This window comes from Argopecten irradians, chromosome 2 (assembly GCF_041381155.1).
Source record: "Argopecten irradians isolate NY chromosome 2, Ai_NY, whole genome shotgun sequence".
Taxonomy (NCBI): domain Eukaryota; kingdom Metazoa; phylum Mollusca; class Bivalvia; order Pectinida; family Pectinidae; genus Argopecten; species Argopecten irradians.
Window position 1 is genome coordinate 55981331 of NC_091135.1, and position 60335 is coordinate 56041665.

Consider the following 60335-nt stretch of genomic DNA (forward strand, 5'->3'; position numbering starts at 1 on the left):
AGTAAAAATGTTTAAATTAAATCCTTGCTTGGCTAACGGTTTTGGTAGAAGCGGTGGAGGTAAAACTAGACTTAGCTTAACATCTATTGCATACATGTATTTATCTATAAGTATATTTACTATAGTCCAGTACATTGAAACTTACGTATATATTAAGAAATCATACAGTATATTGTCATTTTCAGGCCAAACTTTGAAATACAACATTCCTAACCTAACCAGGCTGTGAAACATGTGGTCATAACGAGCCATAATTGCATACATTTATGAGCGTTATTGACTCTCATGTGGAATATTGTAAATCTATATTTTAGACTTTGAGAATAAAACCTAGAAGACATAATTATTGAGTACTCTTTATGATAAAATCTGTTTAGGTAATAATAAGCTGGTAATGAATATGTTTCAGAAATACATTAGGCATGTATCATTTTGCAGAGTTTTGCATATGATTGTGTTTCCTCCATTAACCAGTTTTCGTATCTTTAGGTTTAATCAGAGTCATTTTTACTTCTCATCATCTGCATATTTGGGTTTTGCATTTGCGGGGCTGCTTGACATCCGTTAAATCCAGGAACACACTTTTGAGACCGCAAATCGAACATCATTCCATTCATACAATTTTGTATGCGGTACATTCCACCTCGACACTGCGCATAGGATGAGCAGCTGCCCTGGCACATGCGCACTGTGCCATCAAGACATGGACGACAGAAGTCATTAATCACACACCCCTGACCAGTATGACAAGCTGGAACATACAAGGTATAGATCTAATAACGCATTAATTAGCTACTATATCAAGCAATCATCAGCTTCGTGCTTTTGGGGATGTTTCCCTGCATATATATATTTATCCTGCAACTACCGCACATACTCACGGATAACTATTGCCGGATAAACTTGTGCTTTATCCGTCAATACGACGGAACATTTTCTTACTTGACCCCGAACTTTTACCTTTCGATGAATAAAACGTCAGTCAGTCCCGCTAAAACGTGACGTCACATTCACCGGGATGACGTCATTTTTACGATATCGAAAATCTCGAATGGCGATGTCGTCTCTTTTTTCGCTCATGGAAAAGGTTTGTATTGTAAAGTACATAATTGTAATTCTCTGATGGGGGATTATTGTTTTTTGAGTATTTTCATATTGTTTCAGTCATATTAAACACTGAATAGAATTACTGGTACTGTTTGTGAACGCGCTTATATATTTCTCACGACAGTAAAAAGGAGTACACACTCATTCGGTTTAATGAATGAATCTTTTCCTCCGCATCAAAGACGCGTCTCGCTTCGGGCGAAACCAAGTGAATAACTGACAATTTTCTACGTTTTGAATGCCATGATAGTTGCAGGATAAACATAATACACGGTCAGTATCTCGGCAAAGCCTCGTCATCTCGGTTTTCCTAAGTCTTGCACCAAAATAAACCTTGTATTGTAAGATACTAACCATTTATTCTCTATATATACGATATGTTTTTGCCGTGATATCATATATTAGAATATTGTTCTATTGTTTACAGAAACTAGCAACACTTACCGACATTAGGATGTGCTGGTTGGTTGTTATTGATGTTTAGAGGAGACTGTAGATTACGGATACCGAGAGGAGTCTGCATATTTGAAGTCCCTGTCCCAGAAGGAGTTTGCGTATTAGGGGCTCTTGCCACATTTGGAGCTCTTGCCACATTTTGTTCAGCAGCGGGTGGTGTGGCTGTAACTTCCGTCCCTACAAAAGGCCATGTCTCTACGTAATCGCAATAGAACGACACAAACACGTGATCATTATCCAGTGTAGGGCATCCTCCCGCCCCCGTCATTGACCAAGTCCCGAGCACCGCCTCCCCGTAATCCAAGCCATACAACTTCGGGTGTGCTGTTGTTACCCGGACAGCCCCAGAGCAGGGTCGTATCTCGCCTATATTAGACTCGGGTACACGACAGAAAGGCATGCATACTCTTCCACAGGAATCAAAGGCGGACAACATGACATCTGTCGCTCCTTCTGAAGGACTCTTCACAGCCACAAATGTTGTTGCAATGGATATTGCTAGCCGTCTATCCACAATTGCATATTCTTTGTAAGTCCCAAAGTAATTGATCCCATTTGATTGGACAAAAACTTTTCCGGAATCTGCATTTCCATTTTGACATGTAGGATTTGTGGCAAGTTTCCCAGACGTAAATCGTTCCTTCAAATTGTCGAACCCTTGCGGCGAATAAATGTCTGATTCTTCCGAGACCCGTCCGTCCATTACGGGAAAAGACCGATAAGTACGATAGTTAGGAGGTCTGCGTGATATTATTTTGACCGGTAGGTATACCCATTGACGAATATCTGCTCTACCATTTAAATTGTATGTATTTTGATAGCCCTGATGTATCGGTATGGCAGGACATTGAGGGTTTGTTGACGCGTCGTCCGACGTAATTGCCTGCCTCTGTTGATTGAGTGTGGCATTAGAGACGCTTTCCTCCAAAGGTGTCAGAAGATTTGGATCCATACCTCCAAAAAATCGTCTTTCGAAGTTTTGATTTGACAAAGGTGAAGCAGCTTCTGTCCTTGTCATACTCTGCGCTGGCCGTGCATTATTGCTTTGAACAGTCGTCTGTCCCATTCCACCGCTCATGCGTCCAAACGGCATTCCTGTATTGGACATTAGCAGTCTATGTGCAGGTGACAGTGGCCCTTGGAATATGGTCCGTTTTCGTCTTCCAAGAAATTTAGGATTCATCATAGTCTGAAACCTACCTGAAAACTTCATCAGATGAACATTATTCAAAATTTGTTGTTGTTGTTGTTGTTGTTGTTGCTGCTGCTGTTGTTGGTTACTTGATTGTGCACTGTCTATGTTCTGTTGAGAAATATTTCCATTGCTATCATTGGGAAGAGACTGGGTTTGTGTCCTGGAACTCTGATCTGAACGTGATGGTGACATGGGTCCAGTTACTGCAACACAGAAAGCACGTGAGTTGTTTATCTCACAACGGAGATACGGCGATCCACAATCTCGATTCCTTAACGAGCAGTAGGGCACGGGAGCATACTCGTACACTCCATCAATAAACCTATTGCTGTAACTGTCAATGTTACGGAGATTGCCGAACCCGAGCGGGGCTGTCGCCGTATGAAGGGTGTGGTTGACTACATCCGGGTAATCCGTTTCAGGATCTATTCCTAAACTTCGCTGCCTTTTCCTAAATACTTCCCAAATGAAGTCGACATACGCATGATGAGTAAAAAACAATGGGTCCTGGGAGGACGTCGCTAACATCGACATTTGACCATCGATATAGTCATGGATACGGCCATGTAAGAACTCTAGGTTATTGTTCGGAGCCGCCTGTGGCTCGGTAATGGCTGCGGTTCTTGTTTCCCGCAGAATATTCTGGATTCCCTCATCGCTGAATAAGTAGCCTCCAGACTCGCCGATATTCCGTATCAGAGGACCTGATCTGGTCATCCAATCCGCAAATGGACCCGATCTTACTAATCCGTTCCCATTTCCAAAAAACCGTTCAGTCCACATACTAGATCGTGTCGGATCCCGTAGCTTGGAGTCCATAGAGGATGCCCAGTAAGGAACGGTAACAGTGGGAACCTTCTGTCGTAACGCATTCTCAAACCTGGAAAACACAATTCCACATCATGGTACATAGCTCTATGTTATACATAGCAGAGGTAAGGTTACCTGCCACGTTGTAAACTTAACATAGTGGTGATTGTTCCAATAGTCAATAATGTTTAAACATTCGACGATTTGGTGACTACGTACGTAGTGATTTTTGACTTTAAGTATAAAATGGTAAGGACTTTGTACTATTATCTAACACTTGGGGGAGCACATTTAATTGTCCATCGCGTGTGCCGTCGGTGACGATAGATAATAGTGCAAATGGAAATACAACACGAGTGAAATACTTTCTCAAAAACATTTTTCATTAGCCACATAGAAAACCTGTTGCGTGTGCTGTAAAACTATATAAACAAATCAATCGTTCTATCTATTTTATTAACTTACATAAGAAGGTAGACCCTGTGCCAGCCAAGAAAGTTAGGACCACCGTGAGACGCAGTAGTCGTCAGGCCTGTGTGTAGGTTAGCGAAGGAGTCATACTTGTTTGGATAGATACTCTGAAATCAGAAAGTCATACTTAATTGGATTAAATACTCTGAAATTAGAGGTCATACTTGTTTGTATAAATACTTAAGAGTCAGAATTCATAATTGTATGGATAAATACTTTGAAGTCAGTAGTCATACTTGTTTGGATAATTTTTTTGAAATCAGAGGTCATACTTGTTTTGATAAATACTCTGAAAACAGAAAGTCGTACTTTTTTTGAATCGGATAGATATTCTGAAACCAGAAAATCACACTTCCTTAATTATTATTCTTTTAAAAAAATGATTAATACTTGTTCAGAAAAAATACGACAATGTCATATCGACTCATTCTTTTTTATATTACAAATCATGGTCTATGCTTACTGCTTAATAAATAGTTGTTAATCACATGGGCCTATCCAATGGGAAGTAACTCTTATTTTAGATGGAACAAAGTAGTAAGGAGAAAACAACTACATATGGTGTATTAGATAGAGCTTTACGATGGACATTATCTGTTCATCATTCCATTGCTTTGAACATTATTAATCACCTTGTTCAGTTGTCGTTTGTTAGTATTGGTCTCTGCGATAGTGTGATTAGTGTAGCCTCACTAAAGCGTAAGACCGCGGGCACTAATGCCAGTAACGGCGTACTGATGCTATGCTATTGCTCCACTGAAATAGTTATTGGATCACAACGTATTACTAAACGTACCGTGTCTGATTTCAGCATCTGGATAGCCCTGTGGTAGTCATTGCGTTCAACGTCTGTCAGGGCTCGGATTTCCTTTCGGACGCGAACTTCTGGTTTCTTGGCGTATCGTTTATTACGATTGGGAATGTACAACAAGCTAGAAAACAAAATCGATTAAAATCTTGAGAGGGAATATACCATAATTTAGAAAATGAAATTATGGGAGGAAATATACCACATACTAGAAATACCAAACATTTATAAACAAGGTGAGAGGGTATAGAAAACGCCCTTATGAGAGGATATCAATAGCTACCACGTGAAGTGAAATTCATCTCATCCATCCTGGATATCAGTCAGTTTGATATTAAGATATTTCGGAATACGATAACCTCTACCTCTCAATATAATCATAATCTCTTTGTCGTTTAAGTTAACAATTGGTCAACTCAGGGGTAGATTGAGACACATAGTGTCATCTATTGGCAAATTTAATAGTTTGAGGACAGATACGTTTTGAATGAATAGCACATTTCAGTTTGGGTAATTTCTATATAACAGTCATCATTTGCTTACGTCGAGAACCAGTCGTACTCCTGCCGTGTGATGTTGTACCGCAGCCAGTTGTTGGCACCAGCCTGTCGCCACATATACTGTTGAGTACAGTGGTACCCGATCGCCTGACCAACGGTTTGAGAAATCGATGTCTGTCTGGCAAAGGACCGGAAACAATTCTCAAGGCTGCCCGGAAGGGGGATTTCCCCAATCATGGCACTCCCAAGGGTTAGGAATCCCAAGCATACCAGCAGATGGAATGTAAGACTGCCCTAAAAGATTAAAAATGTAAAACCGTTTGTATAAATCATACATGCGTAAATTCATGATTACTTGTTGTAATGATTTCTTTATAAGTAAGATTTTGAGTACAAAACACATTGAGTTTCTGAACGTTTAAGATATTACCAGATCAGAACCACAACAAACTAAATATCAGGTTCTTGTGTTAATATTTACACGAATTAGATTCGTATGTACAAATTTAATCAACAAAAAAAAAAATGAAACTCTCGTATTAATTTGTGTTATAAAACTTCACCAATGAAACTCTCGTATTAATTTGTGTGATGCCAACATTTGTTGGTATATTAGGGTATAGGGTTAGGGTCTTACCTGTCACCTACATTAAATCTTTCAACATTAATCATTTTGTTGGTGAACAAAAGCTTGCAAAGTTTAAATCAGTTTTACACTCTAATATTAAAAGACCTTCTTTCGAAAATGTGAAATATATTGGATGTCTATGGAGAACATAAATTATAAATGTCTTACCATTTCCACAGCGTCCAGGACAGCTCGCATCATACTAGATAAAGATCAAATCGCCGGAACTTCATTGTGAAGGAGCGGTTTTTCACCTACACTCAAACATGTTATCTGAGGAAGGCATTAAAAGTGAAGATTTTTAATTGCTTTAAAGCTAAATATATATTTTATACGCAGTTTGAAAGGAAACCTTTCCTACATTAAAGTGTGGAGTGCATGTTGATAGGATTATTTTCTGTGATGTGGAGGTGTACGACAGGGCGATCGAGTTGTTGGCGACTTGTCTACACGCCGCAGATTGTCACCAACACGGTTTAACGACCGTGAGGGTCAACACCAGCCCAGTACAGGCTGTGATGTCATTCCATTGACTGTGGAAGTAGGGATGTTTTACAGGTATAGCAATGTGATGATAATGTGGTTTTTCATTGATAAACCGATGAAAACTTTCATTTACTGAACTTACCAAAAACTTCCCATAACCGAAAGAAAAAATTTGCCTCCTGTTTTTTCTTCAGAGCATTCACATCATTTATATAAATCATTAAAAACCCATTCATACCCGTATGCATGATACTTTTTTATAATAATATGTAGTCTGACTTCTTGGGCATTTATATAGCCTTTGAGCCGATCATCGGATCATCGATAAAACAACATAACATTCGGACTACACCATAGACTGCACACATTGTTAACTTCTGTTTCTTATTGCTGGTAGGTTGATTATTTTTAATGTCATAAGAACAGTTATGAGGCCTCTGCCGCATTGAAATTTATGTTTCTGTGTTGTGAGTGTGAAATGTGAAGCTGCAGTACGATCGTATTGTATCTCTTTGTAATATCACACATGATTTCAGTGTTATCTCACTGATATATCCTGTCAAAGACAAAGAACACCCACCCAGTCTTTTTATTCTGACAACGGGCTAACCAGTCGTCCATCCCCTTTGTGGTCAACAGAAAGCAGGAGCAGAAAGAGCAACTTTTAAAGACTATGGTATGTCGTGGTTAAGGATCAAAAGCATTCAAAACCTTCCTTCTAATTAAAGAAAATTACGACAAACCACGTAAATATGGGGCGAGGGATTTATCCATTTATATCATTAGAAATCATAGTTACACGGTCAACTCATTATACTCGCCCAGAATAGCTATATATCTTACCTATAGCCCAAACCAAAATGTTTTGAAGGTTAAGAATATCACGCTTTTCACAATTTTAACAGATTCAACACTTTATGTAAAATAGTTCTGGTGACTGTTTTTCTAATATCTTGCTCTTTCTAAAACAAGCAAACTATTATAGTGTCAGTTTACTTGATATCTTGCACATTAAAGTGTTTGTTATCTCTAGAAAAAAAAATCAAAATACTTCCGCTACAAAATTTAGACTAATAGGTTAAGTTGAAACAGTGAACCTTCAACAGCAGAAACGGACTCAATATAGCTAAAATTGTGTCGTAATGACGATTTCTGAAAGTTTGATGTAAAAAAGATGAAATTTCGGCTCTTCACAGAGCCTAAGAAGCACAAAAATTCAAAATGGCTGTCAAATTTATACTTTCTTTAATTTCTTGCATACAAAATTCTACAATAGAAATCCTTTTTATACAAACAAACAGAATTTCTAAAAAGAATATTTTGACTCATTTTTCACTGATTAAAGTTATATTTCACGCTAATTTCACTGTAACGACATGTCGCTTAAACATTTGATATTTAAACATGAACATGTTACTTGATGATTTATCTCCCCAAAAGCATATGTCGGCCGAAATCTAGGGATCGCATATTCCTGGTTTTGAATAAAGCGCCTTCAATCACCGCCATGTTCAGTACCTTCGGGTTTTCCGAATCGTATCCCGTGACCGACGTCCACACGCCCTGCACGTGGTAATACAGGTAACTAGCATGTTTGTTTAAGGTTTTCCTTCTTGCTAGTATGAGCAAATCGTGCTGGCATATGTCCACAGAGCAAGTATTTGAAACGTTCAATACATCGCCGTAATTCAATGTTGTGTGTATTAAATATTGTAATGTGCGAGCATTATTTTCTTTGTAGATCCATTCTGCTGAGGTCGAACTACTTCGAGATTGTCGCGACGATGTTCGGAAGAGTTCGGAATTATTCGTCATCTTTCGAACCTTTTTCTTACGTGTACACGCTAAAAAGATTTTTTTTTATTTTTTTATAATTAAAAATACTTCCAGTGCTGCAACTTTATAAAAAGAAAGTTTAAACCTCGGATAGACGGAGAGAAAAATGTGTATAACACTTAACCAGTTTTTACTATGACGAAAAGATCGAAAGTGAAAATAAAACTTTAACTTGCCACAAAGCAACAATTCATCTTGAAAATCACTAAAACTATTTTATCAAGGTGGTCAAGAGAAGATTCTTAAAAGTTGTGTCCACAATTTCTATCTATGTGTCAATTGCTCTCAAAATTGAAATCAGAGTAGACTCTCTTCATAGAACACTCTGTGTTATAGTTAATTCTGTTTAAAACGTCTGTGCGACCTATACTGACGTGACCCGAGTGACCCGGCACACCGGAAGTACAAGTTTTTATAGTCTGGCGGAAGTTTCCGGCATCATTTTGTTTGACATTTTTGTTGTTTTGTTACGATCCTCTGAAATAATGACATATCCACTTGCATGACGTCAACAGTTTGAGGACGAAATGTCTGACAATTCAACCATAACTATTGGCCAATTTCTATATAGTATGTTCAGCCGGGATTTACACCAAATGTCTTTCCCCTTTACCTCTAAACTATAATCTAGTCTTTTTACATGGTATACTATATGGCAGTTAAGTGGTAATAAAACGGTTCAGTTTGTATTTGATAGATTTGTGTTTTAAATATCTAAATGAAAGTATGTTATTAAGTTGTTTGAGTTGCTTCCCTTTTCACATCGTAACTGAACAGTTCCTTTGTGGTCTAGAAAATAATATGAATGTATCACGCTGGTGTTTTCATTATATTTGCTGCCTAATGCTTTCTAAACGTCTTTCAGTGAAACAAAGATACGATTTTTTCTGGCTACCTATGAATTCTCTGCTCTTTTTACCACGACATTATTTTCTTTGATTTAGTATAATTTGACTATGAAATTAAAACAAAAGATCAAATAGATTCCCGTGAGCGACTTTTGAACTAGGTGTTTATAGATTACTCTTTTACCTTTGTTACCAATGTCTCCATGATAAACAGATATAACTAATTTCGACATATAAAGTTGAAACAGTATGGAGGGAACGTAAGTCACATTCTTGGGAAAAGCTAGAGTTGTAATTTTATTGTCCATTTGGTATCAAATCCTACTGTCATTTTGAGTAACTAAACAAAAAGGAACCTTTCTTTATCAAAGGAAAATGGAATAATTATTGCGTCAAAGAGTATTTTCAAACTTTGTAAAACAATTATGAAATTCCCAGCATTACCACATAATGTCAATTATTGTTTCTTATCTAAGATTGCATAGAGAACAGAGAGGCGAGGCAGACAATCCTATTTTAAACATTAAAGAATTTGTGGTCAAGATATGATGTGATAATCTATATTGGAACAACTGAAGTAGAATTTCCGTCTCTTTAAAGGGATTTTTTTTATATCACCCCATTTCAAACGATTCAACTGACTTAAGTCTTCCCATTTTCTCCTCCCTGTAGGAGTAATATTATTTTTTGTCATTATATTGTACAGATCCCTTGAGCCTTTTACAAATCTCATGAAATATTCTATATTAGTTGGAATAAAAGGATATTCTATCTGACAACATTTCCGATTCGGATTCATTCAGATATTTTTGATAGCAGATTATAAACAATGATATTCTAAAAATTAGTATTAAACTGATAAATTTGTGTGAATTTATCAAAACTGTAAACAGTAAATGTGTCACTATCCTTCACTAAGTCATTTACTACAGTAATGTTTTTCTTGAACCAAGCTTTACAAAAAAAAAGTTTTATCGCCAATAGCCAAATTATTATCATACAACAGAGGAAATTTCCTGATGTTCTTTTATCTGTGTTTTTATTATATCAGCCTTAAGATTAAACCTTGTCCACGCTAGAAAAACATCTTTCCAGAATTTATTTTTAATACGTTTTTTACATAGCCTTAAAAATCAGGACCACATTGTGAGAGCATATATAAATCATTGTGTGTTTTTAAAATAATTTGCCATTTGTCTGACTTTTTGAGTTATTTTCTAATCCATCCCAACTTCAGTGCATCTATGAATGACCATATATTTACCATTTTGAGACCCCTTCACAGTAATTTTTGCTGATCATGTCTCTCTTTACCTTGTAAGTTTTACTATTCCACAGAAAATTAAAAAGAATAGCGTTTAATTTGTTTATAAACTGATCATCAGGAGTTGGTAGTGCTATAAATAAATGGTTGAACTGTGGTATGATTAAAGATTTTATCAGAAAAAACTCTGTCTATGTAAGTCAGTACTCTTCAACTCTTAATAAGAGATTATAGTATGACTTTTTGTATTTTTTTATCAAAATTCAATTTGAGATAAATTAACACTAAAGTCTATTCTAAGAAGTGTAAACTTACTTTTAATCTATTGAAGATTTAATTCTGGTAAAGTTAACATTTCATTCGGTAGTCGATTTCACTAGTATTGCGCCTCGTAGCCTACATTTATAGTGACCACAAAGAAAACTCAAATATCTGTATTGTATCTTCCAAAACATTCCTGGGACCAAAAGTGTGATTTTAAATATATTTTCTGGTTTTTTTTTCCAGTATGACAGTTTATATTTTTGATTACAATATAATGATATACATGAAATGTGCAATCCGATTATCTGATCTATAACAAATGGACAGTGTGTACAACTAAGGTATACTATAGTATGCTGCAACGAGATAGCATTATAAAGCATATAGCTATAGACATAAAGCACACGTGACCTCTTGTCTGTGACCGGGTGTCCTATTCTATGTTTCAGAAAGAGGACGTTATCTTTTAGTAATGTGTTAATAGGGACTAAAACACGTTAACTAAACATCTCAACCTTCAACCATGCGGGATGTATTTCGTCAGAATTTGTCATATTTTACAACAGACAATGAGATATAGCTAACATTATCATATCTCACCCCACTCATGGTCTAAAACAGACAGATGGGGGATCAAGGCTGCTTAGACGGAGAATAGACGAGTCCTCCCAGCTCCATTTGTCAAATAAATCGCACCATTTTTCACCTTACACCTGTGTATCATAAGCAGGTGTGGACATATTTCACAACTACTGCAACCTTTTAAAGGTAACCAAAGTGTTCTATTATCCCTCACATGACCTTATTGTTTGCTACATCGTTTTCATTTATCTGAGACATTTTTATTTATTTGCAATTTTGATGTATTAGTGTGGTTAACATAAGATGTTTCACATAAGAGTAGTATCTAGTTTCCTTAATAACTTATTTGGAATTATTTATTGGATCTATTTGAAGTTGTAGTCATAGGAAGTGTTGAAAGTTTAATATCGTTTGCATGATCATTTGATGACGCTTTAAAATGAAATTAATCAAGCATTGTTTTCTTTCTGAGTAAAATTATTCAATATAATTAGATAGAATGTGATTAATTTGACGCACACTCAAGTAATTTGTAATTTGTGAAATCATGTCTAATTAAGTGTATACTATTAACGCATACATCCTAACGCAGAGATACGTAGTTAAATACATATCTATATGACATTAACTTGTTTTTAAAATACGGGCCTTTTCATAGCATTAAACAGCAAATACCCTATATATTTCCACAATGATAGGATGAAAGAGTTACATATACTCTCCCTTTTGCATGACTTGATGAAGTGACTAAAAGATCATCTATTCTAGTCAATCTTTTCCCCTTTTTTGCAAAAGGTCTCACTTTTACCAACGGTTTTATAATGTAACCTGTTTGGGTTTCTCTGCACCATATTCCATTAGGTAACACTAAAAAAGTAGTGAAGATATACATTATCACAAAAAGACACGACTTCAGGATACTGCTTTTCTCAGAACATATAGATACCCGATATACCTATGCATATATATATATCATTGCATGTGATCAGATGCTAAGCAATAAATAAACCTATTAATCCTTAGTACTTCTCAAATCGACAAAATGATGTATTTATACCAGTGACATTGACCAAGCAGTAGTCTAAATAACCCCCATTCATTACATCGTTTACGGTGACCTAGTTAGAAGAGGTTTGTCATATTGTCCTAGTTGATGTGCCTGGTAAGCGATGCTTCAGTGTTTGTATAGTAGTAAATCATACCTTACAACATGACCTAGTAATTGGTCCTCAGATTGCCTAGTTAGCCTATGTTATGATACATGTATATGATCAGGATTTTCGTTGTCCCGTTTGATTAACTTTCATATCCTACATCTCATGGGTCTTGTTAAACTTATTTATTTGTTCTCCACGTTTAAAGTAATAATTATTAATTCGTCAACATTAACCCAAAGTTTATCCTTTTAGATTAATGGGTACTGATATACTTATCTGACCATTTTTCAGCCGATTTGATCATATGACCAATGCCGAAATTGCCTGAGGCCATATGTGTCTCTCTAGTGAACAAATGGTTATATAGGGGGTCAAATGTAAGACATTTCAGTCCAAAATGTCTACAATATCACAGCCTAACGTTGAATGATAAATGACCATGTTTCGTCTGTTCTTCTTACTTAACTAACTCGTACACTAAGCTACCATTAGTCATGTTTAGATTCACTACTGTGACGGTCCGCTATGTAGGAGTGAAGTCGTGACACCCCCTCTTCTGCCGAGACAAACCTTTTCCAAACCTTTCTATGACTACGACCATTTTGACTACAAAATGGTTCGCATACTTTACATATACATGTATCAAACCATCTTAACGTTGTTTATTATTTCTTTAAATAATACAATTCATCAAAAATAGTATAAACATTAATTAACAATCTATATTATTATTTTCGGCTATTTGGCTATCAAAAGTACCAGTTGATCCGTTGCATTCTTCATTTTTAGCTTTTCATTTTGGTTTCCGTGTCCTCAGTGACAAAAAATGAAACTTTGTAGGTGACATGTCATGGTTGGGGGTTAAGGACTAGACAATACTAATGAATAGATGGAAACATAAGTATAATGCGGTTAATGTAGTTTTGTAAGGGTTTAATATGCATTTTGTCGTCTTGTAAAAAATTTCATTACTAGTGCAGGAAAGGAAATTGTAACATAAAAAATTTAAAGTCTCAAAATGGTGTGATGATTTCCTACTCTCATTTTCTTACACGAGGTCACGTTATTTCGAGTATAAAATATTCTTAAATGTATATTTATGGCACGACAACCTGTTTGTATTATATCATGCTTTTAATATTTTTATAAATTCTTTTTTCATTGCATGCCTTATTTCTTTTGACGTGTTCGACCATTTATTTTCATTTACGCATTTTTTTTTATATGAAAACCTTAAACCTAGTCTAGTTTATACCTTCCAAGTTACATTATTCACCCTTTATGATATGATAAAAGTCAAAAGATGATAAGTTTGATGTCATTCACAAAATGAACTTGTAAATGTAAAAGTATATATGTATTGTGTTTATGTACAATATGTATATATGGTGATGAATACAGTGATAACGAATTTTATGAACATTATCTTTGTGTTAATACATTCAATGTCCACACATTTAATGAGTAAAGGAATACATGAATGATTCAATGACAAGGGATAGAAAGGACATCTCCCGTGAATAAACTCTAATCCTCAAATGTCTTGACAGTCGACACCAAACTTTGTCTAGCTTTAACCCATTCAAAGAGTGCTAAAACTAATTTAGTGTTTGCCACTATTATAATGATTGTTTGGTAAATACCATGTAAGGCCCGCTATGTGTCCGAAACAAACATTAAATGTTTCTTAAAAATTCTGATAACAGAAGGAAATATATATCGGTGGTTGCAAATGATTTTATAGCACCAAACAAATGCAACATTCACTGTGCAATCTATGTTAATTCAATGAAAATTACACTGCGGTAAACATGCAGTAATTGTAAACGACCCACGTTATGAAAACGAACATTCACATTATTTTAACCAAATTGTTAAGGAAGCTATAATAAGTATCTTTACAAAATTATTAAACTCGTTTTGCAGTTATATTTTAAAAATTAAAAACCGTTACTGTGCTAAACAAATCTGTAGTAAAGAAAGATTGGTTCAAGTTTGTGTGTAAAAGTATAATAACTCTATGGAGATTGTGGTCAACGAGCTGAAATTATTGTTCCCCTCGACTCTACTTCTATGCAATGTTGAGACCGACGTTAGACAGCTACTAAACGTTAGATGTAGGTCGGCTACTTTTCGCCAGGGGCGTTGCATGTCTCCTTCAAATCCTGTTATTCCCTGAAATAACTGTTGAAATAAGGAAAGAACCTATAGTCAACGTTGTGTACTGTAGTTTTGTAAGTGTGTGATTGTATCGCATGGGTTTTCATAATAATTATTTCTCTATGAACATTCAAAGATATGTCAAAGTTCTACGTTATTTTTTTCGAAACCTTTTAAATTTCATTTTGTATCAAAAATAAAATTAGAATAAAGACAATAATATATTTGGTGGGTTTATTTTCTCTGTAAAAATAAATCAATTCGAATTGCTAGTAAAATCTAGATAAATGTATACCAGTTAAACCGCCATTAAATAATGTATACTACCTACTATTATGGTTTTTAGAAGAAAATACCAGTTTAATTGAAATAGTAACAAAAGTCAAGAAAAAATGTTATAACATATGTGTACCTCGTGTTACAATATATGCTTTGCTTCATAATAAGCGTAATGACAAGTTAATGTTCAATGACAACTGTAACCAGTTTTGGATTTTACCACTTCCATTTTTATTGCTCGTAACAAGTGAGATGCATTTTACACTCTATGCTTCTTCATTTCATAAATTCAATAAAAACATTTGATGTCAACAACAACAATGGAGAACGGACGACAAAGCCGGATAGAGGCGATTCACATATAAGTACTCTAGCTGGTTAAGGCTTTAACTTTATAAACAATCTAATAAATATAGAATTGATGGGTAAAGAAAGCTTCGATAATGTATATTTGCCATTATGTTATCAAATAAAACATTCCGATATATACAACAACAAAATAATGCGATTATCAGAACAAGGCTACCTAAATTGAATACCGGAAGTAGACACTCAGTAGAAGAGGTATGTCCCGTTTTACAATCGTCAGTCCTATATAAACGATAAACAGAAAAACCTATTTCTGGCTATAGAACACAAAACGTTGAGGTAATTTCTTAATTTTGGTTTTTGACAAAATATTTTTGATTATGATCTTATATAACATGAACATCACATCACATAAACAACCTCAACTCAAACATAAATTTGAGTTAATATCTGTTGAGTCGAGATCAGCAACAAGGAAAATAACTAAAGGTCAACACAAGTAGTTAAAACGTTTTCGTGCATATTAGATTATTAACATACAAGAAAGATATTAGAATCAAGTTGGAGACAAGTTTGATCAATGTGAATCCCATTTGTCTGTTACTTCTTTATAGAGCTATTGAACTGATGTCTTCATTATCCATGTTAATAAAAATATCCATTTGAAAATTATTTAGATATTTTCAATTTGTCGATAAAACCTGCCGTTTAATTACCATTTGAAGGTAATATCGTAGATTTAGAATTAATAATTTGGTCGCTGACAGCTATTAGAAACATGACAATAGAAATTGACACGAAAGAATATAACAACCTTCTGCTTATTGTTATATAAACAAAAATAACGAGAAATAAACCAGGAAGTCTCAGGAACAGAATACGAACTTTATTTTACACTGAAAATGTATCACAGGTTTTTAACCAAATATTTTATTTATTAGTTTATCGACATATTGATTACGAGATGATCTTATTTACCTTTAAAAAAGATGATATTCAGTTTGTAGTTAATTCATTTTTCGGTACTCTATCGTGGCGTAGTAATCCGTAGGGTAATAATAAAAGAACAGAACATTTTGATATTATCTAAAGTACAACATTGGTTTGTGGTACGACGGTTTAAAAAATTATATATTCATGTTTATAGTCAATACAACCTGATGTATCCAGAGTGTACTGGAGCAATATCAGATCAAACAAGCATACATACATACTACCTATAAATTATCACTCAGAAACTTCTCTGCACACGAATCACACAAAATGTTACTACATAACACTCACATAGTATTTCTAACTAGACCGGTTCCTCACAAAGCGTTTTTGAAGAAATACGTCACTTGTGCTTTTATAGTCTTACATATTATCATAATACATGACCTCATCAATGTTTGCAGGGTTTCAATGACGTCATGATAGAGTAAGCAATGTGTAACCTCAAGAATTATGAAACATTCACTGACAGCACATAATGTCATTGATTATAGGAAAGGCAAAATAAAACTATCCAATTCATATCGGCAAAATATTAGATGACGCTATTGCAAATGGAAAGACATGTCTGACTTCATGGAAATGAAAACGCAACTTTTATGTATATACAATAACATTTTTTTGTTGTTTCGAGATTCATTTTGTCATCAATGTCCGTAACCAGACATTGGCTGTCAGTAATTAAACCAGGGTTGTTTATACTTTGAAATTGCATTTATTGGCATCAACTATCATATCTGTTCTCTTCAAGGAAATTTCACACGTTCTGGCAGGACAATTTACATACTACCTGTATCACACGTTTATAGGGAAACAATCAGACACAACATTGGCCCTGAATTAGGATAAAATCATTTGTATGCATGTTCACCAACGTTGGTTTTCAAGTCTGCCATTTGCATTAAAGCAATTTACCTACCAAAAATATTTAAATACATGTATTTTTGTTATCCAAAAATATTAAAACTACTCTGTCCTGCCGTCCGTCTATTGAAACGAGACCACCATGGCTGCTGTGCAGGCTGAACAAAGTTCACGGATGGCCTGCTCATGATGAGTGGGAGGCACCGCCTGGTAGACCAGTCACAACGTAGATAGGGCGAGCCACAATTATTAGTGTTAGGTACACACCTAGGTCTAGCCTGGCACCTATAAATCCGTCTAGTGAATATATCGTTAATGCCGTCAATTACCAGCAGCCTTCCCAAACCCATCGGCACCAGGGGAAGTTGTTCATTCTCACCAACAATCCGAGGGAAATCTCGTGCCGGGTTGATACCCATTCGGCGTTGTCTATTTCTAAACTCCTCCCATATACAATCCACGTAAGCATGGTGAACGAAAAATGCTGGATCGTATGAAGAGGATTCGATCCTACTCATCTGTTCGCCGATCCATACGTGCACGTTGTTGTGGAGAAGTTCCAGGTTACTGTTGTCCTGGCCACTGGGATGTGTTATCTGCCAGAGCCACCGCCTTCGTAACACGTTGTTTATATTTGTGGCGGTCATCAGATTACGCTCTGCTCCAATGTTACGTCGTAACAATCCGTACGGAGTTCCCCAATTTCGGAATGGTCCATTTTCTACAACACCATTGCCGTTTCCTAGAAACAGTGGAGACCACGTAATAGAGCGCGTGGCATCAGCAAGACCCTCATCGAGGGTATTGTCCCAGTAAGGTATTGTGACATTCGGAACTTTCTCACGACATGCATTTTCCACTCTAAAATACAAGAAAAGGTGATATTGAATAGACTTTTAGAAAAATCGATAAAAATTGTCAATGGTTTACTTTTACAATGAATTACTTAAGATATAAGGTAATGTCTAGAATAACTTAAAAATTTCGTGAAATAACTAATAATAAATTCATATCTGCATACAGTACAAAAATAATTTTCATTATACAAATACAAACCTATATTAATTAAACGAATTAGTGATGAAACTATAATTGTGGAAAATGCATTAAATAATACATTGATAAGAACATTCTACTTTAGGCGACCATATCTGTGGGTACTTACAGGACCATGTAGACCCTGTGCCAACCGAGGAAGTTAGGACCTCCATGGGCCCCACTGGCTGTGTTGAGGTGGTGAAGGGAAGCAAGGGCGTCATATTTATTGGGTTGTACACTCTGGAATAGAAAGAACAAATATAAACTATGTCATCTATGAAAGGTATTGTCAAAGTAAAGGACCACATACATAGTAATGAAAGGAGAGAAAACGAAATTGGAGTTCTAATTAATAATGCTAAAAAATTAATAATTTGAAACGAGAAAATTGAATTTGAAGAAATCGACCAAATAGAATGCGAATTCACCTATATTTCAACTTGATGAGAATTACTATCTTACTTACATTAATAATATAATCGATATCGCTAGTATTGAATTGTATTTGACAGATTGATTTTGGGGTTTATTCACAAGTAATATAAAGAAGATAAATGTGAAGTTTTCAACACGGTAATTCGTTTATATGACAATAACTTTCGGTAAAAGAGTTCAGCGCGTGAAACCTGGTATAACATGACAGCTGGAGACATTTTGTGCTTTCACAGTCACCATACATAAGAGGATGTCAAGTGTAATATAAGTTGAAATATTCGAATCCAAATGTACCTTTATAATACAGGTGAATGTATTTGTCATTTTGTTATACCAAAAACGCATTGCAATGTTCTTTTGTAAATACTGAAACGTAGGGATAAGTGAATGGTACGACTTTAAAACAGGTGCATTTAATGTAAAAGGTCAAGGGTTAAAGATTCTAATTCACATGTGAGTTTGAGAGAACGAGAGGAGGAAGTTCTATAGTAAACACATTGACACGTACTTTTAAGACTGACAATTTCTCCTGCAAACATCACGACAAAGTAGTGCTCACTAAACCACTAAGCTAATTAAATGTCTTCCCCCTTGTCCATCAAAATGTGGGATCATGTGTCATTAAACCTGTGAAAAGTAAATGTTAATGTGCCCTGACCTAGATAGACTGAATATCTCTCAGAGTTTGTCTCATGTTGAAATGGTTCTCGATAGGCCATATGAATCCCACACGTTGTCGCCATTTACAAAGACATTCTAAGTGATCTCTCGTTATTAAACGGTTTATAATATCATATCTCAACAGTCAAATAAATAACTTGTATTGTACATGTAGAATAGAAGTTTCATTAGCATTTCCCCCAGTTGTGGAAGGTTAATGTCATCATAATCTCCCTGAAGTGAAGACGTAACGGCTGTATGGAACCACTTTAGTTTAAGGTACTCTTTAAAGTTGTGATAAGTAATTTCTTTCTATGTAAATTCGCCAATAAGTCTGTTTGAGAGACTATATAAAAATGATACTTGTAAAACACACTCTTTGAACTCTCTTTTCTCTTTGTTTCAACCGATTTATATTTAATTCCCGATATTGAATTTCTTGATTTGTGTTGCAATATTATATATATTATATTATAATTTATTTAGTTAAAGGGACATGAACCTAAAAAAACCTTGTAAAGTTGAGTAAAATATATATTTAAGATGTGTCAGATACCTTACTATGTAATATATATCAGGTATTGAGCAAATGTGTCAAATAAAATAATTATAATGGAAATTCTATCTTTCTGTATTTTGAACTAGCCCGGTCGCAATTTGTAGACTGAGAGTGATAAAATAGTAGTATTGTACTTTAGTGACCTCTCACAATGCACTTCACAAGTTAAATGATTATAAACAAAATGGTGGGTCAAAAACGTGGGTGAAACGAACACAAACGAATTCCGATAGAAAACGGAGAACGATAAGAGTCAGTAACGTGCGCGATTGGGAAAATGGGTAATTATAAATGAATCACTGAAATACAAGAGACTGGAGCAACTTCCCACTTAATACTTGCGTGATGTTCATATGTGCAGCGTTATGTTCATATGTGCAATAAGTCAAAAACCTCCCCTCGCGGTCAGTTATCAAAAACGTTAAGTATTATTTGAGATGTGGTCAGTTATCAGGAACGTCCAGCATTATTCGAGATGTGGGCAGTTATCAAAAACGTTTAGTATTATTTAAGATGTGGTCAGTTATCAGAAACGTCCAGCATTATTTGAGATGTGGGCAGTTATCAGAAACGTTTAGTATTATTTGAGATGTAATGGATCCCTATGAGTCGGTAATGATACTGGAGACAATCCTTGTAATACAATCAAACTGTACGTGATATGATCATGATTCTGCATGATCAAGTCATGCACAGTGAAGTTGGTCATTTTAACCCAATGGCAGCTGATGGACACCGTACAATGGACATGATAGCGTACAGGTCATTGTCAGAATACAGCCACATAAACATGTCATATCCTTTCGTCCATAACCTGTCAAACGCTCTTAGGAACGGCTGTATATTGTCCCAATGATGGGTTAACGAACGAAGGTGGTGCTTAACTAAATCAGGATATTTATATTCCGATAATGCTCGCCGAACACATAAACTTCACTTCTCACTGGTTCAAATTAAAATTAATTAAATGTACGCCGGAAATATTAAAACTATTAATTACCAATGAGACTGTAAGGTCAATATTTATGTAGACGCACTCTATGACAATTACTGACGTGTGATAATTATTAATCATTATTTTAATTAATGATTTTGCTTATTATTGCATTATTTGAAATATACCGTTGTCTTTCTTAAATTTAGTAATTATTTTCATTCCACGTCTGTCATTGCCTAGAATACAATATTTTCAATTAATACGTGACTTTTATATCTGACTACGGTCAACCGGGCGAGAGAAATCCTGGAATTTATATCAATATGGTCAAATGTGTGTTATATCTGGTATTGGCTACAACATCTTAGTAAGTTGTGCATTTTGTTTCTCCGAGAAGAAGAAGTACTGGAAATCATGTTACTTAAATCAAACTATGGTCTATTGAGTGTTATATATACTGGTTTTGGTTATAACCAAATGTGTTTTTCCGAGCGGAAGAGTTCCTGGAAATCCTTATCATCCCGATGATTGATGCAAAGCTATAATGCGTGTGATCGTGTAATGAGTCGGCGTTAGGAGCATGACATGGTGTTCACGCCTTAGTAGACTACTGCGGTCGTGTGGTAGACAAGGTAACACACATTCCAAATATAGGTTACCATGGCGCAATAACGCAATAATTCCTTATATTTACAGTTTTTTCAATTAAACGAATAGTATTAATTCCCGCGGCAGTTGCATATGTTTTATTGAAATACACATATTTTTTCTCTCCCGTCATCGTCAACGAATTCGATTGAAAAGCTAATTGGAATCATTCATTTGTTCCCGCCAAAAGTGGGGCCATGACCCCACGTTCCTACGCCATCGACTATTCACGTAACAGTAGAATCGCCGCGCGTGTTGTGCTAACATTATGCACTGATAATGATAATACTAGAAAGCATTGCTATTGAGTCAATGTCAGTGCAAACTGTAAATATTGAGAAATATGTAAGTACGGAAGATAATTCAATCATATAAAGTTAATAAAATATGATATACTTTTTAATCCAGATTATTATTTTCATTCTGGATTGCTTGATAACAAAATGAAATCGAGATACAACCCCTCCACTTCCTAACTATTTCCCTTTATTATTAATTGACATAAGCTACTCTTCTCCCCCCATCCTTTCATCCATGGCTCTACAATGTTATTGTATTGTTGATTCATACAGATGTAAATAGGTAATTGTGAGCAAAATGCGTAGCTACGTTGTGACAACTTGTCATGCCTAATCCTCGTTGATACATTTACACGGTGAAATATGTTATAACTAAAACAACACTTACCCTGTCTTCCTTCAACATGAGCAGAGCCCTGTGGAAGTCCCCTCGCTCCTGATCAGTCAGTAGGCGATATTCCTTCCGGTAGCGCAACTGTCCCTCCGGAGGTAGGTAAAATAAGGTATTTATCCACCTGACAAACTCCGGATTGAGGGCGAGAGAACGAGACCGTGTGGAGGTTTGGAAATGACACAGAGGGAAAACGGCCAGTACCAGGTAGAGGATAGCGTATATCGAAGGCATCGTCTGTAACAGAAAGGGGCGATAACTGTGATTTCAATGATATAATCTCGATAGCTGGATATAAGGTTACATATCCTCATATATCACTTGACGTTTTGAGAGCATGGTGCGATCTGTTATCATAGTCAAATAACAATGATTATTCTTCTTTACTTTATGATAAACTGACCTAAAACAATATAACTATTATATATAAAATGTGCATATTATGAGTAAATAAATATTGAAGGATATAAAATATTTTTGGCAAGAGTGCGGCTAAAAGTTTTATTCGCTAGTAATCTCTATAAAGATTACATAGTTTCGTTAGAACCTAAAACAATAGATTAGGAACACGCTTTTGTATGAAATGAGTTACAGGTGTGTTGTAGAGACCGCAGGTATTCTATATTTGGCCATTATTGAGACGTTTCCTTTCAAATAAAACATGAATTCGTAAATTTAAGTCCTGTAGCGAATTGTCGATAAACATAAGTGAGTTAAGATCAAGAGAATCCTACTTGGAGTACAACAACCGACTGAGGTGTTATATAAGGGTTATGTGAACGATGGCATGTGAGAGAATCCCTTTTGACAGCCATAAGGTCGCTAACGAGCGGATGTTTCTGATTCAGGGAAGACCATTTAAAGTGTAAACTAATGAAGTAGTTATTTAATTAGTGATCAAACCAAAGCTTTAGTCTTGTTTCCTAGCGGAATTATCGGTGTATTTGCTGTTTATAACGTGATATCTTGACAACAGGAAGTTACACGACTGGTAGCTTGTAGATCAGTCAGAAACTTTAAACATTACAAGTCAAACGTCCAGCTTTTCAAAGTAACATGTTAACTTACACCAGTAATGAGTTCATGTTAACAATTCTAATGTTTACAATTTCAGGAAACCTGGACAGGCACAGATGTGATAACAACAGGATAACTTCTTACTACCACAGGAAGCAACATTCCTTATAAACGGTCTAAAATGTCCAATTCAACAAATGAACATTATATTGTCATCAGAAATAAAAATAATCACCACTAGTCATTCATATATATATCAGTTATGTTATATGTCGCATTGAAGACTGATTCCACTTTAAATACGACAACAACATACGACATACGTTACCACCATAACACGCAAACATTGTACGAGAATCGCTCCAATTCATATCGTTGTCACCGAGAGAAACAGTGGCACCAGTTGAGCTTTAGATAACTTCCCTTCATTGTTCCAATTGCCATATTTGACAAAGTGTAAAAACTTTTTTATCGCATAGTTACAGAGATGAAGACCTGGACACCTTTGGAATACTCATCGAATCATTTTTAAGGTTTATTATTTCATATAACGATTAATAACTCAGTCTCTTTTACCAAGAAAAAGTGTGGAACCGTTTATTTGTTTCTCTCTCCGTGTCTTCCGATTTGATGTTGTAGAATAAGGCAAAAAAATATGTATGTTTCAGGTACACCTACCTACCCTAGTTTTTACGTCCGACCCTAGCTATTTTATCACACTTTTTCAAAACAAAAATGTTGTGTGTGAAGTTTTCAACTTAAATTTTTACTCAAGCTTTAAGTTTATCCGGATTAAGTTCAATTTCGAATATGGTAATGAGAAATAAAAGACTTCTAGCCAGCCTAAAGCCTGAAAGACAAATGACATGTATTATTAAATTACTTTGTAATGCATTAATAAAGCCACTTAAACCCTCCCCCATCCCTCCTAAAACATAAAATAAAAAAATAAAAAATAAAACAATTCTCACCGACCTACCCTATTTCCTTCAGTCATGTTACCTGAAACATGCATGTAATTTTTTTGGCATAAAGGACCATCATTGAATGTTATATAAAGGTTTCAATATCCTTTTGAAATTGTCATTATTGTAACTAACATTTACAGACTAGGATAAAACGTGTGTCTTTAGGTATAGCTAATGGCTGGTGGCTAACCGTTGCTACACTGATAGTTTACGAAATACTCTAAACAAACATTAAATAATATAGTACATTGTACAAATAAATTGCTTAATCATCATGTCTTTTAGGTGACCTTTCATGAACTGACGAGACACATGAAATAGTTCTAAGCTAATTACCAAAGTCGAATTATTTCAAAAGACAATACTTCGTCTGATTGATTAGACTCCAAAAATAGCTAAAGAAGAAAACAAATCGTACTGAGGGGAATTCCCAATATCTTTTTAGTGGTTATGCTGTGTAATTAGGCCAGTTGTGGTTTGATACAGGAAATATCATTACAGGTTCTATGAGCACGTAGACAGCAACTCTTACAGGAGGTGACACGTCGAACTCTGATTATATAACCAGTGTACACACAAGGCGTTTTAACATTTCAACTTGGTGAAATGTCTAGTCACTAAAAATAACATTATTCCTTTCAACAAAATCTGTTTTTGTCGAAGAAACATGTAATTCCTACGGGGAAATCTTGATGACTAATTGACATTAACAGGATCGTCACTCTATCGTTGACCACGGTGACTTGTAAGTTTTATTGCATAGACAATTTGCTTGTCAAGGAATCAAGGTCAAAGGTTATGAGACTTACACAAAAGTGTTTAATATGACAATTACCAGTCATGCGCATGGCATAAGGTAAAATAATATATTTTGGTGTCGACAAATATAATGATATTGTTAACCAGTAATGTAGTGAATGAATAAGTATGCAGATCCATGTACATCACTCTAGCTATTTTTCTTATCCATACTCATCTCTATGTTTTTGTTCACTCCCTTTCTTATTCATCTTAACTTCTTCAAGTTTATCTACACTATTTATCATTTTTTAGGCCATTAGAACAAAATACCTTTCCATGCTTACTCAGCTGGGAGGTCAAAATACCAATATATCTTAGTACATCCATAAATGAACAAACTGAACCCAAACGCATACTCTTATTCAGTAACACATGATATGAAATGATATTGATTGAAAAGGGTTTAGAACTGAACAAGCAATGGTGCGCAATATTAAGAGGAAATAATTATAAAAACGACGATCTTAATATTTTATTTAGCCAGACAATATCTTATTTACAAAATTCATAATGACACACAACTGAGACTTAGGTAATATGCTTACAAGCTTCAGCACATTTTCTGTATCCAATTTGTTCCAGAAAATTCCTGGGAATGTGAAGGAACAAACCATTTTATGACAAGTTTCGTTTTACGCTGTCTTATACAATGTATGTAAAGGCCACCTATTAAACCTTCAAGATGGATATTGCTAAGTTATTCACTCTTTTGATAGGACCGTCCCAATACGTAAATGCGACTACAACACTTTGTCATGGAAGACTAATGTATGCACATATGATCCCTGCTTACCCACTGCCTGCTTTATGAGCGGAGCAGTCCGATCAGAGTTACGCCGCTGGCCATCAGTGTTAGACAGCCGGACAGGTATATCAGACAGGTCAGTTTGCAAACCTACAATAGACGTCCTTATTGAATTGGACAGCCATATGTAACATGGTTCTACATTTGTCTGAAAATGATCATTGGGCGTTACGGGTCGCTAACTTGATGGGATTTGACCCTAGACTGTTTTATATTTACCGTTGTCATTTATACGACAGCTAAATAGGCATGTACGGATCGTTACTACTATTCTGATATTTGTGATTGGCAATTAACAGTAATTGAAATTGAATGAAATGTCGTTTTTTTACCAACAACAAAAACGTTTCTATTCAAGAACTATTCACGTATACAATAATTATATTGTTTTATCTCTTACCACAACGGAAGGAAAATTGAGGCGTGATCAGCACACCATACATATGCGTATAGGACGTACACATTCTAATAGGTAGAATATCCTAACACAAACTAAGATGAATTTTTTTCACCTGATAATCAAGTAAAAATCACCTTAATTACCTGATTAACTATGTTTCATCTACGTTCGGGAATTTATTTACAGGTAAAACGTTAGGAAGATTTAAAGATGCTCCACCGCTGACAAATGGTATTTTTTCACTATAAAAAACAGGAGCAGACGATTAAGTATTTTTCTCTAGTTACGAAAGTTACTTACTTTACACCATTACCACCATTGAAAAGTTTGAACTTCTAATTTTCCTTCAAGTTAGAAATTTGAAAAATTAATTAATTGCATCCCGAAAAAATTCCGTGACACTATATCCTATATGGAATGGAGTACTGATTACGCATGCACCAAAGGCGAAATAAATTATTTTATATTATTTTTTTGTGTTAATTAGGCATATATATACACGATTAAATACCAATTATTGTTCAAATGATTAACATCATTTATGCTCTGTCGGCGGTGGAGCATCTTTAACTGGATATCGGATATTTAATAAGATCTGGTAAATTTAATGTAAAAATAAAGTTTTAAATAATCAAATGAATATAATTTGCCTGTGTATGCTTAGGAATATTTAACAGTTCTACTGTTCTTTTTTGAATGTTGGTGATATAATGATAGTATATACATCATTGACACATGTTAGATAGACTATAGAGAGAATAGGGCATCATACACTGAGTAGTTGTTTGATGTATGTAGGTTTACAAGTAGAACATTATATCATCTAAAGAACAATCGTTCTATTGTTATCAGCATGTAAAAACTAAAACCAATCTACTTTAACATGATAAATAAACATATGTCTGGGATATCATGTTCAAATCACAAGTAATCCTTTATTGCCGAACTGTCATTGATCGTGAGTCAGTTTCCTTATTGGTACCATCATATTTATTGTTTCACTACTCAAGAGTTCCCGCGTCATAGTCCGCACACAAAGGATGGTTTTCTCATTTCCACGATACAATTGTATGTTAAAGGATGTCCTGACATCTTAGGTCCATTGATCCCGTAATGTCATGACCTGGGTCAAGCATTAAAACAGGTCATAATCTACTATTAACCTGTCATCTGATGTAATCCACGACCTAATCACGTAGGCACACATTTCGGTAATTATCAGAACTGATATCATTCTTTGACATGGAATCAAAGCTTCCTGTTTCTTTGTTAAATAAATACACGTAATTCTATTTCTTACTAAGAACATTAATATCACTGATAGCATATAGTAACAGACATTCGAATAGAACTCTACGTTTTCCCTAAGGGTGTTATCATAGAAAAAAACATATCGATAAACCGCAGTGTTAAACATATAATGTAAATGCTAATTTATGTTGTTGCCGGGGGGCATTAGCCACTGCAATTATTGCTACATAACCAGACTGCTCATTATTGACAAATATTAATTCCTCTTTTTTTGTTTCTCAACTGTGTAATGTCATTAGAAAATAATATGCATTACCATGCGTTTCTTCTTGTGGTTATCGAGGATCAGTCATTTTTGGATCCTTATAATGAATTCGTATGAAGATGTTATTGTTTAAAATTTCGTGCACTTACACGTTTATTTAATGTTACATATTAGTCACCTTTTAATATCGTATGTTAACTTATCTCATACTATTAAGTTAAACCACAATTTTATTCTAACAGCTTCACATTTGAATACACATTCTTTGTAGGAATGATTTTTGACATATTCCCCTAAAACATAGGCACCTACGTTTTTGTTTTATTTTTATTGAGAAGCGTCTTAAAATAAACCATTTTTTGTAGTTATGCCCATTAACAAATATACGTGAAAAAATGTGTATCGCCTGACATCATCTTGTGAATGGGTTTGGAACCGAAACTGTGGAATACTTTAAAATAATTCCTGCCAGAGTTGGACTTAATGTTTTTGATAATGCTGCAGACATTTTAATTGATTTCATTTTTTCATACCAAATCCTTTCTGAGTGGCCTATTCTTGTTTATAATACATCTATGAAGAAAACATCCGAGACGGTGCGAAAACCCGGACGTTATCGTGACGTCACAATATACATGTATATCAACATAGTGCATTAATTTGAAAAAAAATAATCCATTGGAAAATATATCGAATCCTACATTAAAAGTATTTTATTTTATCAAGTAGTCTGAAAAATCAATAATAGCACTGATGTCACTGATTTTGAATTCCATTGTGTTATGAAAGAAATTTTGTTTGAAAAATTTTTACACCTTTACACGGACTCATACAGTTTGTAAACAAAATTTCATGAAATAAAAAAAGATGTTGCGTTCATTCACCCTGCCATATCTATCCCATGATTCATGTTTGAACAATTTGATAGGTATTGAAAACGTCTCAAGTCTGTCTGAAACATTAAAATGTTAATCATATTCAAATACTCCATAATATGTGCCGCATTGAAATGCAATACTCGTTTTGATATATATTATCGATTGAATGAGCGATGTTTTCGCTATTATGCACTGTTGTGACAGCAGGGAGAACGGGGTTTCACCTGTACTGGAGTGCAGCAAACCTCCAGTAGCCATGACGAACACTTGTCTTCTTACGTTTTAGATCAACGATTTAATCTACTACATACACGTCGTGCTGAAGAAGTACAAGTTATATGTTTTATTTACCAAAACTCTATAGAAAATGGTAAAAAATAACAGGTAAGACATTGTCTCAATTGATTTAGGTTTTTTATTCTTCGCCTGAACATGTTGCACCTGAGACTGCTACATTTAAGCATTGATGTTATAATTTATAATTAACACCATAGGGGTATGAAATCTAATCGTTTTACTTATGATTAAAGATATTAAATACATTCTAATGTACAATTCAACTGATTTTTCAAGGCAGATTTTTTTTCCAAATCTATACGCAACGTTAATACCGCTATTATGACGTTACGAAACTTTGCTTTATCGCGTCATTATCGGTTTTTCTTTTATAAAGGCATGAAAGAAAACATCGACCAATTAGAAAGTAAAATTTATTATGAAAACAAAAAACATGGATTATAACGAACTGTTCTGAAACATATCATGATATAAAGCCGTAACGGTGGTGTTCAAGCTCATGTTAAAAATCCCATAGAAACTTCCCCAGCCCATTTTTTTTAAACTTTGCATATTTAAAGTACAACTAGTTGCCCCTCTAAAATAATGTGATTTTAAAAAGGCCCAAATAAAACTAGCTTCACAAATCTGTCAAAAAAGGTCATCCTTTGTTAAATATTTTACATTTTTATTCATAAATCCATATGAGTAGATCGTATACTTTATATCTGAGTCATTTTTTTCAGATTTTGAACGGACAATTTTGTTTTGAATAAAAAATGAAAAACGAAATATTGCTCTTCGTCATCTCATTTCACCCTTTTGAAGGAGGTGTCCACAATTTTGTCCTGCATTACAAATGCTCTCAGGTTATTCTCTGTCTATGTGTAAATTAGTTTCAAAATGAAAACCCGGAAGAACAGTTTTTGGGTGATTTAAACCTAGCGAGTGCAAGTAGCAACGGAACTGTTAATTGTTAACATACCTAGCAAAACATTTCCAATTTAAGTCCAGAGTTCAATTTAAGTGGAAATTAGTGTATAGTACAAATGTAATAATTTTGGATGCAAAATACAATGGAAACAATTTCGAAAATATTGGTTGCAATGGTAACAAATTGGAGGCCCCTGATTGGTTGAAATTTAGACAGCGTTTGATTTAAGTGAAAATTGGTATATAGGGGTTATAAAGTATGCTGAATAACACAGACACACTGTCGAAATGCTTGGTACCAAATTGAGCTTCTCTGATTGGTTGAAACTTAGATATTTTTGGATGTAAGTGAAAATTGGTACATATGGATTAAGAGGTAATACGATAGTAAGTTTTGAAATACTTTGTTGCCATGGTAATATAATAAAGGACCCTGATTGGTCAAAATTAAGATTGTATAGCCTTTGTGGTGTTGGTATCCTTTTTAGTTGAAACATATTTTTATTTGAAAATCAAATGTAATTCTCTTTCGCTCTTTAATCTACATAATTTCAATTTTAAATGTTTTTATCTGCCTAAGGGGAACAGAGAATCTTAATTTTTATCTTTTGAGTTTGATTTACTAACGAAATTTTTTTTTTCAATTATTATTTGATTTCTGGTATTAAAAATGAAACCATCTGCTTCATTCAAGAGCATATCAAGTTGTTAGGTTATTTTGAACTGTTAGGGAAAATGCAATAATAAAAATGCACTTATTTTATAAAATATATGTTAGTTTTACGTAAATCTATCGCTTATTGTAGTTTTATTATGGTAACTACGGTCAATTTTTAATTTACAGTCACCGAAGACAATTTGATTTTTTTAGAAAATTCTCTCTCGCTACATTTCAGCCTTTGAAATGCTATTTTCCCCGTTTTCAACGTTTAAAAAAGTATCTACTATAGGATTATACATATGGCATGTTTTAAAAGTGTGGTCAAAATCGATAACATGCCAAATATTTGGTTCAAACCAAATACCCTTTTTTCTGTAAAAAATGTGACATATTTTGATTGAAAACTCAATTTGTAGTCAAAATAATTAGTAAATATCATTATAAATGGGTATAGAATTCAGAATGAAGTTTCTTTCTTTAACAAAAATATAAAAAAAAAAATATGTTCAAAAGGTGGCCACAAGGGGTCCCCTTGACACATACCTGGAGTGTTGCTAGAAAACACCATTTCAGGCCATTCATACCCTTTTCAAAAGGCAAAAATAAATAAAAGGTACATATACAGTAATAATGTACTTAGAACTATTACAAGCAAAATTTGAAAATAATCGGAGGGTGAGCAGATTTTGCAACCCCACCTTTGTAGTAACATGAATGACCGTTGCAGGCACATAGACTAGATTGCACAGTCGTTATCTAATACGAAGGTTTGATGGAGGCTTAGGAATGATGTTTTAGTCAGGGAATCCTGCACTTGCCATCTGAAGTCAAAAAGTTCAATGATGTTCGGGATGGTAATGGTTATGTAATGATAATCATATTGTTTTAGACTATGTGATTTTTACGGTGGTCAAACAGATAACGCTTAGCCTTTTGGAGAGTATGGTTCAGTACTGTTTATACGGTCATAAAGCTAACTGAAGTGTATTTCGTGGTGTAAATATATTTTCTTCAAACGTTTGGAAAGCGCAATATTTCACGTATAACATCCCATGAGTGTACAATATTTATAAAAAAAATATTGGAACGTTCTATTAAAACTATTAGGATGAGGAAACACAAGCAGGTCAATTGTTACTAAATGTTTAAAGTGCCTCTCCACACGGAAAAATAAAAATGAAAATTTCATTCGCTTAAAGAATTTCTAGATTTGAAATGAAATTATTGAAATGTTTATAGGCCAAAAATATGTTTGTTTAGGGTTACTAGACCTACCTTAATTTTTTTTACTTCCGACCCTAATTTTTTTTTCCAATTTTCTACGAAAAAATTGAAAATCGGGATTTCGATCTCAGACTACGGTTCCGGCTATTACTTTAGAATGAAAGACACTGAAAAAAAAAGAAAAAGAAATCCCGACCTACCGACCCTATTTTTATTTATTTTTTTTGCCAATGTAACCCTAAACGGACAAGAATGTTAAAAATTGAAGAAGAAAAAAACAACTCAAAACTTCAACATTGTATTATAAAATTGGAAAGATTTTTTTTAAATGCAAACCAGATAAAATTTTAAACAGAAGAAAATCCAACATAAACATTACATCATCGGCAACGCGTGCCAACTACGGCACAATATTGTACAAAAAGACATAAAACAAGAGCAATGCTTTTTGGCGGTCAATAACACCAACAGTCATCATACCGGTGAATCGGAGACACGGTAAGCAAACAACAAGTGAGCTGTAGAGAATGCAGACCGTATAAGAACACTAGATATGGCGATAAAAATTGTGACCGGGGTTCTGGCGATAAACGCCATGTCATATATGTACACTCTATGCTTTGTTACATTAAGCCATCGACTTTTGTGGCTTGAAGTACATTTTGTGGCGCACGACTCTAGTCTTAATAAACGCCGTGAATACCTTTCTGATCTCTATACATAGGATTGATAGGCTTAGTGGTCTATACCTATCGACATATATGCATTTTCATACATATACATCTGAAATAATTTGTATTCAACTATTTGAAAATGCGTGACTTTCTGTAGTTCAACACCAAACTTAAGACAGATGATATTAAAAAAATACAAAAAATAATACTGAATAAAAAATGAAAACAAACACCAGTAAAAACGACACAATAACGGCCAGTAAGGGATACAGTGAAATTAAGATATTTGAGTCTGGAAACGGCCCATTACCGAAGCATTTCACAGTCTCAAATAATGGTAAAATTTGCTGTCCAGACTTATCGATCACCGTTATATTAACTGGGTGTCAGTATATTTGTGTCAGAATGGGGTGTGCTATTCAGAATCTTTGCGTGTAGACTTTATTATGTAATATATAAGCGAGATTTCCGTTATCACCATGAGTCACACAAAAAATCTATTCTACCCCCGGTTTCCTTTTAATCTATGTTAAACCAGATTGGAAATATCAGGCTATGATCTCCCATCTGGTTAAGCGTATGTACAATGTATACTTACATGTACGCCTATACATAATGTTTAACTAATTCAAAACGTGGTTTTACAGTTGTGCGATCTTTAATTTCAACAGTATTACTGTGTTGACAAAATAGTATATTGTATTTAAAAAATTGATCGCATTGTTTTCATATGTTCGTTTGTTTCAAACCGTTTTGGGGGGAAATATATTTTAAAAAGGTGATGCTATGGCTGTTCCGTTTATTGAACTTTTTGATGTCAACACTAACGCAAGCGGGAAATCCAAAAGATATACACGTATAGTTTTGAATTTCAATGATCGCAATGGAAATAAACTGCTACCAGATTGGACAAATATCCATGACGGCCTAACCATCTATTTATCTACCTCCCCGATGGGCTTCATATCAACTGTACATGTATGTCCAATCTGGTAACAGTTTATTGCTTAAACATACTCGGCGCATTAATGAGGAATCGTCCTTTAATAATCCTTACTGGTGCTTAAATGGTCACAGTAAACAAATCGTTAGGCTAAAGCAAGAATATGTGCTATTAAAACCTAGGACAAATCGGGTCAAGTTATTGGTTTAGAATCGGGGCTAACAGTTCGGACATTACATTACAATTGAAATCAGACAATATTTCCTAATGACATCATGAAGTTTACTAAAACCATTTTTCATCTTCATCAGCTTGCGTCATTAAATAACACGACAATTTGCATGTCGGAAAGGAATAATAATACAAAAACGTCTTAGAATATCGCGTCAACTACATATGCTGTATATATAAACAGTGTCGATTGGCCAGTAGATGTAGGGATATGTGCGGATTGAAGTTTTCATTTGTCAAGTTATATAGGGTTTTAACGTTTGACATAATATCATAAAACAGCTGATTAGCACTTCCTGTGGTTTTCTATTAATAGCATCCTGTCAAATTTATCAACCTTACGTTTTCACTAATGAATACATTCATCTCAACATTAGAAAGTAATTTATGTAATTATGTCAAGTGAAATATATCTCCTATGGGCCAGAAGACAGTGCCAAGTCTCCCCGCATTAGAATTCATATAGCTCACTCTAGTCACACGTATCACGTCCACGCGAGCTAATATGTCGCTCGAACAGTTATGAATTATTCATGTGAAGTTATGATTTGCCAGTCCACCGGGCCGGGTACACTGCGGACAAGCTGACAGGTGGATCAGATATGACGAGTTTACTTTGTCACAGTGTGCAAGGCACAGGAATAAATAGGGGTGAATATAATAAACATTCTGCATACGACCAAGGCATCAACTTCTTTACTATATAGTTGAATTACTTATCATTATTTCTTGTATTTTTTGACAAAAAATTGTAAAACATTGAAATGGAATCATAAAATAATTCTATATACTGATCGCTTGCTATGAAATTCAATGTTTACGTATAGTCTTCTGTTCCTTTCTGAGGTAATGAATGGACGGACAACAACTAAATTAGAATGAAATATTATCATAATGCGACAAAGTCATATATGAAGAATAGGGTTCGACTATGACGATGTCTCATTGTAACGACATTCCATTACAGATAAATGTTTGGAGTTTTTTTTTTTTTTTTTTTTTTTTGCCGTTGCGTTGTATTTCTGAAGATTTTTACCTCCAGGCAGTATTATTTACTCTCAGATATATATAACTGTGTCATTCATATCCACGTCCTTTTCATTAATTAACACAACGGATAATAGAACGCTTTGCATATTTTCACACCAACTGTCATGTCATCAACCCGGGACCTGGCTTGCTTATGCATACGTTAAACGTTAAGTGACTTTAAAACAGTAGGAAGGTAAGCGGAAAGGAAATAAACCATGGTAAATTAATGGGATGTTACAGGCATGCTGGTTATATTAGATATGAGAGGACAAATTTGGGATATCAGGGGAAAATATTTGAGGAGATACCCTATCCAGTGATTTTCGAGGGTCAATTTTTCGCGATTTTGACATACACCTAGAGAATTTGTCTACAAGTAATTTGATATTTTGGGAATCACAATTTCGGAAGCAGGGCGATGACGTTGTATAGTCAGCTGTACGGTATAAAACTCATAGGCTTTTTACTAGACACAGAGTGCATACAATTATTTCGAGAAATTCGAAGCAATATATAGGTTATAAGGAGACATAGTGGAAGCGACAACGCAGACACATTGGTTAACAACACCTAATTCAATCAAATCTAAAACAAGAGTATTCCGGAAGGGGGAGATAATTGTTTCATGGTAAACTTCAACAAAAACGATCAAAGTCTTAACTATGTCTTAATCTAGGTCAAGACTTTACGCCAGGTAAAAATGAGTTATCATGCATCTTCCTTTATCATTCCTACATTTAGCACTTGGTCACTATTACATGGTGACAAAACACGTATATACCGCAGCCTCCAAAATCATGCAGATATCCACACACCACCATGCACACATCAGAACCTAATTGACTCCGACAGTTACTAGCACGCTGGACCTAATGAAGCCAACCAAACACATGGTTAACCAACTTTCTGCAATGAGATAATAACAAAGGAAACGGTTCCTACAAGTATTGGTCGAAGGTACCCATGTACATAATGCTGATTTACACATATTGTTCAACTAATTAGCTTATTTTCATATTCACATTTTGATGTGTGTCAATAAGGAAAATGAGCATTGCGTACTATGAAATGTGAGTTTGATCAAATGTATATAATGTGTAAAATCTACATAAAAAAAGAATGAAAATGATACGCCTTCCTAAAAATGAATATTATTTATTATGTATGCAAGAAATACACCGTGATGCAAATTTCAATACAACGATATTATTTGTGGTATATGATGTTGAAAACACTTCGCCTATTGCAGAAATGCAGAAAATGTATTGAAACCTAGACATCTGATTTTGTTCTTGTTCCTTTCAATAGACCCATTATCGATAATAAATAATTTACTTGAGTACTACATAAGGTGTTTGTATTTAGTCAAGGCGAATTTTCTATAGTTAATGTCTGTAGTATTCGTATATGTTGATAAACATACAATTTATTGTATATTTTTATTAGTATTATGAGGGGCATTTGTGCGCTTGGCATGTTGCCTAATTCTTATTGCCAGTAACATTGAGACAATAAGATATTTTAATTGCTAGTGTTTCCTTATCAAGATCAAGCCACTATACTATTCACTATTTGTATGATTTGAAATTCATTTTGTACGGGAAAGTGTTCTTTGATCACTAAAGATTGTGAATATTGGTACTTTTGAAGTGTACCGTATCTTTGACGATATCATTAACTCATTCAAATGTGAACATATTTGTAACATCCTTATGGACTTTCTGGAGTATTTTACGGATGGTATCGGACATTATAAAAATTACTTTATAGTTCAACTTGCTACAATAGGTATACTTGTATCTTTCTATCCATATTTCAGCTCTGATGTTGAACATGTCCTGGGCTTTGTTCAGCATTGTCTTTTAGCATGTGTGAGTTGTACATAGGGACACGGTCGCCTTGTAACTTCGCATTACCTTTAGAGGCGGACCAGTTGTCCGCGGGGTAGCGGGTTAGAGCCTCTGCCATTAGCACCAGCGCTTACCCCCCCTCCCCCCTCCCCCAAAAAAAAAGGGACAACAGGACAAAGAAGCTTTCTGACATAACATCACTTTACCCTTCCAATGTCCACATCTCATTTAACTATCAACAGACTGCATAGAAAAGTTTGCAACAGCTAAAAACTGTTAATGGGAGGAGTTACGAAATTAACAAATTGTTGTAGTAATGTTTCCGGAGTAAAGTTCCAGTAGTTGAAGAGTAGTGTTCTGAGTCTGAGATTAGAGTTACAAGTTGTTTCTAGCCTAAACACTAGAAGGTTAAACAGTTGAGTGAGGCACTATTTTTCTGTGACGGAGATGTTCCACTCCACACAGAAGTGCTATATCATCTACGGACGTTAGATGTGCATACCAAGATTAATGTGTGTGTGACTCCTAGAAGAAAGACACCTGACAGGACTGGACATCACTAACACTTTACGTGTGGACAGTGGTCAGTGATAAATGTTCCTTATTGTCCATACCTGTTCATCAAGAATATAGTCATTGTATATGGTCTCCCATATGTCACCACGCTTACTTCGAGATTTTATACACAGTATGTGCCAATGTCCCTCTCTGTAGTAGTTTAACCCATATCCATAAAATGTAACATTGCGTAGTGAAAGGAGAATATATTTATGAAGTCTTACACAAAATGAGTTCCTGAATACATTTCATGAAGACTTTAGTCATTATCCATAGAATAACGAAATAACGATACGAATCCGTTAAGCCACGGAGTCTCCCATTATCAATCGAAGTAGGATACTTCATAACAAAGAATGTGAACTGTCTTTTATGTGGTCATGTAGCGATTCAGAGAACTATCTAGGTTTTGGGGGTTGAGGTTGCGGTAAAATCCTAAGAGGGTGTTTCCTTGTGTGTAGAAACTGAATATATCAGTAAAAACACATGACTTTTGAAAAAAAGATGAGGATGGTTGGTTTCATGAAGACTAAAATATACCCTTTGGATCATTCACTGGTACTGGTATCTATATACTGACACTATCTCCGTCCTCTAGTGACTATATATATATATCTAGAATGGATATACACGTAATATGAATATTCCCGTAGCATATTTTTCCCGTTTAATTAAGGAAACAAAAATGTATCTTTGTCGCCGTGAAACGAATTGCATACTGATGGAACAATATAAATCAATTACTTTAATAAACATATATATATATATTTATATATATATATATAGACAATATATCCCACAGTAGTCATGACAACTCTATAACCCGGATGTTGTCATGGAGACAGTTCATTCCTATGCATAGAAGATATTCATGTTCCCGAAACCTCTTGACATTTTCGTCTCATAACTTACAAGAAGATAATTTGCGACCATGTCAAATGTCATGTTTCTCATTTGAATATAATGAACAGAGATGTTCCGATCAAAAAGGTCACAGGTGTTGCTATTGTACACTTGGAACCCCTCGGGCAATGTATTGACGACAAGACAATAGGGAAGGCAACTCGATATTCATTTATACATATGTTCCGTTACTTTATCGGTATGCATTAAGATTTAGGGGCACAGATGCTTGTAGTACACAGAAACAAATATCTGTGAACTCACCCTTTACAAAGTCTGGAATCATTATCGTATTTCATTTCACTTAGATATAATTTACACCTTACGTCCAAATTATACACAATTTCTTATAACTACAAAGTGATAGTGTTAGCAAGGATACATAGTTAACCTTAGCGTCTTTTTGTGTACAAAAAGTTATCAATTCGACTTAAACATCTGACAACAGTTAGAAGTACGAACCAATTTCATACAAAACAAACCATAAAATGGAAAAAAATGTCTCATTTGGAATTGAGCTACATTTGTAAACTTAAATAACTAATATTCAGTTAAAAATATACAAGATATTATAGATATAATATAATCATACTTACAAAAGCTGATTATACGATGGGAAATGTACATATGGAATCCTTATAAGTATAGTTTATATAACAATCATAAAAGAAAACCAAATCCTAAGAATTTCACTTTTTTATCATTTCTAACACAGTCGCCATGTCTGTAGGAAGTGATAAGTCACATATTCCCATGCCTTTATGCTGGAGCACTTTTTAACGATGGGTTTTACTCGTAAAACATAATATATATACTACATGTACAATTTACGAACTTTTTGAACATTTGGTCAGTGTTCTTGAATTTCTAAATATGAAAAATTGTAAATATTAATTTCATGTCAAATTGTTCACAGATGTACACTGAAAGACGGATTTGGTATGGAGAATGTGTAGATGGTTGAATCGTGCTTCAACAGGTGTAAAAACATTTTCTTTTTGCCTAGCTCAGCTAAACTAATTGTGTGATTCATTTAAACAAAAAAGCCCCATTGTACATTAAATTGTAACAAGAACATATACATGCTACATTTAGATAAAAAATGATCTAAACTATTATATACCTACATTATGTGCTAAAATATTTATATCCATGTTGTCCCAGTACAACATGAATACAAACCTACGTATTTACCTTTGACATAGTGTAAGACGCTTTAATTTACCTTTGTTTATTTAAATTAAGTATTTTCTGACTAATTCATTAATTAATATGACGCAACACCTCATATAAACATAACTTCAGGTAACTTACCTTTGTCAGGTAAGCTCAGCACAATCCTTCCAACACAGATTTCCAAAATTTCCTTTGGGAACTGGAATAACCGTTATCCTTTTGTGTTTGGACTAAGTTGTATAAATTATCCGGTATCCGACATGTCTTCGCCTTCTCTCCAGTTGTGTGCCTACCTTTGTGGCTCGCTCGGCAGAAAGACTAAGCTGGCCTGTTGTCGCTGCCCTAGTGATAGCTGCTTGTCGTTTTTACCTTGAGAAATGTCAGTGGGCCTGCTGCTAACGGTCTCTATACATGATTTATTGACGAGTGCCCAGCGACAGGTGTAGTAGACTTTGTATATACATAAAAAGGTGCCGTCACAGAGGTCCGCATTCACGACAAAGATAAATTCTCTAGTTCTATTGAACAAAAAACATGTACTAGTATACTGTATATTGGCTTTACTTATATACAGTGATATCTGTATTGATGTAGTTTATGTATATTGATATTGTATTTATATTAATATAGCATATATTTTTAATGAAATCATATTTATATTGATATTGTATACATCTGTTTATAAATATGCATAAAAACGATATACATGTATAGTGTATATAATTCAATTTCAGATTAATTGCTATTGTTTAATTATTTCAATAATTCAAATCAACAGAGTAATTTAATAGGAAACTATACCATGGTGTTGGCATTATTACAACATCATAATTATTTCTGTGAGATTTTAATATATGCCGTATTTTTAAAACTCACGAATCAAGATGAGCTTTTAATATGTTATTCATTGCCAAAAGTTACTAGCATTTTGAAAATTAAAGTACTTTCAATGCATTGGTTTTAATTTTACAAACGCAAATAAGAGCAGAAAATGATTTTTAGTAGTACTGCCTAAAGGCATTATATGTACATCTATAATGAAGGGAAATGAGTACCTACGGTCAGACCATGAAGCCAAATTGTCACGGCATAAAAACAACAATTTTACAATACATAATTTCTGTGTTTTAATTCACGTTTATAAGGCACCCGAAGCCATTTGAATGATTTCGATAGATTATTGAAGATAATATAACATGCCAAATAGTTCGCCCAGTTACGGCACATGTAACTTTAAAGAACATTTCTATTCCTTAAGTATTGTTATTAATGCAGCATTGCATTTAATATTATCTACAATAGTAGAATTCTATTTACCATGTATGTTACTTATTTTGATACATTGATATATCGAATATAAATTCCTATTGGCAAGACATTGAAATTGATATGCACTTGTTCAATACTGGTATAGAATCTAATATTGATTGTGAAATGTAATGAAACTCGATTTTAAGTTTTGGACCGACAAAGAAAAAAGGTGTTTTCAAAAATAAAAATAAAGAAAGAAAACCATTTAATGTAATGTTTGTAATTTCAAATTTTATCTAGAATTAAGGTGCAAAAACTTATAAATTTAATTATATGATATTGTAATAACTCATTGTTTTAAATGTGTTTACTTATCTATAATGAATTAAGGACTATTATATTCCCGTATTTGTTATCAGAAGACAAAAAACACATCATTGTCATTCATGAACACGGTACTTACCTTGATATCAAGGAAAGAAGCACAAATTAGTAGCACTATGTAGCATTGACATAATGATAGGACAATAAACCGGACAGTCATCAAAGATACATAGTTCTGAACGAACTGAATGGGAGTAGAATTCTTATAGTTGTTCCGCGACTGTTTTACAGTGTTCTATATTTCGTTGGCTTTAACAACCGTAAAGGTAGGCTCTGAGTCGAGTTATTATGTGTATTTCGAATCAAAGATATGGTGCCGATATCACAAACTGAAATCAAGTATGGTTAATATTATGGTATGGAAAGAAGTTGTAAAACAACGTATATGAGTGTAATGATATGATTATGGCAACCATAAAACTGTCTTCCAGTCTTCATTAGCTGTCATGTCATGATGAGTCGATATCAATCAATTAGAAAAATAAACATATTGAAGTATTATGTGTCATTAACTAATTTACCCATATATCTGTTTAAATGATTGTAGTTTAGGTCACTCTCAAAATTACCCTTCCTGATATCACACTGACCACCTCAGTAAATAAGGGTACATGTACTTATAAGGGTAAGTCTTACAAAGACACAGTGTGTCATTACATCATATCTCTCACTACGGTACCATCTTATTTAGACTTTTCCTACAGTTTTCACTAATGTAAATATTAAGTGTGACAGTTGATGCAGACAAATGTGTTGTACTGAAGTCCCCTAACCATGGACGACTCCGACATCAGGGTTATCCCTCTAAACAGTCCTGATTACTGTGATGATTGAAATATATTTCTTATTTGTGCTGATATCTTTGCTCGTGCTATAATCATAATGCATGATCCAGAATTAGTTTTTCGGTGTAAACGCTTTATGAATGAAGCAATGTTTTAGAAACGTTTCATTTATTATTTTGTGTGGTCTAGTTCTATCCAAAAATATTAGGTTTTTTTCGTAAGATACCATAATCTTTTTTATATTATATTTAGTATTTGAGATATCGCCATTTTTCTGTTCAGAAAATGCAGTTTATTAAAAAAATGAGCTTACTAAGTTAACCCAACATGCATGATACAGATTCAATATATTAAAAAGTACTGTAATTTACACAGGTAGTGGTACAGAGGAGTGCTGATTAGAGCACTTTTGTTGTGCATTACGTGAGAAACGTCACACAAGTTTACACGTCGCTAAGCATTTAGACATATCGTAAATCACAAAACACATCCGGACCACGTTTCCGGAGCACAAAATACATCAGAAATAACAACATATACAATGATGGTGTTGCTTAAATTCTAAAAGAGGGGGACACATTGGGTGTTGTAGTTCTGGTACACTGACAGCATATATACATGTTTGATATAAAGTTAGCAGACATTGTTTAAGATTTCTGTCCTATAAAGCAGGGACCCGGGTCATAGGTGGACGTTCTGTCACTGGGAATCGCTTGGATCAGTTCATGTTGACCACGAGCATCTATAATGTATCTTTCTTTGTCCAATCTGTGTAGAGGAATGTGTTTTCTCTTTAGTTTTTATTGTGGGAAGCTTTACAGACTTTGCGTTTTAGATAAGATTGGAAATTATAGACAGATACATGTATGCTTTGGATGCAGTCTCTAATCTAATTACAATTAGTTGATTACTAGTACGTTACCTTCCAAAGCATGTCGATCAGGGTTCCGAACGTTCTTGTGTCATTAAATATTGACTAATTAGAGATTGAGTTAAGTGAAACAGGGAGCAAGAACAATTGTGATTTTAATATTCATTAAGCTTTCTCCTTAACAAAGAATGATATGGTACGTCTTGCTGTGCCTGTTTTTAGAAAAATAAATTATATTCCTGTAGAAGACATATATTCCATCTTTGCATATTACAGAGTTGCCCCGCTTTCCTATAGATATCGAATGTCATTATTTTGAGAGCGAAGTTCACGTTGTTTTCTCTAAATTGTACGACGTTATGCTCGCAAATAAATGACGTCGCAATCAATACCTTTCCGCAAGAGCAGGTAACACTGTGATATGCAAGTACAGAATATACATATTTATGGTATATTATACAAATATTTCATGGCCTACTGTGCTCTAGTTCATAATATTTAACCCGAGGTGGTGGTAATCAACAAATGTTATATTGCACGAGGCCGAAGGCCGAGTGCAATATAATATTTGTTGATTACCATCACCGAGGGGTAAATATTATGAACTAGAGCACAGTAACCCATGAAATATTTGTTTTATTACATAATCACCAGTTTTTCAGTTGAATATTATTATAAAATGAATACGACAATCACTTAACAAAATCATCAGCACCGTACCGTACGGAAAAGCTTCAAATCCTATTGAAGATTGACATATAAACCACGTACGTCACGTTGTAACTCCGGTTTGGATGTCTTATTGTCTTTTTTAACAATATTAGACCTGCATGCAGCCTTTTGATCTAATACATTCGCCGTGTCCGTCCTCTACTCGATAAACGTCTACATGACGTGCTTGTTTCGAGATCTATAAAGCTAGCGCGAAATTGAACGTGAACCTTTGTGACGTCATAAAAAAGTAACTCACTGTTACGCGCGATTCCTCGGAGGTTTTCTACAAAACTAGACAATAACAGCGAGGTGTTCCTAAAGCCGTGCAATATAACATCTCGAACCGTGCAATATAACGTTTCCATGGGAGCGTGCAATATAACTTCGAACCGTGCAATATAACAAGGTTTTATTGAACGGTCGGTGTAATAGTTGAAAATATTATATTACTTCATATATAGATTGGTGTAAACAAAGTATGTAATAAAAATACATATATATATTAATATGTAATCAACATATTTTATTAATTTGCAATAAAAAAATTCCTTCAAAGATCGAATCCTAATATTTAGTATTATGGTATATATATATTTCGAAGTTATAAGTTTGCATCATTGCATTTCACAGCATTTTAAAACGTGATTTAGTTATCTTTAAGATTTTGAAGTGATGTTACTCAGACAAGTTGATGAAACCTAATTATATTACATCCTAGATGCTCAGACCTAGCAAGGTGGTATTAGGACGTGGCCATATCATTTCATTTTATGTTTTGAGGACATGCAATACAGACGTTGTACCACATTAAGTACGATAACAATATAAGTATTTCCTTATGTCCTAATAACTTTCTGATGACATTCAATAGTTTCGGAAAAATACTTCTAAACAAATGATAATTCTGTTGAACGGATTTCTTGTGTTTCGATAAAGATGGAGTGGAAACCAATTTGATGTTTTAATAACATGGATTGTATGCTCTGTAATTTCATAATAACTGCTGTAGGTATATCCACAACTTGATTATTCGGGATAATCATTCTACTTAGATAAATGCAGTGTATTTGTTATAAAATTGAAAATAATCTGGCATGATATGTTACACTACCATATTAAGATGGAAATCTGTGTATCAAAGATTTAGAACACATTCTGATGGTTTCAGAGCTGTATTTTTATCAATGATTTAGAACATATGCCGATGGTTTCAGAGCTGTATTTGAGAAGACTTGCCGATGGTTCCGGAGTAGGAAATACCTTCCTGGTGTTACCTACTGTCAAGTTTGATTCTGAAATCGTGACACTGGTCCCAGTAGGACCAGACTGTGCGAGGTTAGCATGCGGAACACGTAAGTTGGGGGTGAGAACTGATAATGTCAACAATACGTATTCTGATCACAAAGGTGATAAGGAACGCTGACTGTATTGGAATGTCCGACATTTCCTTACTATGATCATTAGATATGCTAGAATGGCTAGCTAGGCCTTCAACTTTAGCCACAACTAATCACTAATTACCTGGCAGTTATATCAGCCGGTAACGCCTAGAATGGCTAGCTAGGCCTTCAACTTTAGCCACAACTAATCACTAATTACCAGTTATATCAGCCGGTAACGCCTAGAATGGCTAGCTAGGCCTTCAACTTTAGCCACAACTAATCACTAATTACCTGGCAGTTATATCAGCCGGTAACGCCTAGAATGGCTAGCTAGGCCTTCAACTTTAGCCACAACTAATCACTAATTACCTGGCAGTTATATCAGCCGGTAACGCCTAGAATGGCTAGCTAGGCCTTCAACTCCAGCCACAACTAATCACTAATTACCAGTTATATCAGCCGGTAACGCCTAGAATGGCTAGCTAGGCCTTCAACTTTAGCCACAACTAATCACTAATTACCTGGCAGTTATATCAGCCGGTAACGCCTAGAATGGCTAGCTAGGCCTTCAACTTTAGCCACAACTAATCACTAATTACCAGTTATATCAGACGGTAACGCCTAGAATGGCTAGCTAGGCCTTCAACTTTAGCCACAACTAATCACTAATTACCTGGCAGTTATATCAGCCGGTAACGCCTAGAATGGCTAGCTAGGCCTTCAACTTAGCCAGAACTAATCACTAATTACCTGGCAGTTATATCAGCCGGTAACGCCTAGAATGGCTAGCTAGGCCTTCAACTTAGCCAGAACTAATCACTAATTACCTGGCAGTTATATCAGCCGGTAACGCCTAGAATGGCTAGCTAGGCCTTCAACTTCAGCCACAACTAATCACTAATTACCTGGCAGTTATATCAGCCGGTAACGCCTAGAATGGCTAGCTAGGCCTTCAACTTTAGCCACAACTAATCACTAATTACCTGGCAGTTATATCAGAAGGTAACGCCTAGAATGGCTAGCTAGGCCTTCAACTTTAGCCGCAACTAATCACTAATTACCTGGCAGTTATATCAGCCGGTAACGCCTAGAATGGCTAGCTAGGCCTTCAACTTTAGCCACAACTAATCACTAATTACCTGGCAGTTATATCAGCCGGTAACGCCTAGAATGGCTAGCTAGGCCTTCAACTTTAGCCACAACTAATCACTAATTACCTGGCAGTTATATCTGCCGGTAACGCCTAGAATGGCTAGCTAGGCCTTCAACTTTAGCTACAACTAATCACTAATTACCTGGCAGTTATATCAGCCGGTAACGCCTAGAATGGCTAGCTAGGCCTTCAACTTTAGCCACAACTAATCACTAATTACCTGGCAGTTATATCAGCCGGTAACGCCTAGAATGGCTAGCTAGGCCTTCAACTTTAGCCACAACTAATCACTAATTACCTGGCAGTTATATCAGCCGGTAACGCCTAGAATGGCTAGCTAGGCCTTCAACTTTAGCCACAACTAATCACTAATTACCTGACAGTTATATCAGCCGGTAACGCCTAGAATGGCTAGCTAGGCCTTCAACTTTAGCCACAACTAATCACTAATTACCAGTTATATCAGCCGGTAACGCCTAGAATGGCTAGCTAGGCCTTCAACTTTAGCCACAACTAATCACTAATTACCTGGCAGTTATATCAGCCGGTAACGCCTAGAATGTCATTCATATTTCTGTAGTTGTTGTTAAAAATACGCGATTAAGAAAAGAAAAGTCGAAATTTCCTATGACAGTTTTTTTTTTATTTACAAATTTTACCACATCATGTCTTGTATACGAGAACTATCTGCAATTACAGGCAATCTTCAAACAATAAAAAGTCTCTAATCATGGTCGAAACGAGACTGAACCTATCCAGAAAAACGTTACAAGGACTTCAGACATTTTCCTTATTACCACTGTGACAGTTTTCTATGGGACATTTTTACTTTAAGTGAATCCCTTAAGTTAACGGCGTTGATGAAAATGGGTCCTGTTATTTTGTAAATCTTTCTACCTTACCCCTTCTGTATATTTGATGCATCGAGATTCGCTGAAAACTATCTGTGAGCATTGTCAGTCCAACAATTCATATATATTAGTCTGTCCAAAAGCTCTAGGCTGATTTAAAGAACACAACACAAGTCATAATTGATTTCAAGTTGATATGTGTCGATCTGCACTTAATATAAAAATATCATAATTGTAATAGTATTGATTTGTTTGCTAGGATAGAAACGTAATATCCATGATATTTGTAATTTATGAGTTATTTTTATGAATTAATATATTAGTCGTATTATTTATCAAAACTTGTGCTAAATTGATTCTTAGACTAATAAATGTTTTTCTATAGTCAAATGTTTGTAACAGTTTGCTTAGCGATTTCATCCTGATGGTAACAACGAGTTAATCGTTTCAGTAAAGAGCCTGCATTGTTATAAGTACAACATTTTAAAATTTCGTAGTGGTTGATAATATGTTCACTTTTTCATTCTTGTAGAAAATTTAAAATTGCAATACATCACACTTTGATTCTATTGAGCATCGTTTGTACCTATCAAGCAGACAGAACACCAGTTGTAAACAATAAAAAAAATCTTAGCATTAGGTAAATGAGAGGCAGTTATTTCTATGGTTTTCGAGTTTAATTGACCGCGTGTGAAGTTTATAAAAGTCATAAATGTCTGGGTTGGCCATTACTCATCAGGCAGCACATTTTTGTTGGGGGATACACTGGGACAGCAGTGGGTTAAACTCCTACAATATAAATCATAGCTGGCCCTGACCTCGACCAATTCTCACCTTTGACATTTCATTCCAGTTGAATAAGGTATCATCTTTTGGTCCAAAGCCACCAATAAGATACATTGTAGTAAACAGATGATATTGTGTAGAATGATGAATTAAAGCAATTAAATGTAGTCAAACAGTGCAATACAAATGACTCAATAAACCAATACTAAACAACTAGGTTTGCTATCAGTACCTTATGTCTACTCTGACCAGATAATTTCTTTAAATAAATGTTCATTTAGAAAAAAAAAATTAAAACTTCCTAAAAACTTTGATTCTTTTGATATTTGTTTATTTTAATTTGTAATCATAAGGAATTGCTATGTATGAAAAATACCTTCTTTGTTTGTTTGTTTGTTTACTTGAGTTTTACGGCTCATCGACAAATACTTTCACTAAAATTAATTACAACAGATTGGTTCTTAGCACAAACAATAATGTGCAGTAAAATCAATAGATGGGGGTAAATATCAAAACCATAATATACAAATTTACAAGGCTTACAGTAAAGTGGAATGGTTGTTTCAGTTATTGTTTATGGTGTACTGTTGCCCCGGATTTGTCCTTCATTTATATGGCGAGTGTTGTCGATCTTAAAAACGGCATAAATATTGAATATGTGTAATTGTTATTCCCGAGACAACAAGCAAATCAGGTTTGTTTAATTTTTCTGAACCGGACTTCGTATTTCAAACCCTTTGAGTTGATTAAATTCAATGACACTATGAATAACAATGCGTTTCCCTCTTTATTATCTCATATTCCATTGATACAACGTAAGGTGCTGATTCTGCCAACCAGCACGCGAGCGTTTGAATTGGATGACTGTGAGTATCTTGTCAGCTTGACTAGGCCTAGCTCCAGGCATTAACAAAACAACTTGCTACAGGAAACTCATCTCCGTATTCTACCTTTTATGGATTTGTATATTGTTGTTTCCTATTATAAGACAAAATCAGTAATATTTGATGATTTTTTTTGCAGTGAATTCCACCATGTAAGTGATCAAGCTGAGAATGTGAGTTCTGTGATCGTGACAATCAGTATGACGGGAGAGAAACAAACATGACAAGACCACAACACTGACACCTCACTGTAAGGATGATAGCAGGAATTCTACCCTCCAATCTCCGTAACGCCGGAGCTTAAGACACTGATCAGTGTATGAGGTTTAATCAAAGATATTATGAGACTGCCAGTTGCAAGTTTCGTTCAAAAATTATATTGATATTCTTAGTAGATTTTTCATACTGGGATTTTAGGAAATGGCCCATTTGGCAATATGCATTTTTTCGCTTTGAGTAGAGTCAAAGTTTTACCATTTTGTACTTTAATTGTTTTTACTTAAATCATCACTGCACCAGTCATTTTAGCTGTATCGAGCTAGTTTTGCTGTAAATCTTTATTAGGTCCATGGTAACATCAAGCATTAATGTGTGAAATGATACACTTACAATATCAGTATGTATGTTTGTATGTCAGTTCATTTTTACATTTAATGGTAATTTCAGCACTTTTATGCTTCACTGTAAATTATAAGAAATATAAATATTTAAGTTGGAGAAAAAAACACAGGACACCTCTCCCTTTTTGCTTATTAACATTACCATTTACATATAGGATAACTTTTACAATGTCATCATTACAGAGTTAAAACAATTATTTCCAATCATCAAATGTTAACCTCATGCCCAAGGAAATGGAGGTTGGTCAGTGTCACTTGCATGCTTGAAGCTCTGTTTGTGCCATTATAAGTTTTATATAGGAAAATGAGTGGTATTAATCCAAAATCGGCATACTTTCTCACTGAATTTCTTACATTTATTGAAAGATTCTGACATCGAAATTTTCTTATTTTTTAATATATAATAAAATAATTTTGATACCGTTTACATTTATATTATCCTCTTTGTCGAAATTATTATTGCATTCTAGAAAGAACAGTGCTATTTTGCTGCCCTTTTACAACTTTGGTGAATAAATATTCTACAATGCATAGTTTACTCTTCTGTAAACGATTGTCCAAAACATAGCTTCTATTGGTGTTTTGTGGAAAGCCACCAAATATTGGAAACACTGGTAAAGAATCGGGGATATATGTTTTTGACCTTCCGTGATCAGGAATTACATACTGTCTTATCACACATGTCGATATCATTTAATGATCTGTTTGTAATGTAAAGCATAAAGGACAACATATAACGTCACATTACGCTTAATGGCCATTATAGGTGATAACTTACACGCTAATGTTTGTTCACTTGTCACCTCATTGGCCGCCTCTAGCGGAAGTAACTCCCATCAGTCTACCAGGCATATATATAGATCAACAGAAATTAAAGATATAGGCCTACGTAACATTGAACATTTACTGTGAGGTGCAACTTCATTGTTTTACCAAGTATTATAAGTGACCTATTCAAAATGGAACCCCCTTTTTACCATATGTCTTATTTTGTTAATAGAAAATATATATTACCATATCAAGAATTCTAGGCTAATGTGCTTTTTATAAAAATCCAGTAAAACATTATCTAGTATGTAATGATCAATCTAACAAAGACTCTGGATATATATCTGATACCCATTTCCAAATGTATTAGTTACACAAGATGATTTCAAAAGATGTAAAGGAAAATGAAAAATTGATAATTCACTTCAATATAGTTAATCAGGATTAACGTTAACACCCTTCACATTTTCTTTGCATCCCCTTTTTATATAAGGATATGACCGTGCCTGATGTCCATTTCTTTCGATATTTACCACCTTTGTCAATTAAATAACATATATGGTGGTTTAAATTTGAACTATAGTGACTTTGTTTTTCTTTAATTAGTGTGTTGGCGACATGTCACTAAGTTGACGTGTCCGTAAAAAACAACAAATAAGCAAAAATACCAAGCATAAGTAGTATCTGGTTCCTATAATTATTCATATATACACAGATGATGTATGGTTTCTGCGTCTTTGACGTGGGCAATTCAACCAATTCAACATCCTGATCTATCAAAGTTACTTCCCTTCAATACTGACGGAGAATACTCAAAAATGAGATATCCTATATACTATATACATATCTTCTATACATAAATAATATATCTCATTTTTCCCATAGCTACACGCGTAATACTGGCTGGTCAAGGGCAATACACTCATATGTCACCTGAGGCTAGATTACATAGCTACTCATGCAATAAAGCCTCGTGACGTCACAGTGTCAACAAAACTACTACTTTTTAGGTACAATTTTAACATTTAGAAAAAAATTTAACGCAATTTTCATGTATGAATAATTGACTTACAGTCGCGTTTTTTTTTCAATTTATTTCAAAATGGTGGGAATTCATGGTAGTAAAATTGAAATAAAACGTGCAAGTATGTGAGAAAAATGCTCTTTCATCAGTTGATATGAAGGATAATGATATTCTACCCTTATGACCCTCGCGTAGAATATCCCTACTCTATCCTATGCCCAATCCTATTGTATATAAAATTACACAATAAAATATGTTTAAATCAAAATCCCTATCCTTCATACCTACATATGAAAGAGTCTTATAAAATTATATATAGATATTGGATTGCGCTCTTATGTTAACCATGGTTGTATGGAGCAATTCCTCTAAGAATATATTCTATGGGGCGCTATTGAATGTATTCTTAGGGGAAGTTTTTACTACTAGACTCCTTCTTATTTCGTTCTATGGTAGGCCATACCAAAAGGGGTTTATTTCCGATATATTTGAAATATTGAATAAGTACCCATTATATAAAGAGTTAGAATTTAAAAAAAAACAGGAAGAAGGTTGTTTGAAAAAACATAGTGATTTAGCTATACATTTCACATAACAAAAGAAATCTTCAACTTTGGCGACAATAAAGGGAATAATGATTATAATGGTAAGGCGTAGAATTGTTTTAGTTTTAACGAAAGATCATGTACTCGTCGACAAAATTGTAATTAACATAAAGAATATTCTAGATTGTGTACTAGAAAACACTTGGAACAAAACCAATCATGCTTGATCTCATCTGCAATTTAAGGATGTACTCCTCTGAGAAGTCAAAATTTTCTTGTATTGAACTTTTTTTCTCATATAGATTTTTGGAAACAGGAGCTCATGCCATAAAAGAAAATGGAATAAAAACATATGTCCGTGTGCTCGTCTGTGAGCTATTGTCACTCCAAGATACATAGTTGACAAACTATTGCATTTTATGGGAATTTTGTCGTTTTGACCATATACACAAGTCATAATTTCCGAATGAGTTGTTTGATATGTATGAATGTTTGTAGAATTTATTTTCCAGTAGTCTTTTTTTTTAAATATACCAGTTTTGATTAATAAGACTAACATTTTATCTCAGAATAACAATATATGCTACCCCTACCCTTTAATTTTGAGCTACAAAATGCACTATTTTCAGCCATTTTTGCCAAATTTAACCCTTTATAGAAAAAGTTCTGGTATGAAACTTTTCTTAAAATTGTGTATATCAACAGGGAAAGGGTTGTTCTTTCTAAATAAGGCAGAAAAATGGGCTTAATTTTTTGCCACATTTGAATATTTGTCATTTTTCGGTATTTTAGAGTAAAAAATAGAAGTGCTCAAATTACCATTAAATGTAAAAATAAAGTGACAAAAGTATATCAATTCACACATTAATGCTCAATATTTTAATAACCACGAACCCAGTAATGATTTACAGCAAAAATTAGCCCGATACAGCTAAAAATAGTGACGCAATGATGATTTAAGTAAAAACAATTTCAGTAAAAAATGATAAAACTGTGGCTCTATTCAAAGCGAAAAAAGACACAATTTCAAAATGGCCGCCAAATTGGCTATTTCTTAAAATCCCCGTATAAAAAATCTACTAAAAATAGAAATGTAGTTTTTTGACAAAATTTGCAACTGGCAACTTGCTACAGATATTGATAGATTTTATTTGAAAATCTCATAACTTCTTTGATCTATGTCGAAACGAGACTTCAACGGGACTGAAACCTGAAGAATACAGGCGGCGTAACTGCGGCGCGCATTGTAGATAACGTCATCAACTTTGACGCATAACGACGTTTTATTCTAAGTATGGGAGAAAAAGAATAAAACATGGGTCTATGAAGTAGTCAGGGATATCTCAACCCTCGTGAAAGATTTTAGCCGTCAACCCTCGGCAAGCCTCGGGTTGACGGGCCAAAATCTTTCACGAGGGTTGAGATATCCCTGTCCACTTCACAGACCCATGTAAGATTAAAAATTAAAAAATTTAAAAAATTAATTTTTTTTTAAAAATTACTGGTTGCCACGGAAAGAATATGGAGGTGTCTCATTGGTTGAAATTTAGATGTTATTAGATATATGTCAAATTTGGAGCATATGGGTTATGGGGTATGCCGAATGAGACACTAACAGTTTTAAATACATTGTTGTCGTTGTTGCAAAATAGAGGTTCCCTGAATGGTCAAACTTTAGATTGTAGCCTTTGTGGTGCAGGTATTATTTTTGGATTAAACTTATTTCATTTAAAAATCAAATGTAACTCTGTTTCCCTCTTTAATCATTTTCATTCAATTTTAAATATTTTTATCGACATAAGAGAGATGGTTAAGAAGTGAAATTATTTGTTCACCCAAGAGTATATCTAGCTGTAAGCCTTTTTGTACTGTTAGGGAAAATGCACGTATAACATGCACTAATTATAGAGTACATATGTTAGTTTACAAAAATATCATATCCCTAACTATTGTTTTATTATGGTGTTTATGATCAATTTTGAATTTTACGGTTATTTAGGGCAAATAATGATTGTTTTAGAAAATTCTCCAGACTATATTTCATCTTATGAAATGCTTTTTTCCCGTATTTCATTCCTTTTTTTGAAAAAAGTATCTGTTTTAAGATTATACCTATAGCATGTTTTTAAAATTGGTTAAAAGTATGGACAAAATCGATACCATGCCAAATATTTCGAGCAAACCCAATATCCTCAAGTTTTATCCTGACAAAAATTAGAGGTTTTTTTTGGCTTGAAGATCAATTTGTAGTAAAGATAATTAGTAAATATCAGAGAAATAAAGAATGAACTATCTTTTATCAACAAAAATAATTAGAAAATAAAAAACTGGTTCAAAAGGTGGACACAAGGGGTCCCCTTGTCACACACCCAAAGTATTTTGGAAAGCATCATTTTAGGCCCTTTATGCCTTATTAAAAAATAAAAAAATAGATCAAAAGCAAATATAAAGTAGTTGAGTACCTTCAATACGGCAAAATTTGGAAAAATTGTAGCGTGGGCAGATTTTGTAACCCCACCTAATAGCATCTTTATATTTTTCAGGGTTTATCATCAAATCATACAACCAGAAAAATCAAAGAGATGACAGGATAAAAGCGATTTGATTTCATTGAAACTGTGAGATTTGCTGTGTATAATTTTTTGTTTTACGCATGAGTAAACAAAACAAAAATATTCTGTGCATAAAGAGAAATAAATATGACAATTATTTTTCATCAAATCAAAAAAGGTGTCACTCACTTCTCCACAATACGAGTTGTGTCAGGCTCATGTCAAAACAACTTTCGCTGACACGCGTTAGTTTACTACATTTCGACATTTTACTTCATAAAACATTTATAATCCGCCTTTTTTTATACATAATGTGATTGCACTTAAATCTATAAATAGCGATAATTAGCACGTGCGTGACGTTAGGATTAGTCGACCTGAGGAAAACGTTCAACTTATTTTGACACAATTATAAATGTATTTACGCATTATTTAATTACTCATGAAATTAATTCAGACGTATATCGTATTATTCCATCGTCGTTTATGTTTCTCCTTTTCATGCAATTAGTTGTATTTTTATTAGAGGAAAAACATCGAACCAAAACACTCTAAGCCCATTAATTAATTTTAGTGCCATCTGAATAAAGTTATTTACCGAAAATTATAAAGCTAACCTCCTGGACAAGGCGTGAATTGTTTAAAACTATAGAAATGTTTTACGGTCGGCAGTGTGATTTACAGTACAGTATGGTGGCCCGTTAGGGCAACAAAGCAATCTCGCAACCTCCACTTTCAAGTCGAGGTTGCGATATCGCGAGACGGCGAGACAGCGAGGTTGCGAGGCGAGATCGCGAGATTGCAAGCAATGCAATCTTGCGTCTTCGGCTCGCGACTTCGCAACATCAACTTGGAACTCAAGGTTGCGAGGTTGCGGGTGGTCCTAACCGGCCACCATAGTGATCACCTGTCTGAACTGCCCATGGTCGGTGTCAGTTGTATTTGGTTGTCTCATGGCTCATTGGTCACCCCCTAACATGGACGTAGATTTTATTTAATTACATACCCTGAGCTTGTTTTAACACCTTTAATTAATAACCTGAGCTTGTTTTAACACCTTTAATTACATACCCTGAGCTTGTTTTAACACCTTTCATTACATACCCTGACCTTGTTTTAACACCTTTAATTACATACCCTGAGCTTGTTTTAACACCTTTAATAACATATCATGAGCTTGTTTTAACACCTTTAAATACATACCCTGAGCTTGTTTGAACACCTTTAATTACATACCCTGAGCTTGTTTTAACACCTTTAATAACATATCATGAGCTTGTTTTAACACCTTTAATTACATACCCTGAGCTTGTTTTAACACCTTTCATTACATACCCTGACCTTGTTTTAACACCTTTAATGACATACCCTGAGCTTGTTTTAACACCTTTAATTACATACCCTGAGCTTGTTTTAACACCTTTAATTACATACCATGATCTTGTTTTAACACCTTTAATTACATACCCTGAGCTTTTTTTAACACCTTTAATTACATACCCTGAGCTTGTTTTAACACCTTTAATTACATGCCATGACCATGTTTTAACACCTTTAATTACATACCCTGAGCTTGTTATAACACCTTTAATTACATACCCTGAGCTTGTTTTAACACCTTTAATTACATACCCTGAGCTTGTTTTAACACCTTTAATTACATACCATGAGCTTGTTTTAACACCTTTAATTACATACCCTGAGCTTGTTTTAACACCTTTAATTACATACAGTGAGCTTGTTTTAACACCTTTAATTACATACCCTGAGCTTGTTTTAACACCTTTAATCACATACCATGACCTTGTTTTAACACCTTTAATTACATACCCTGAGCTTGTTTTAACACCTTTAATTACATATCGTGACCTTGTTTTAACACCTTTAATTACATAGCATGACCTTGTTTTAACACATTTAAATACCCTGAGCTTGTTTTAACACCTTTAATTACATACCCTGAGCTTGTTTTAACACCTTTAATTACATACCCTGACCTTGTTTTAACATACTTAGTATATTTTACCGTAACTTGAAGCAACAATACAATACAATATTTTTTTATCTAAAGTCGCATATTTCTTACAAATAACATTACCTCTTGTGAGCTATTATCGCGACAAATAGAGATTGAACAGTGTTTTGATTGCGTTAAAGGTGGTATGAACGCAATGGGATACAGACATATTCAATGTAGCGCGTTAGCGCTACATGTAGAATATGTCTGTATCCCATTGCGTTCATGCCACCTTTAAAGCAATCAAAACACTGTTCAATCTTTATATTTACATAAATAAGTCTACTTTTACGTCAAATTTAAGACGGCGATGGTTGCTAAGTTGGGTAACTACGGTAGTCAGGATGACCGAAGATATAGTTCCGATTGTTGAATGTTATAGGTGCAGTTTGATTTGAAATATAACAATGACACCTTGAATTATTTTTTAATATATCTTTTTTTAATTTGATAATGTATCAATAATGTCCATTTCGAATAAAAATTGAGAAAACCGAGGCGGAACGACTACCGGTATCGTTGTTAGGGTAGTGATGCGGCCCGAAGTGGAGCGAGCCGCCATATTTGATTTTCAAACGAGGAAAGTATCTGTGAAATAGGCTGTTGATCAAATGGTATGACTGTTGAGCTGCTGAATGTTTGTAATGTATGTATCGGTCTACGTACACGATATAGACTAAATTCTTCATAGTCACGACTTTTATTTTACTGTACGGATGACAGGCAAGTGTTTGCATGGTGTGTGACTGACGTAACTATGGATTTCCTCGAACATTCCTGAGGAAAGCCCCCGGTTGTAGCCTCGACCAGCTATTCATTTTGTTGTTTATTACCGTTACAATGCTTGAACACATAGAATCTATTTTGTTTTGATGTCAAATACATTTTAATTGGATCTAATAACAACTCTTTAATATTATTTTGAATCCGACAACGAGGAAACTTTGGGAACACATCTAGTATAGCGGACCCCATTTTTTCCGCGAAATATCACGAGTTTATTGACGGCGACCTGTATATATAGAGACCGCGTGAGCGGGCGGTCAAAAATTAAAAATATGGGTTTTTATGCAAAAAAATGTTAAAATTTGAGCTTACCGTGTCCTTTTTTGGTTAAAAACTGAAGTTTTCAACAAAGTTTTTAACTAAGGATCATGCGGAAAACATTGTAGACTGTACGAGAAAAAAATTCGGGATTTCGTTTTGGTTGTCAGCCGAGCACGCGCTGAACATGCGCAATGAGTGATTTTACGGACTTTGATTTTATTTGTAAACACAAGTACACGTGTAGTTTACGATGGTGACGATTCGAATGAAGGATATATGACAGAAATAATGAAAACGTGGCAATATCCATCCACTGGCTTATTGAAATTGGATCATTTTTCAGTTTGTCAGGTAAATATTGCTCAACAGAGGAAAATTTGGCATGGAAAAGACAGCGAATCGGTGTTCACATGTGCTGGCCATGGTCCAAACATTATCGAAGATCACATTGAGGCCAAAGTTCCTTTCAAACGTCCTAGAATTGTTTTTTAAATATTTAAAATGCTACAAAAACAGTTAAGATGAGTTCAAGATGTAAAATTGAGTTGGTTTTTTTTTTCTTTTCTCGGGGGTTTCACCCCCGAACCCCCGTCGGCTCTTCGAAGCGGTGATTCAAAATGGCGACATATTTACATGATCCGTAGCAACCTCTGACATGCGCACTGATTATTATGTTTCTAAACTTCCGGGGTCCGATATACTAGAAACTTCCCAAACTTTGTTTACACTTCATGCAGTAGGCCAACCGAGTAGCCTAATGACGAGCATGATATTGTCTGTGCCGCCTAAGGATCAGTCTTGAGACAAATAGAAGACCGAAATCGTTTTTTAGTTTATTATTAATTCAAAGCAAATCTGCCATCTATGGAAAGGTAAAATGTACATTAAGTAATTAAAGTTTAGACGCAAAATCTTACCGAAGCGTGAACTAAAAGTAGTCCGATCCTACTCTGGGTTTGTATTCATACGTCGTTGCGTTTACGCTAATTTGAATGCAACTCCCCTCCCATTGACTATATAGGGGCATATGTAAATATATGCTAACATAGCAAAAAGTAAAAATTGACAGATTATACACTAATATAGTGTGAGTTAAAAGGAAGCATTTTAATTTGAGATCGTAAAAAGCAATATTAAGACCATATCATATAAAGACAAAGTGTCATAAACATAGACTGGTGATAGTGTCATAAATATAGACTGGTGATAGTGTCATAAACATAGACTGGTGATAGTGTCATAAACATAGATTGGTGATAGTGTCATAAACATAGACTGGTGATAGTGTCATAAATATAGACTGGTGATAGTGTCATAAACATAGACTGGTGATAGTCATAAACATAGACTGGTGATAGTGTCATAAACATAGACTGGTGTTAGTGTCATAAACATAGACTGGTGATAGTGTCATAAAGATAGACTGGTGATAGTGTCATAAACATAGACTGGTGATAGTGTCATAAACATAGACTGGTGATAGTGTCGTAAACATAGACTGGTGATAGTGTCATAAACATAGACTGGTGATAGTGTCATAAACATAGACTGGTGATAGTGTCATAAACATAGACTGATGATAGTGTCATAAAAATAGACTGGTGATAGTGTCATAAACATAGACTGGTGATAGTGTCATAAATATAGACTGGTGATAGATATACGACAAAGCGTAAACATGACAAAGCTTTAGCAGATACATACAAATGTATAGTGTATACACAAGCTGCATAATACAGAATAATACAGAACACAGGATAAAGAAATATGTAACTATAAACAGGAGAATTACAAGACAGCAAAGCATGACACAGTGGTTATTCTGCAAAAGACAGACAAATGGCACACTGACAAATTTGGTCGTCCCAGGTGTGGATCAGTCTTTTAAACTCCGAAAAGTTTTCAACTCTTCGGAATTCATTTGGAAGACTGTTCCACACCCGAGCGGCCTCAAAAGAAAATGATTTATGACCATACTTAACCGTGGCAGTTCTTTTGATGTCTGCTTTTCTGTCTTGTCTGAAATTATAAAAAGATGATTGTTTGATTGTTATCAAGTCCTGGACATTTTCAGGAGAGATCTTGTTAACTATCTTAAAAACCTCGCAGGCCATATCTCGAAGTCTCTTAACATGTAAAAAATCATTTCCAGATATTTCTAAAATATGTTTAAATGTTGAGGTGTAGTCCTGGTATATAAATCTCAAGGCACGTTCCTGAATCTTTTCCATTTTCCTTATACTTTTCATGCTGCTGAAGTGCCATACAAGAGGACAGTAATTAAAATTTGAGATAATAAAATAATGGTAAATAACACTTCTTCCTTTCATAGTCAGATAAGAGCCAATGCGTTTTAGTACAGAAAGTTGTTGTGATGCCTTTCTACAAATTTCAGAAATATGAGTGTCAAAATTTAGTATAGAATCAAAATAAACTCCCAAAAGTTTAACAACATAACAGGTTTTACACAGGCATCACCTATATCAAAAGAATGAATGTTTTCAATAGATTTTTTACCAATGCAGATTGATTGAAAATTTTCAGGATTGGCTTTCATTTGATTATGTTTAAACCATTAAATCAAAGCTATACAGTCATTTTCCAAGGAAGTTTTTAGTACATTAAAGTCTCTATTTGAGCCACTTATAGTATTGTCATCAGCATAGTTGTAAAGCTTTGATGACTTAATATATAAAAACATGTCATTTACAAATATATTAAACAGGAGTGGTCCCAAAATAGAGCCTTTGAGCACTTCCAACCTGTCACCGCATTTGGACCCAAGTCGGACCTGCTGGCTCCTGCCGGTCAGGTAGCTGGACAGCAGCTTCAGAGCACCATCACCCAGTCCATAGGCTTCCAGCTTCCTGATCAGCAGGTCATGAGGAAGACAATCGAATGCCTTGGACATAAGAATGGCGGCGACATACTCATGGTTGTCCAAGGCCTTACGCCAGTCCTCAATTAGTCTGCTAAGAAAGAGTTAAAAATATTGTTAAAATAGTCAGACAGCTGATTTAGAAATACAGGGCAGTATACTGACTGGTCTATAGTTTTAGCAAGAATTAATAAAGCTTATTATGATAATATTTCTAAGAGTATTATATCAGACTGTTGTATACTTATTTTATCAAGGCTGGTTAAATCATATACAGAATTACTGGTTTACATTGCTTAATATGTTGTATTACAGTACAGTTTTGGTAAAACGGAATACAAGTCCCATGCGTATAAGCATGAAATGGTATAATTAGTAACAAATTAAATTCATACATATTTTAGATATATGTACACAAATATGATGTTATATCTCATTACATGTATTTTACATATTTAATATATTCAAATATAATTTTAAGATTTTGTCGACATTATTTTCCTTAGGGTTTCAAATTGATTTTATTGCCCAGGCCACCCTGAAGACCGATCAGTTTCAAAGGCAATATGCAAAAACATGTCCCTAGGGGAAGATCCCTTCAGTACTTTCTGAGAAATAGCGGTTACAATATTCAATTATAAAAATCTAAGATGGCGGCCGGTCGGCCATCTTGAAGACCAATCCGTCACAAAATGAAATATGCACAACCAACTAGGACCCAAGAGAAACCTACATATGAAATTGGAGAAAGATCCCTTCACTACTCGCTGAGAAATAGCGGTTACAAACATTAATTAACTATCAAAATCCAAGATGGCCATCTTGTTGACCGAACGATCCCAAGATGCAATATGCTCAACTAGGATCCTAAGGGAACATATGAATGGAATTTGAGACAGATCCGTGCAGTACTTTCTGAGAAAAAAACGGAAACAAGCATTGTTAACAGACGGACGGACCATGGACCACGGACGAAAAGCGATTTCAATAGCC

General features: G+C 34.5%; 2 protein-coding genes across 2 annotated transcripts; both read right to left on the reverse strand.

Annotated features, from left to right (window-relative positions):
- Nucleotides 1–491: 491 nt before the first annotated feature.
- LOC138316734 (uncharacterized) lies at nt 492–5815 on the reverse strand. The gene is made up of 5 exons (XM_069258393.1): nt 5391–5815; nt 4836–4971; nt 4034–4146; nt 1552–3638; nt 492–751 (listed from the first exon to the last, which is right to left on the reverse strand). Exons 1-5 carry the CDS (start codon nt 5582–5584, stop codon nt 492–494), a joined length of 2790 nt encoding a protein of 929 aa, XP_069114494.1. The 5' UTR covers nt 5585–5815.
- Nucleotides 5816–15058: 9243 nt separating this feature from the next.
- Nucleotides 15059–39161, reverse strand: LOC138316017 (putative tyrosinase-like protein tyr-1). Its single transcript, XM_069257492.1, has 4 exons — nt 38969–39161; nt 21982–22221; nt 18183–18295; nt 15059–17878 (listed from the first exon to the last, which is right to left on the reverse strand). The coding sequence occupies exons 2-4, from the start codon at nt 22216–22218 to the stop codon at nt 17101–17103; spliced, it is 1128 nt and encodes a 375-aa protein (XP_069113593.1). The 5' UTR covers nt 22219–22221; nt 38969–39161; the 3' UTR covers nt 15059–17100.
- Nucleotides 39162–60335: the final 21174 nt, after the last annotated feature.

Coding starts and splice junctions, on each gene's coding strand:
- LOC138316017 (XM_069257492.1), bottom strand. CDS start 22,218: ATGCCTTCGATATACGCTATCCTCTACCTGGTACTGGCCGTTTTCCCT. Junction 18,296..21,981: donor TCATGTTGAAGGAAGACAGG/GTAAGTGTTGTT, acceptor TTTCTATTCCAG/AGTGTACAACCCAATAAATA. Junction 17,879..18,182: donor CACAGGGTCTACATGGTCCT/GTAAGTACCCAC, acceptor CTTGTATTTTAG/AGTGGAAAATGCATGTCGTG.
- LOC138316734 (XM_069258393.1), bottom strand. CDS start 5,584: ATGATTGGGGAAATCCCCCTTCCGGGCAGCCTTGAGAATTGTTTCCGG. Junction 4,972..5,390: donor GAGTACGACTGGTTCTCGAC/GTAAGCAAATGA, acceptor TTTGTTTTCTAG/CTTGTTGTACATTCCCAATC. Junction 3,639..4,033: donor CACAGGGTCTACCTTCTTAT/GTAAGTTAATAA, acceptor TGTGTTTTCCAG/GTTTGAGAATGCGTTACGAC.